The sequence below is a fragment of the Dermacentor silvarum genome, chromosome 6 (genome assembly GCF_013339745.2).
Source record: "Dermacentor silvarum isolate Dsil-2018 chromosome 6, BIME_Dsil_1.4, whole genome shotgun sequence".
In the NCBI taxonomy this organism is placed as follows: domain Eukaryota; kingdom Metazoa; phylum Arthropoda; class Arachnida; order Ixodida; family Ixodidae; genus Dermacentor; species Dermacentor silvarum.
The window spans coordinates 179,704,687-179,776,775 of NC_051159.1; the positions used below are offsets into that span (position 1 = coordinate 179,704,687).

The 72,089-nt window shown below is 45.8% G+C and overlaps 2 protein-coding genes across 2 annotated transcripts; one reads left to right on the forward strand and one right to left on the reverse strand.

Moving 5' to 3' along the window:
• Positions 1 to 13,766: 13,766 nt before the first annotated feature.
• Positions 13,767 to 46,578, forward strand: LOC119456484 (cytochrome P450 4V2-like). Its single transcript, XM_037718295.2, has 13 exons — positions 13,767 to 13,914; positions 15,441 to 15,660; positions 23,534 to 23,890; positions 27,510 to 27,619; positions 28,019 to 28,107; positions 29,498 to 29,697; positions 31,011 to 31,080; positions 31,780 to 31,906; positions 35,622 to 35,804; positions 41,003 to 41,176; positions 42,210 to 42,276; positions 43,185 to 43,364; positions 44,954 to 46,578. The coding sequence occupies exons 3-13, from the start codon at positions 23,638 to 23,640 to the stop codon at positions 45,121 to 45,123; spliced, it is 1,623 nt and encodes a 540-aa protein (XP_037574223.1). The 5' UTR covers positions 13,767 to 13,914; positions 15,441 to 15,660; positions 23,534 to 23,637; the 3' UTR covers positions 45,124 to 46,578.
• A 14,788-nt stretch (positions 46,579 to 61,366) lies between these two features.
• Positions 61,367 to 63,265, reverse strand: LOC119457082 (uncharacterized). Its single transcript, XM_037718909.2, has one exon. The coding sequence runs from the start codon at positions 63,173 to 63,175 to the stop codon at positions 61,367 to 61,369; it is 1,809 nt and encodes a 602-aa protein (XP_037574837.2). The 5' UTR covers positions 63,176 to 63,265.
• Between the last annotated feature and the right edge of the window lie 8,824 nt (positions 63,266 to 72,089).

Genomic DNA, 72,089 nt, shown 5'->3' on the forward strand with positions numbered 1-72,089 from the left:
CCTTGTTTACAAGATACCTTTATCGTGCGGGAAATCATACATAGGGCAGACAGGCCGCTGTATTAATCTTAGGTTAAGAGAGCCCAGGTATGCGACAGCAATGCTCCAGTCACCAGGACATTTATAGCGGCACACTGCGCGCGACATGGCTGTAAGCCTGTCTTCAGGAGAACCAAGGCTTTGGCTCGCTGCAGCTCTAAAAAAACACGTTAAATCTTAGAGGCGTATTTCATGCAAAAAAAAAAAAAAAGTGATGCAGGAAACCCCGCGAGCACACCTTCTATCGCGCTGGAACAAAAAGCTTTCAAATTCATAGATGAATGTTAGATTAAGCCATGCTAGTCATTCTGAAATCAGATGTGCGTAGATTAGCTTGATTTTTCGTCTTTGGTTTCATGTTCTTTTTTTTCTCGTCACTTGCAGTCACCCTTCATGTATATATTTGACGTGAGCTAGCGACTAATAAACAGTTGAAAGTTTGCGCACATGTGTGTCAGTCCTTTCTTTTTTGTCCTTTGTAAAATAGTATAGCACAGCCAACAGAAGGAGGTCACTCTTGCAGGCAAGGCTGATGGTGAAAATGGGCTTTATTTTCGGCCTTAGGCACTCATCGGCACACCGAGGCTGAGATATGCTTGGCACTAGTAAAATAGTATCTTAAATTTAAAAGTTAATTTGGTTAGAGGTGTTTAACCCAAATATTGGAGAGTAGAAATAGCCGGGTAATCGCCATTGGTATGTTCAGAGCAGCAGCGTCTTGTGCTGGAATTGAATTTCACACCTCCGGCACGTCCCTTACTTGTACTAATTGATTTGACCTGCAAGTTTGCGTGTTCACACATGTTACCGTGTATTGTAGTCACCTTTAAAGTCAATAGATGTGACCGTTTCGTTCTGTTTTCGCAGACTTCTCTCGTGTTCAAAACAATATCAGAAATGGAGAGCGCTGGAGCTCCAGCCGTTCATTCATTGGGCCCGATGTGCGTGCACGACAAAACCTCGATGTGGGCCTTTACTGCCACGTGACGAAAGTGAGTCTATTCGCCGTTTGCGTCTGTTTAGACAAAACAAATCGCGCGCAGAAATATACCGCTCTTAACATATAGACAGCGTAAGCAATCGTCAATGCATACTATGCTCATATACGTTAGTGGTGACTGCATTCAGTATTCATCCATATAAATATGTGGAAAACAACGGTTTTGCAAAGTCAGTGAAGACGCTCTCCGAGCTCATTCTGAGCGTTTACATGGACAGCGGCAGTATAGGCTCCTCCCATTTGCATGCGAGACGTCACAGCGGTCGTACTGGTGTACTGGTAATTGCAGTGTCGGTATACGGGGCGTATATACCGACACTGCAATTACGGCATAACTGCATAAATAAATTAAAGAAGGTTGCGTATTTCAGCTGCAGTTTCGAATCACGAGCATTTGTTATCCAAGCTTTCGTTATGAACGAGAGCGCCTACTACGACATAGGAAAAGTGGTAGCGCTAAGTGCATGTATGGCGGCTTACCGTAGGCGCAACCATAGTGTACTAGAATAAGGTTGAGTGGGACGAGCGGCCGAGGCGGCGCATGCTTTGCAGTGAGGCGCCCGACCACGAAAAATACTCTGGCGGTGTCGCGATCAAAGTGGATTGGGCCGCATCAAGGTCGCGCCGTTGGAAACTGCTGGCCATACTGCTCGGCGGGGGCGTTCGTACTACTTCGGGCGCTGGTATTTGCGATCATACCGCTCAAATGGTGTTCGGAATTAAACATATGAAGCGTATATGTGTTGAGGAGGCGATTGGCTGAGAATAAATGCCTTTCCTTCTTTTTTTTTTTTTTTTTGTGCCGCGCAGTAATTGCGCGTGCATTGAGGCCGCCATGCGGTCTTTCATTCTACTATGTTGTTGTAGCTCCTTTGGAAAACAAATATGTTGCTTGTTCTTCAAGCAGCACGTGTCTCCCGCGTATTTTTTTGTGCACGTAGCTTTTCATCAGTCGGTCTTGGGAAACGCAGACGACAAAAAAAAAAGAAAAAAAAAAGAAAAGAAACTTTAAGCTTGGTGCTTGCCGTTCGCTTTAAATAAATAAAACATACCTGTCCCATCTGGCGCCATGTTCTCAGATTTATGTGACGTATTCCTACAGAAAAAAAATGCAGCGCAACATTACCGTTCATGTCTGCGTCTTCATCGCATAACAAAACGCGGAGTGATTGATATTGGGTCTTTTATTGCGGTCGGACCTCGGGCGCCGAAAATGTTTTATTTACTCATTCTATATACTAATATTTGGTCCGTGCGCCATGTTAAATTTTTTTTCAGTCCATGCTTGCGAAATAAAAAGAAAAGAAGAAGACAAAGCCAGCGCGGTATACTTTAGTTAGTAGCTATAGTGGCTATGGCTTGTGCGCTGCTAAACACGAGCTCGCGGGTAAGATGGGGGCGAAATGGAAAAACACTAGTTTACTTATATTTAGGCGCACGTTAAAGAACCCCAGGTGGTGAAAACTAAATCAGGGGCCTCGTAACCATATCGTAATTTTGCCACGTTAAATCCCAGAATTTGTTTAATTAAAAAAAGAAGCTCGCTGTATCATGCGGCTTTTTTCTAGGGGGGCAAATAAAATGAAATTATTCTCAAGTCTCATTTCTCAGAAAAAACAGGTTACGCTTATCTTATATTTCGTACCTGCATGTAATGCCGTTCCCAATTGTGCGTCCGCTCAACTGAGCAGCTTGTAATTTATAAACGGCGGCTTTCAATTATCCGGTGCACTGTCGTAACGACAGTAATGAAACGAACGGCATGCCTAACATGCACGTAGATATATATGTAGATCTGCTGTGTTCGTTGAAGGAGATAAATGTGATACGTACACATGTGCCGCACCACTCAGTAATGTGGCTGTTTGGGCTTGTTGGTACAACATATTGGTGAATTGCAGCGCAGATATAAACTAGGACAGAAACGAGACGACAGACGAGAGCTCGTCTATCGCCTCGTTTCTTCTGTCCTTGTGTATATCTGCACTACAATTCACCAATATGTACCACTCATATTTAATGGCATGCAAGTATTGTGCAGCTGTCAAAAACATAAATTTCCTTGCCTGAATCGAATTAGCAGATTTAAAGGCTGTACCGAAACCGGGAGTTTATGTATTCAATGACAGCTAGGGACTTGAGACGCTAAAAGCCCATGTGCATTAATTCGCTCAGGAACTGGTGCGCCTATGCGCAACAGCCGTCACTCTCCATCACCACAATCATTCGGAAAAGCCCCCACTTGCATCGGTCCCACCCCTCTAGACTTAAAAGTGCTGTATGAATTACATTCGGACAGAAACGACTATTCGATATTTTTAATAGTGAATTCTGGAATCGAATACGATCTGAATAGCAAATACCATGCGATTAGACATATGTTTCTACTTAATTTCACCTGCTGGCACGTTGAAGGAGATCGCTGCACCTATCATGAAGATTACATTGGTATTTACTTCCCAGTCTCCCCGATTCAGGCTGAATACTTAGGTAATGTCCTTTCTCTAACACTGTGGTTCATATTAGCTTTCAATCATTGTCGTGATTCCTTCTCTCGGAAAGCCCATTGGTCCCCCTGGGGCTGATTCCAACTAGAATATCATCATTTATCGGATACTTTAATCATCAACTGAGATACCCTCGTTAGCAGACGACGCAATGCACAATGACAGCAAAATTGAAAACGTCGTGTTGTATAATCCATGCCTCAAATATATATACGTGGCAAAAAGGCGTAAATGCAAATTTTCTGTTAAAAAAGAAGTCGCAGTTTCGCCCGAAAGGGGAAGCATCGATTGTGATAGCAGATTAGTAGAACGCTATAGAAGTAAGGATACTGGCTTTATCGGCCGTATAAACATGTAAACATTCGCTTACTAAATTAACAAGCACGTTCTCACGCGCGCACAAGCAAACATGAACACATCTCACTCGGTGACCGCGCACACTCGCTGTCAAAACGCTGGAGTGAGGAAGCGCGGTGGCAGCAGTGAGCGAATTGACTTCCCGCTGCCTCTCGCTTGAACGCGAACTAAGCGGCGAGAGCACAGAGCATACGAAGCTTATCAGCACTCGGCGCACTCTGTCCTCATCGCAGATCGCTTTCAAAAAAAGGCCCACGCGACCGCGCCATCCGCAGCCGCCGCAGAAGTAGAACGTCTCCACCCCAATGCAGTTAGCTCGCAGCGTCCTCGCACAAGTTTTCGTCGCGCAGCGCCTCAGCAGGAGAGTGCCGTCCGGCCCACTCATCCTTATTCCAGTAACTCAAGACGCAACACGTAAAAACACGTTGGTGGCGCTGTGTCGTGGTGTGGAGTTTAACCAAAACACACAGAGGTATTATTGAAATGGCTAACCATGTTCTATAGTTACCTGCTGGTTAAAGAGTGAGCCGCTGCACGATAAGCCGCTGCACAATCGTTAACATATTTTTAACTTTTATTATTTTATTTTGACTAGAATTTTTTGCATGGCGTGCAAAAACATTTTAACACGCTATGGTTGGATAAACTTACAAAATTGGAGGACGCTTAAGCTTCGCCTTTAAGGGTGGAACGCGATAGCGTTATCGGGCGCCGTTCGCATCGTATTTGCTGTACGTATGCGTAGGCTTCACTGCAACACAGAACGTGAGAAAGCCAGCTTACAAAGACCAAGCTTACACGGATCCCCTTAAAGTCGGCTTCACTTTCTAACAAAAATGCATTGCTGGGAAGATGTTTTTTCAGGGGTAATATAAGTCGTCTTATATTAAAATGTAAAGGCCCTAGGACCTTTTTGTATTATTTTATTATTTGCTATTGCCCCGATGCGCGCGCGTGTCCCAATTTGCCGAGGATGCCAGCGCCATCTAGATAGGATTTTCGCAAGTAACTTACCCGAGTGCGCCGCTGTTGGTACGGTATAAATGCTGGAAAAGGGGTTTGTGTTGGAGTTGCCTCGTAACAGAATTATGATTTTCTCGAACATTCAAATTACAATCCGACGCCACCATGTCTGTAGGTTGTGGTTAAGTTGCACTTTACCATTTTTCTGACGGATTTTACTTTGAGAAATTCAATTTTTGTTCACTAACACCTTGCGCCACGCGGAGGGCCTGCGCGGTCGTGGTGGTTCGGGATGATTCTCTCCGCCACGGACGCCGGTGCTTACGCCGACGTCGGATTTTCTGCGACACGGCGCCGCTACCTGCATAGCTAAAGCCGTTCACGTCTCTGGTAACTCACTTTTTTATGAAGGCTAATACAGACGTATGATAAATAAGTAAAATTACTTGCAACCTCCCGATGCAGCCGCTGCGGTGCGATTCCTATTTTTGCCTCTAGCATACTGCATGTGGTATCTTCAGGAGTTGTGTTTCGGGCAGTTCATTCCGTTTACAACTCATCTGTGCTACGTGTAGGAGGACAGTAGCGAGCTGTGTAGGTGTTAGATGTGGAGATATATAATACAAATGAGTCGCTGCTTAGATATGCGTGCATCATTAAGGAAATAAGTGGTTCACATTAATATTCTCACCCGTTCCCGTTTCTTTCTGTTCAGGTGCTGTTCGAAGGAAATACAGCCGTTGGTGTCGAATATAATCGATACTTCGGAAAGCGCACCGTTAGGGCAAAACGGGAAGTCATCCTTTCTGCCGGGGCCATCGGCTCTGCTCAGCTCCTCATGCTTTCTGGCATTGGACCAAGGCCCGACCTGGAAGCTTTGCAGGTGTGAAAACGAAAACATTCTAAAATATCCAAATGTTGTAATTTGTTTGTGCGAAATTTGGCACCTTTTAGCGCTTCCTACATGGGAAATGATGCCGAGAATAATAAATGTATATTCAATTTTTTTAAACATTGCCCTGGGTGAAATAGATGATAATGTTGAAATTAATTAAAGTAAACCAGCGCAGAGCTACGACTTTTGAACACTGTTCCACCTTGTTTGTGCGCACGCTAAAAAATAATAAAAAAGTACACGGGGAGCACGCTTGAACGTCAGTAAAAGTGTATACAGTCAAAAAGTTGACATTAGCAATACCCTATTGTAATGCCATTTTTTGGTGGTCTTATGGCATGATTCGGGTGTCACTGAGGAGTTTCTTCATGAATAAGGCGATGTTTTTTGTTTCCTGAGCGTACGCGTATAATTTTGCGCGGGTTTATGTTCACACTAATATATACCTGCATTTACGTCAACCAAATCAACTTAGACGTGCGTGCCTCCAGTTGTGAATATTAGACCATCATGGTCCTTTTGAAAGCTAGTCGCCGAAGCTAGTGTTATGAGCAAACCGTGCTCTCGCAAGCACGAAGGACGACATGGCACGTCAAGAAAAAAAATTTCAACAGTCTCTTGAAATAGCCAGTAGCGATGCTTACTAAATTTTTTTTTCAGATACCGGTAGTTGGCGACCTCCCTGTCGGACAAAACTTAAAGGATCATGTTACCGTCAGTGGAATAGCAGCTACTGCTAGAGAGGACATCATCATAAACTATTACAAGCTGTCAACGATTCCCTCCTACGCTCTCCGCAGGACAGGTGAGGACTTTTGCCACACTGTTGCCATTTGCTAAGTGTATTAGCTCGAATAGAGCTCAGAGGCGTTTTTAAGTAATGCTGCGAGCAGGTAGTGCGGCATCGCAATTGGTATCTAACAAAGGTGACGGCGCTAAACTGCAGTCTAAACTGCAGTCACACTATTAAATTAAATTGGGAGGTTTAACTTCGCGACACTGCACAGTGGGTTATTTATTTATTTATTATTGTGATAGCAATTATATGGACACTCTAGGTGAAATTCCGTCGTCGTCGCCGTGAGGTTCTATATAAAGTCCACGCGCGATAAAATCGTCGCCGCGCGCCATGTATGACCTGCGCCACGAGCGCCCGTCCGCGCGGCTGTATTTTGAAAGCCATCTGCGGCGGGGCACAGTCCGCCCTCCCTGTGTATTCGCGCCTAAGATCGCGTTGATGCGAGCGCCGGCACGAAGCTCAATTCGCCCGTTTCTGCTCTGACTCACCCCAGCGTTTTGATAGCCAGTTTCCGCGGTCATCGAGTGAGTTGCGTTCATGTTTGCTTGTGCACGTGTGACATCATACTTGTTAATTTGGTTAGTGTGCCTATGTTTAGAAGTTTAACAGGTGATAAAACTACTATCCTTACTTTGTATAGCTGTCCATTAATTTGCTATCGCAATCGATGCTTCGCCTTTCGGGCGAGCTGCGACCTTTTAATATACCATGCAAGCCCAGAGAGCATTGAGTAAAGTGGGCGAAGAAGGATATTAAAGTGTAATGCAAAATGTACAGGGCAAATAGGGAAATGGAAAGTATAGCACAGCGCTAGGACTAAAATAAGCAACAGAAATAAGTGCAAGGTACACAAACTTATAATTGAAGAAGTATATAAATGCAGCACAAGTGTCAGATATAGGACTAACAAAAAAAAATGGGGCAGTTTCGCATTGGACAAACGGCGAAGCTGACGGCTCCGCCTAGCTTCGTCGGGAAACGATTCTTGTATGATCCGCACCGCAGTGTCTCGCTTTTCGCAGTCGTGCATGGAGCTAAGCGTAGACAAGTTCGTGTCGAACCACAGTCTATCACACACTCGGCAACTGTGTCGAAACTCACTGTGCGGAAACTCGCGGGCAAACCTTCCGGAAGTTATCCAGGACTCGCAGGCCCTGTTTTGGCGACGCTTCTGGTTGCTCAAACGGGTTTGCTCCCTATCGCGGGCTCGAAACTCTGTATCTTCTGCCATTCGCTGTCGTTTAGTCGCCGCTTCGCCGGCGCGATACTTTGGATCGGCCCGAAGTCTTCTCATCCGCTCTCGAGTAGCGGCGCGCTGTCTTTCGCGCCGCGCTTCCTCTTCCTCGGGAGTGATGATCTTCTTCGGTCGCCCCATTTCCCTCCGCAGCGATGTCGACGCGGCGGCGACGCGGAGCTATATATACGCCGCGGGACCCTGATGTCACGACGGGGACCAATCCGCACGCCGTGGTAACGTCATGGCTAGGCAGAGCTAAGACGAAGCGATGCGGCGCGCGCGCGATGACGTCACGCAGCTGTTGCAGACAGGGCAGAGGAACAACATCACGACACTCGCAAAAGAAAGCTGTTCATCTTGGCGCGGAACCTTGTTGGGCACGACACCGCGAATAGACAGTAATCGTCACTCTTAGGACAAGTGGCACCGTCGAGGCAACTAACCTACACAATCTGAACTGTTACGTAATGCATGCCTGACGCGGTGCCATGGCCAAATCCACCAGCTGCTCGGTGGCTTTTATATTCCTGGCTGGATGTGACGTCGATCATTGTCAGTGAAACACGTTGCCTGATGAATGGATCAGCTAAAATGACAGTGATCCCAGAAAGCGTGGCATCGGTGCTTCTGGACCAAGCTCATGGTGGGTAGCCGGCCAGCAAGTGACGCCACAGAGGAGAGCACTCTACGCAATCAGAACTGTTATGTAATGCAAGCCTGATGCGGTGCGATGCCCTGGAGTGGTGAGGGACACCATGTAGTGGGGGGCTCTGTAATAACTTCAACGAACTTAGTTCTTTATCGTTCGCTTAAATCTACTTGCAGAAGCGTTTTTGCATTTGGTTTCAGTGGAGTTTCAGTATTGTTAGTGCGGGCGGCTTCATGTAGAAGTGGCGGTTTGTTAAAGGAGACCTGCGGCCCGTCAACAACACAGACGGCGGAGAGTTATAGCCGTTTGGCGGTGGGGATTCATGGTTTACGGGGAGCGCGCGTAAGCTGGCTAACTGAGGCAGGACTTCCACTACCGATTTGCGGAGGCAGTACCGTTGTTTTGAAGTTGCTAAGAATGATTTCAACAATTACCGGCCAATATCAGTGCTAGGTATTTTTTTTCGAAAGTTCTTGAACGTGTTATTTATTGTCGTCTGTCTTACTATTTAGTGAAATTCAATTTAATTTCACCATACCAGTTTAGATTTCAAATGAAGAAGTCAACGGAATTAGCACTTTTGTATGTTAAAGAAAGGCTTATAGAAAATATTGAACAACATTTACTAACAATTGGAATATTCCTCCATATAAGTAAAGCCGTTTATTTCGTCAAACATCTTATCTTACTGAATAAACTTCCTAGATATGACATACGAGGGCGAGCCCTTGAACTTATAGAAAGCTACTTAAAATATTGGAAACAGTGTGTGACATATGGCTCTGCCTCCTCAAACATAGAGCCTATATTAACGGGTGTGCCCAGGGTTCGATTTTAAGACCATATTTTTTTCTTCTGTACATAACTATATATGCTCTATCCGAAACACACAAAAAATACTCCTGTATGCCAATGACACCAACTTTCTTTTTTTCTGACACGAATCTATCAAGACTAGAAACAGATGCGAATAACTGGCTACATGAACTCTCTGAATGGCTAGATGCAAATGAATTAGAGTTGAATACAAATAAACAAAGTACGTTCTTTTTAGATCTCGTAACACCATCGTTAAAAATATTTGCTTACATTTTTGCAACAACGTGATAGAGCGTGTGGATTCTATTAAATTCTTGAATGTTTTTTTTTTCATGAGAACCTGCCATGGAATACACATATTAGTTACCTGAAATTAATTCTATCCAGAGTAATAGGGTCATTACGGAAAATAAGAAATCTAATTCCCAGGAAATTCAGAGCAATTCTTTACTTTTCAATTATCCATTCTCATATTTATTATTGTCTCCTGTTATGGGTACCACTACTGCTTCCAATATTGCAAAGATTTTTATCGCACAAGAACAGTCAATTAGAGCTCTAGAAGGTTTAAAACAAAACGAAATCACGCAGTCTTTCCGAGAATGCCACGGAATATTGAGCGTAGACCAGCTTTACAAACGCCAGCTTGCGACCTATATGCGTACAGAAATACAGAAAGACCGTCAAAGTTTTGAACTATCGTTCATGGTAATGAATCGGAATTTTTATCTTAGAACAATAAAATACAGAGTACCAAGATTGTGGTGAACAAAGTCTAAAATATCAAATACCTAACCGTTTGAATGAGAAAAAGGATCTTATCACAATAATTAAACGGCACTCGTCAGTAGCTGCTTTTAAGGGTGCTTTGACCGAAGCAATTCTTCTGTGTGCTTATTGAGTGATGTGTTTTTAAACATACCCTTTCCTTTTCCTTTTTTGCGACAGATCCATTTTTTGGCTTCATATTTCTTGGTTTCTCATGTGCATGCAATTGTGCCTGTGTGTCGCGAGATAAGATGTGGATGCCGTCAGTGTTATGAATTCTGTTTACTGTCTGTTTGCTGCTTCCTGCGCATTTATTTCTTTTTCTATGTGATTAGATATTGAAATGTGTACTTGATTCGTATAACGCTGTTTCTTCCGCGTGCAGTTTGTGTAGAGCCCCGGACTCAGTCAGGTGCAAGGAAGCACCTTTTGTCCAGGACCCTTTGGTTTCTTGTACAAGGAAACTAGAACAAAAAATCAATTTAAAAAAGTCAGCTGATCGCCACTTAACTCACCCCTGCCGAGACATTCAGCGAACAAACGAGACGCCCAAACAGCGTGGAAGTGCTTTCCTTCGGGGACTGTGTCTTGTGCGGTGGTGAGACAAGAGGCCCACTGCAGACTGTGTCACCCTCCGGAAGTCCGGACAGTGTCACTCTGGAGCCCCGTTGGGTGCACACTGCTCGCACCGCGGTGTGGTTGGACGAACGATGGGGCGAGGGTGATGTCGGTGGGCAATTTTAGTATGCGCAGGGCTGTTGGAGGAGATTCGGTGTAGATTCCGTTAAGATGGAAAGGAGACCAAAATTGTATCATTGGAGCCTTTGACTAGTAGTCTTTACTTTAGATGTGTTTGTAAATTGTTTCCATTTTGTCGCTCACTTATTCTATCTTATTCGACAGTGATCGTGACAACCTTGCCTAGTGTAAGATGACCTCGCGACATCCACGACATCTTCAACTTTCCCTTACCGACATCAAGGCGAATACCAACTGTCTCCATCGAAATGCGACCGCCGGGAATCGAACCCACGGACTTTGTGCTCAGCAGAACCACTCTCTTTCATTACCAGATTGGAGAGCTACTCCACTTTTTCTTCTATTATTTGCCCTGGCTGTACTAACGTGTTAACGTGTTAACGTGTTATTGGTAAATAAGTTTGGAGAAGTCCCTTTATTGCACGACAATGGGTTCCAGAGAGAGCAAACGAGACGGAACATATGACCGGGTAATCTTTCCCTTGAATAAGTACCAGTACACCGACAAGAAAGGATGTGCAAAAATTGGCGCTATTATGAAAAAAAAAATAATTGAAGCGCCTACTGCTGCACCGCAGACGTGTAACGAGTTTGAAATTATGGATAGCGGAATACATCATACGACACCCACAGGAAATGGCTAACATCATTCCTGAGACTGACATAATTCCTGTTGATTGTCTTAAGCTGTGCACTTGGGAAAAATAATCTTTGTAGTGGCGCTTCAATCGGCCACCATTATTTATCTCTGATATATACGTCACCCCATTTGGTATCATCAAGGAATGGCGGATTGAATGCATCTGTTGCAAGGGATATTTGTGTATGGTACTACGTCCTCTCTCTTCTTTGTTTATCTGAGTACGCGGAGAAGGTCGGCACATTGTTTGCGGACAAGTCGCGTGTAGCCAGAGGCATCGAAGCGTATTGCAACTGCGAGTGCACTCAACTTATCATTGCGTTGTTATATGAGTCGTATCGTAGTTGTCAAGGCTAGCTGTGAACTTACATTGACAACGAGTTACAATCTATTCTGCTCGTACAACTCACGGTTAACTTTTAATTTGTATACCTTCTCTCGCATGTGATCAAGGTCCGCTCACTAGAGCTTTCGGAGTTGAGTGCGTGGCGTTTCTGAGCACATCCCGCACGGACCCTAATTACCCCGACATACAGTTTCTCCTGACGACGTTGAATCCGACAACACCTGAAGCGGAATACCTCTCCCGTCTAATCGGCATGTCACAGAAGGTGAGCAAGGACGATGCCCCAGCCCGAGCATGAATTCTCTTTTCGCAAAAACTAAGTATAACCACAACTGTATTATGCAATGCCAGTAAGCCGAATCTTATTGACAAAGAAGGATCGCCATACTTAACTGCGATGAAAGCGATCGAAAAAAAAAATCGTTTCCATGCATATCTGCGTTCCATGTATTGTAAGGTGATCACCAGGTATGCTGTTAATAGTAATGCCACCATTTGAACCCGCCGTGATGTCGTTGGGGCGATGGCGTTGCGCTTCTAAGACCGAGGGCGCGGGGCGGCGAAAAAAATTATCACCTATAGCCTTCTTGCGCTAATCAGATTTTACTAAATGTATTGAAGTCCTGCATGTTGCTTATCTCTTCTTTATATTATTGCTCTTCAATAACACACACACGCGCGCCCGTGCGCGCGCAGTCAAACACACGCACACGCGCGCACACACGCACACGCACGCACACACGCACGCACACGCACGCACACGCACACACACGCACACACACGCACACACACACGCACGCGCGCACACACACACAGGGAAAAATTTTCTAAGAAAGGGAAAAATGACAGCCTGACCGTAAAAGCAACTAGCATGTGGAAGGCGAGATGGTCAAATAGTGCTGTTTCGAAAGCACAGAAGTAAGGTAAGCCTGAGATCAATACGTAGTAGATTCGTTTGCATAAGTAACAAAACTGTTCTTGTAATTTTCCACTGTCAGCGTTTAAGTAAGCACGAATCTCGTAAGCACACGATCATGACGGCAGCGTTATCGCTTTTTAAAACGCGACTTCTAATTCAGGAAGCTAAGTGTTTTTGCAACGCAGAGCAGGACGGTTTTTTTTCCTTGCTATTTTTGTCCTGTTTCATCGAACGAGGCATAATATAGATGACGCACTTGTTGCCGGGTGCGTGAAGGTACAAAGGAACGGCCTTATAGAGATGCGAAGTGGAATGCGGGGCGAGGTGGTTGAGGCATAAGAGGAGGCTCAGCATTTTCCCAGAAGTGGGACGATGAAGTGATGCAAATGCGACGCTTAGCTATGCCAATACCGTAGAATGCACCACTAGCCAAATAGTCCGTCCGTTCAAGCCATTCGGATCGAGGAGATGTTTCAGAACAACATATTTAGCTTTGAGCAACCCTTGCGGCACACATGGTTCGCTTGTCGTATGAGACAACTGATGACAGGCAACGCATCGGTGACTTCTCTGTTTCTCTGTCAAGAAAACCATCGAGCTATCAGTAATATTACTTAAAATAATGAGCAGAACTGCGCAGATGTCCTCGCATGACAGGGCGCCAAGCAGTGCTTGTCGTATGAGACAACTGATGACAGGCAACGCATCGGTGACTTCTCTGTTTCTCTGTCAAGAAAACCATCGAGCTATCAGTAATATTACTTAAAATAATGAGCAGAACTGCGCAGATGTCCTCGCATGACAGGGCGCCAAGCAGTGCTTGTCGTATGAGACAACTGATGACAGGCAACGCATCGGTGACTTCTCTGTTTCTCCGTCAAGAAAACCATCGAGCTATCAGTAATATTACTTAAAATAATGAGCAGAACTGCGCAGATGTCCTCGCATGACAGGGCGCCAAGCAGTGCTGGTGATTTACTTATTAGGGAAGATGCAAAAATTATGGTGTGACTTCGGAACCCCTTGCCCTTCTGAGCAGATGTATGACGGACTGTACAAGAGGAAGAGGGGTGAGTACGTATTTCAGGTTGTTCCTGTCCTGCTGCGACCTAAGTCGACCGGTTTCATCAAGCTTCGCAGTGCAGATCCAAAGGAGTATCCCATTATAGATCCCAAGTTTTTGTCCACTGACGCTGATCGAGAAGCTATAGTTCAAGGTAAGAATAACTGCACGGTTAGTGTGATTCAGTTCCTCGGCTCGAGATACACGAAGTATTGTACTAATCCACGCTTCTTTTAAGACTGTGACGACGTTTGTTTGCATGATAGTGGAAATCGCACCGTTGTGTTGATGATTACGGTGCGCATGTAAAAGGGCAAGAAAAAAAAAAAGATGGGCTGATTATTACGGTCGAATGGTCCTATGTCTTGTCAAATCCTGCAAAAAACACTTCTGGGGAAATACACCGCGTGATTTAGCTTTTTACTATAATATTTATAGTATTTACTATAAATTTATAGTTTATAGACTCCTCGTGATTTGCAAACTCAGTGCAGAAAAAAAGACATATTTCCCGCCTAAATGTGACTGATGACCCTTAATAGAATGGTTCGATACTCAAAATGTGAAAAATAACCCTTTATATTTAGGTAGTGGTTCCTGTTATAATCAATCATTTCGCATCTGCTAATTGAGTTCGCCTTTGTGTACAGTTTTTGTATTACTCTTCTCCAGTCTCGTATCCCTTTCGCCGCAATTAAAGTGCATTATAGCAAGACGGTCTATTTCATTTGCATTTAGTAATATTGGTGCAAGGACATCGTTGGAGGCTTTGACAATAAAGTTGTTTCCATCCATTCATTCGACACTTTGAACTAGGCTGATAGAAGTACGATGGCGCTCTTCATCAATACTAGGATTTTCACATAGCCAATTGCCCATTATCAAAGTGAAAGTCGTGACGTTATCTGTCCATCTCACCGTATAAACTGAAATGGGTATGGCACATTTTTTGAACTATTTTGAGCATTAGATAATATTTTACAAATCAAAGATAAGATTTCATGCACGTTCTGATAAAATTTCAACAGTTTTTCAAATCGTCCAAGGACGAGAAGCCGAGAGGCCGCCTGTTTTGCCACCCGGAGGACTGTGACGCCGGAAGACTGACGACACATTGCAGCTCATAAACATGCAGCGTTTGACGTAGATAAAAGGCACGCAGCGATTCGTTTTACATAGGAATCTTGATAACAAGAAACATTGAAACGCTAGCTAAGAGTGCCTTGAAACTGGTGGTGGCACCTGCGTTTGTGTACCTTGATCACTCTGAGCAAGAGGCACCTTCGGTATGCAATGACCGCGGCGAGATTACGAGACGGGCAAAGAAAAACAACGAATGCAATGAGAACAAATGCAGACGGATTTACCGACAGCAAAAGATACAATGTGTCCAAGTGTAGTCCGTGCGGTTTCCAGAAAAGCTCGCTCTGGCCCTCGCTGGTTCTGAATTGTGCAGCCTACTTTTGAGAAATGTGCCTGTTGCACTTTAAGTTCCCATCAAAACGCCACGGGAGAAATAACCTGAAAAAATGGGGCTGTCGAACCGCCTCTCCTGCAGCGATAGTAAAGCAACCTGAAGGTGATGTCCTCTAGGATTTCGGGTAATATGCAATACGTGTTTTTATCTGAGGAATGCAGGAAAGTGCGCCCACAACACAGCGGGGTGTGTTTTCTGTTTAGGAGCCCGACTCGCTGTCCGGACGTTGAGTACCGAAGCCATGAAGAAGGCTAACGTCACCCTGTGGCAGACAGCCGTGCCCGGATGCGAGGACAGCGGGCCCGTGTGGAGCGACTCGTACTTGCACTGCTTCGTGCAGCAGACGTCGCAGAGTGGCTGGCACCCGTGCTGCACGGCGCCCATGGGCACGCACGCCGAGGCTGTGCTCGACGCAAGGCTCAGGTGAATATGTGTGCCCGCACTGGGTCAGCATACATGGAAGCTTTGAAGAAAGCTTCACTTTAAAAAGCAAACCGATTGAATTGGTGAACAAGCCGGAGAACATGCTTGTAACTGCTATGTCAAACCTAGAATGCTTTCACTTTCAATCAATTTGGCCTTTTTTTTTTCTACACCCATGACTTCCGGAAAAAAAGCTCGGTTGGGCCAACATTCGAGGTTCCTCTACAAATCTATGTAAAACGCAGGATGAAAACTGGTTAACCTCTAGCACACAGAGTGCTTAAAATGTGTTTTTTTTTCATACTTCCGCCGCTACATAACAGCTGAGATTAGACGCTGGGAATACAGGTGTCTCCAATATTGCGTACGCAGAAGTGATCATTTTGGTATTTTCCTCGCTACCAATCTCTAGTGCATAGTCCTCACACGTAGCTCTTACATTACTAAAATTCACATATCTTCATAAAAGGTATTTCCTAATTTTTACACTATTTCGTAGCGGCAGCTGCTTACCCCATTTGAAATGATGTTGTTGGTAGTTGTCGTTTGACACACTTAAAACAGGCCCGACTAGAGAAGCAATCTAGGCGGTGCGCGGATTCACTACCCAGGTTGATGCACGGGTGGAGTTGCAAGAGAGAGAGAGAGAGAAAGCATTTATTTTTCATGACGTGGGGCGACTTCCTCGTATATAGGTGGGCCCCCTTCGTTCAGGACCCCGCGTGCCCGCTGGATCAGCCGTCGCTGCTCTTGCGGGTCTGAGCTGGTCAGCGCATTCTCCCAGGAGGAAGGTGACAGTGAAGGAATAGGGGAGTCGCCCGGAGGGTGTGAGCGCTCCCAGGTGCACAAATGGTGGTTTACTTGCAGGACCGATATGACCAAACAGACATTCAACCAAACTGATGTTCTCTCTTAATTAAAGTCATGTTGCAATTACCTCCCTTTTATGTACCGAATATGCTTGCATCGTTTTTAGATGCGAAGCAGCTTATGGCGGGGGCTTTGTCTGTCCCTCCTGCGACGTCCCACACCCCCACAGCGCATGCGCGTCCCATCCCCCTCTCTCTCCTCTCCTACGCCCCCCCCCCCTTTCTCTCCTCTAGGAATCCGGAACGGCGCGCAAGACAAGTGGTGCGACAGCTGCATACTCCGCTGGGGGCGCCACGGTAGTTCCGCGGTATGAAAATGACGGAGCGCGCACCAGATTCTCTCTCCTGTGCAGCGCCGCGATGAGCGCTCGGGCCGCTGCCGCGAAACCATCTCCCGCTCAAGCTAACCATCTCCCCGCTGCTTCGCATCCACACATGGTTTCCCTTTAGCGGGAGATGGAGTAAATTTTTTTTTGTGCTGCTAGTTCTAAAGTTCGTGCTTTCTGGTCCCTTCCAAATAATTTAAATGTAATGTATTGGCTGGTGTCATCTTAGTCTCTATGCATATTACGTACACTCGAAAGGTCATAATAATGCCGCCGGAGGTTTCCTACAAAATTGCGGAATGCGTTGACGGGCTAGATGGTGCATATTCATAATATATTTTTAATATATGCAACAGGTGTATTCGCCTGTATACAAACGAATACGCCTTTCATTTGTATGTATTCGTCACGTGCACGTAGGGATTTGTTGCCGTATGTATCGGCGCACTCGAAGACTGAAACGCGCTGCGTTGGTGCGTTTAGAACCTGCTCTAATTGTATTGTGCACTCAATTAGGAAATGATAGCTTTGTTGCACAGTTAAGTAGGTGGCGGTGGCTACCTAAATTTAGTGCTGACGTCGATTTCTGAGGCTTTGCTTCATAAACTGAAAGGCAAGCTAACAGTACTTGTCGCGCAACTTAAAAAACCTGAAGTAATTCCATATTGCCGTAGGGTTGCTCATAATTCCAAGAACGTGGCAACCAGGTACCATGTTACGGTTGCTTTTTCGACATCTTTCAAACTATCAAGTTTATTAAGCCGTATATCAAAAATGACTTAGAATTTAGTATTCTGAAAAGCAACATGCCAAATTTGTAGAAGGTCCTGTTGGTGTTGTTTACAAAATGCCCTTGACATGTGGCAAAATATACGTCGGCCAGATTGGCCGCTGGCATAATGAGCGCCTGAATGAGCATGAGCAGTCTTTACCGACGGGTACCGGCTCTCATATTACCCCTTTAGTTGCCGATTAGGACTGAGTGTTTGGAGCTTGGGCTTCCGAATACACACACACACACACACGCACACGCACACGCACACACGCACACACACGCACACACACACACACACACGCACACACACACACACACACACATATATATATATATATATACATATATATACCGAAAATAATATCATAAGTCACATTAGTAGGGAGAGAAATGCAAAACAGTCACTTTTAGGAGATGCACTCCAAGGTTCAACGGCTGTTAATCAGTGTTATTTCTTGCATCAGAAGGCCTTCAACACAGTAATAGCGAGCGCATCTACTTGAAACAAATATTTAGCCCTTTTTTATGATAGAATGCATGACCTACCAGATGCTAATGTCTGTAAACAATTATTTCTGTAATTATGACTGACCTGATGAGACCTAAATATTTGAGCTACAGATTCAAATCTTCTGTCTGCCACTTTTGAGCCGGGTTTTCAGAAATACATATATTTGGAAACCCGGCTCAAAAGTATATTTAGGTCTCATCAGGTCAGTCATAATTACAGAAATAATTGTTTACAGACATTAGCATCTGGTAGGTAATGCATTCTATCATAAAAAGGGCTAAATATTTGTTTCAAGTAGATGCACTCGTTATTACTGTGTTGAAGGCCTTCTGATGCAAGAAATAACACTGATTAACAGCCGTCAAACCTTGGAGTGCATCTCCTAAAAGTGACTGTTTTGCATTTCTCTCCTTACTAACGTGACTTATGATATTATTTTTGCTTAGCTAAGGGCTACGTTTTTCATCAGCAAATGGTCAACATTTCTATCTTGTCGTCACTAATCGAAATATATTCCAGAGAAAGTTGCGTCTCCATTTGAAGGCACCGTGACTGAAAGGGTAAATCAGTGCCGCAAAATGTGTGCACGTCAAGCTTTTTTCAAAGAGACTTTGATATTGAAGCGGAGCCACGATACCACTGCCAGAGAATTATCATCGGCATTTGTTATAAGATCACTTGGATCAAAATGCGTTAAGCGTTGCTTCTGCTGATCCGTACAACGCTGAATTTTGTTTTTAAAAATATTTTGTATGATGCGCTCTTTCGATCTGCCTGTTATGATGGCCTGTCACATGCTCTTTAGGTCTGTTTTCTTATAGGTAGAGCTGTGACATAATAAAGATATCATTCGAGAGAGAGAGAGAGAGCGACGCCTTGTCTATTCTCCTTCTTTCCATCCTGTTTGCGATAAAATGTGTTATGTTATATATAAATGTACACAAGGGTCTGATGAGTTCCCACAGCTAGGCTGCGACTTAAATGTGGTTCAACGCAGGACTTGAGGTTTCTTTTTTTGTTATAAATATCTAGTTTATTTAATTTTATTTTAGCAGATGTTACTAAATTTTTTATGGTACAACGCGACCTTTGCTTTCTTATGATTGTGCGGCTTACCTGGAAGCTGTTCTGAAATTTTTGTGGACCACGGGACTAGACTCTCGTATATGTAACGCTTGCACTCTGCGTGTGACTGTGTGATGTGCTCTTTATTCCTATTTTTTTTCTCTTTCTTTCTTTAACTCCTTCTTCTCTTACTGTTATTTTTTTTCTCTTTCCTCTGCAAGCAGGTGGGCATTGTGTCCCTTTTAGGAGACAATTGCTGGCCCGCATTTTTCCCGCTTGTGATGTTTGTATATATGTTCACATGTTTACTAATAACATTTCTGGCAGAGTTCGGGGCAACATCAGCCGGCTGCGTGTGGTCGATGCTTCTTCCATGCCGTCACTAATATCCGGAAACCTCAACTTTCCGATTATGATGATGGGAAACAAGGCAGCCGCTATGATCATTGAAGACAATGCGTGACTGAACGGGTGCTCCACCGATCCTGAGTGTGCCGCCTCGTGCAAAGAAGGCAAAGCATTGCTAGGACAAACAACGTACTCATTCTGCTAAGTGCATAGACTTCGTAATCTTGAAAAGTCGACAATTTATGGCCATGTTTTCATATGAAATGACATGAATTTCCATAACCGACCCCTGTTGTTAAGGGCCTAAATAGGATAATGATTTTGATATAAACCGGGCTATCCGATGTTCTTGAACAGGTTCCACTGGCTACATTTACTTCGGTCCTATGTTGCCCGTTGTCATCGCAAAATATATTCAGCGTAAACACTTACGAGTTATTAAACGCAAAGAACGAAGCTCCGTAGCGGCGCTAGGTCGGCCGTTTTGAGAAACCGTCGTCAAGATGGCGCCTGTTTAGCTGTATTTTTCGAGGCAGTATTGCAATGCACTGTTCATAAATCCTTGCTATTCACCCTCTTACTGCTTGTGAACATACTAGAAATGACCTCCGTCCTTCTTTTTATTGCTTTTTTGATTTTATCTTTATTTTTCATAGGTCCGCATGCAGTGTGAACGCGACGAACATCTTGCTTTTCTTAATAAGTTATCCAGCGTTACCTTGCTCTTTGTATGCAGCAGGAAGGCTTCCTGATTAACTTTCGCAGAGTTTACTAGTGGCGCCCCTTGTTGATGACAGCTTGGAACAAGTAATAAATGCAACAATCATGTTCAGATTTGACCACAAGGGTGATAACTTGTCCGATTACAGCTTGTGCAGGTGCTCTCGTGAGCGAATCCAAGAATATCACTTTCGGCCTCTTCCATCCTATGATTCGTAGCCAGATCTGTTCTCGTGACTGTGCAGCCCGGGTCACTTGCTGCTAGGTCACAAAAAAATCGCAGTAAGCGCTTCTGAGAGACCGAGCGCTTCCACATTTTTTCGTGAAAACGAATTTTTTCCCTAGCATAACTAAGACGGATTTCGTTTTTCTTGACACTCAGGCAGCAAAATATATTTTTTTGATCAACATAAAAGTGTTCGTCGGACATTCCTGGCCAAACTTATCTGAACACACCCTGCTGTATTGCTGAATTTCCCTATGTCTCACCGTAAATAAATCTTTTACTTCTAATGTGATTTTGTGATTTCGTGATTATATGACTAGACACTCGCCGTATAGAAACTACTATGCTATGGACCTTTACTGGGTCTAAAACAAAAGGTATTGCGATTGTATTTCGACTTTCAGAATTTGATTTATAATACAAACAGACAATGCAAAATATCACAACTAATTGTTGATACTCTTAATTAAAAACATTGCGTAGTATGGAATGGTATAAGCTTAAAATATAGTAGAATGACTTAATCATTTGATGATAATAAATATGACGGCAACTTTGATGGCCGACTTTTCAAAATTCTATTTTCATTCGAGGAAACCAAAGTGACATGAGCTACAGAAAAAAAATAACATGAAAGTACAATAATTTTTTTGCGGTGGTATGCTTTAATTGGTAACATAAGCATAGCGAAAATGTTAAGGCACTTGCATAATGACGACGACAAGCTACAGCAAGAACAGGTCAGTGAAGGAAGCACTGGAAGAAAAATATTTAAAAACAGGAAAGACGCGCCAGCGTGTTCGGACAAGGAAAGGTCTCCTTGTCGAAATGTTGGCTCCAGAGACATTCCTTGTTCGGCCATTTTTACCGTGTTGTCGCCTAAATCATAATATTACTAAACAGTATATTTAACCAGTAAGACTGATGCTGGTACTGTGCCTAAGGGAACGACCCGCAAAACTAAGAGAGAAAAATTACTGAATAACTGAATATATTTAAGTTCTTTTTTTGGCAGTTAGAAAACGCCATTAAATATAAATGGAAGTACTCGCAAATGAACGGCTCAAGTAATTCCGCCTTAACTAGGGTGCTTTAAATAAATAAATAAATAAATAAATAAATAAATAAATAAATAAATAAATAAATAAATAAATAAATAAATAAATAAATAAATAAAAGTAGTATTTCTGTTTTGTCTTTCGCACGTGTGATAAGGTTACGCTGATGGTTTTTTCCTGGTGCGAGCTCCGTATACAAAACATTTGTACTATTTTTGTCCCGCACGCGCAACAAGAATATAAGAAAACCACAGCATGTAACAGCAGGATACACGCAGAAAACACTTTTCTGAGGCGCTAAGGTCAAGTTCAGTGACTCGGTAGTCATCAAAGCGTTACTTGATACGTTTCATGGCTTTATGCAACGCTGTTTAAAACAGTGCGTAATGGCTGTTGCATTAATTACTCTCTACGGCCTCAAACTCTAAGTGTCGCGTTTTGATTCTCTCTTGTAAAGGGTAATAGTCCCGACGGTGCTTAAGAAAACAAGCGTCATTGTTTTTCTTGCTTTGTACGTAACGTCATTTTTTACATCCTTGCTGAGCAACAAGTGACTTGCGAAATGACAAAGACTGTCTTCCTGTGAATAGCGAATGAGGTTCTGGGGTGTTTCGCCTGTTCTAGTACAAACATTGTGATGCAGCCGCATGTCTGAGCCGCCACTGGGCGCAGGTTATTCAAAGCTGCTATTTTTACGTCAGCGGATTTTTATACTACGACATAGTTGTGAAGCTCAGGCTGGCGTAAGTTCATAAACAATTAGATCAAGTTGCCTTATACGAAAGTTCTAAGCAACTACGGTAGTTTCAGCCGTAGTAATATTCAGCATCCCGTGTTCGCGTAAATATATTTTTTTAACGTTCAGCCAAGTGGCCTTATTCGTTGTGCTTGCTTACGAAGCGTTTCCTACATCTTTGGGACTAAGTGTGTTCAATTCACCTCTCACTTAAGTTACCACATCAACTATTCAAAATTAAGTTGAGACTACAATATATGCTTCATTTTCTTTATACCAAATACAACTGGAGGCTAGAACTGATGGCCCATCAGTTCTGTCAGGCTCGGCCCATATTATGGCTAATAAAGTTTGTCCGCAATACTCTGTCTAAACGCCCCGATATTCCTCCCCACGTGTAGGGTAGCAATCTGACAAAGTTTGTTTCGTTCTCTCATAATCGAGAAGACGGCTGAAAGGGGTCCCGTAATTACCACCCAAATCAGTGCCAAACGCAAACATGCGTCTTCTCGCTTTCACTTGTAATCAGTATGTTAAATTGGGAGAAACCTCGTTCCAACGATCACATTATGATGTTTTCCAGCGATATCGTGTATATTTCCCCAGAGGGCGTTGTGAGGCATCAAGTTGTTTCCCTATTGTCCCGCTCATGAAAGCAGTAGTCAAGAGTGCACGAGTAGATTATATTCTACTAAGTCATTCAACTTCTACCAACACCCTCTTGGCTAGAGTTTACTGATTCGCACGCACGTGACCCGAGGGAAGCGACACCGACTCGGTCGCTGTGATAATATTTCTCAGTGTGAAAAACAAAATGCTCATTTTCAGCTAGGAAATTACCGCTTTTATCCACGTGTGCTGCCCTCTCTTGAGGATTGCGCAATCCCTTGCCTGGTCAACAACCGAATGCAGACTAAGACAGGCAGCCTCGGGCTACGCCGCTGCCGAATTATGGTGGTGTATACTTCGAGTATTTCTATGCAGCGCTGAATAGGTGGCGCTCGTTGCCAACATTTTCAAGACAGTGAAAGAACCTTCGGCTCCTGTATATTTCAAGGGCCGCTCAAGCGAAAACTTGTAGTCAAGCGTTCGTGTGAAACCACGATGTTTCTGTCTAACGAAGAAAGGCCAAATACCTCTTATTTACGGCTAATCTCTTCCCCAAGGAATACGCGGCTGACGCGAGTCTGAGTAAAATGGTCCTTTTGTATTCAAATGCACCGGCACGGGATTCCCTAGCCTGGCCGAGCACCTAAGGCGTCAAGGCTGTCTCGCGGTTGCCAAGTCCAGTCGGCAGCTTTCACCGCTCGCGTGCTGCTCGTTGTGTTCTCGGTGCCAGAATCATGACATCGTCAGCCGCTGTCAGCTGGAGTTTCTTCGCACCTTCGCGCTTCGACGCCGCGCTCCTGTCGTCGCTGCCATGGTTCAGCGTGCTGCTGTCGTGTGCCCTGCTCGCTATGCACTGCCGCCGGTGGTTCTACACGTGGAGCACTCTGCGCCCCATTCCTGGGCCCGGCACCGACTGGCTGCCGCCCCTGTTCTTGCTCTCCGTGTACTGGCAGTACAGGAGGCACCTCTACAACAGTGCCACCTCGGGTGAGACATCATGTTTCGATCCCCTCATTAAAATACATCTCAATGTTCGCTTAGCTCAATTCTTTTTCTTTCAAGTTTACCGAACGTACTGCTCTAGAAACGTTATTTGTTCGCAATATACGTCTTAAGAGAGGTTGCGATTGTTTGCGACGTGTCACCCATGGATCGAGTAAGAGTCCCTGCACCTGTAATTCCGTCGCTGGTGAGGAATGATCGGCGTAGTTGAAGTGCGATCAGAATAATATAATCGGAGGATGACGATAGTAGTAGCGGAGTGATGACAATGACCTCATTATTTATACCTTAAGTCACTAAAGTACTCACTCGTGACGCAGATGCCTGTATAGCTATGAAGTTGAAACTGGACAGACTGTAAGAAATATATTTAGTACACTGCTGTTGAAACAGTCTCGCGGATACTGGGTACATATTGACGCGTGTGCTCTCGGTGCTTTCACAGATCATCCCTCTTAGTAATGATTAGTACAATGCAACTCAGGGTCGTCCCGTAGTTGTTGAGCGATGGCGGATGTGTCCAGAACACAAAGAAATGCTGTTTCTTCTTCGAGTGGAGAGCCGACTCTATCGGCGATCGAGACAGGCAGTCAGCATCCGTATGTCGCTTCCCCGACTTGTACATGACTGTCATGTGAAACTCTTGCAGCCTTAAGCTCCAACGTACCAATCGTCCAGAAGGATCTTTAAGGTTCGTCAACCAACACAGTGAATGAGGGTCGCTGAGAACTTTGAAAGGACGGCCATATAAATATGGGCGAAATTTTATAACCGCCCATACCACGGCGAGACATTCTTTCACAGTTGTGGAATAACTTGCCTCGGTGCGTGAGAGCGTTCTGCTTGCATAGGCAATCACTCTTTCCGTGTTCTCCTGCCACTGCACAAGAACAGCTCCCAAGCCAACATTGCTGACATCCGTATGGAGCAATGTAGGAGCTGTGTCATCAAAGTGGGCAAGCACTGGAGGTGTCTCGAGACGTTGCCGCAAGACGTTAAATGCACCTTGCTCTTCGTTGCCCCATACAAAAGCAGCGTCGTCTCTCGTGAGGCGAGTCAACGGTGACGCAACGCGAGCAAAGTCTGCAATAAACCGCCGGTAATAGGCGCAGAGGCCGAGGAAGCGCCTGACAGCCTTTTTATCGGATGGTACGGGAAACTGTGTGACGGTGGCAATTTTTTCAGCCTTGTTCACGGCCGGGATGTACGAACGATGTTGCATGCAATGCTTCCACACGAATTTGAAGACACTGACACGGACGCCGATGTGTTTACGCAACGCGCCGAAAAGGCTCAGCAGGTCGCGCGCGTGCGGATCTGCCAGCAGCAAGCTACGACGCTGACCGCTATGATGCCCTCCGTAGAACCGTAACCTATGAATTTGGCGACCGAGTGGGTTTGGACACCCATACGGAAACGAGGCCTCTCCGAGAAGCTGTTAAGGCGATACTTCGGCCCATATCGAGTATTGTGGCGACTCAGTGATGTCACATACGAGGTCGTCCCCGATAGTCCCAACTGTACGCGGCGCCGCCCGCACCGTCCTGAACTTGTGCATGTTGTACGCATGAAACCGTATGTGAGCGAATGACTATGCGAGATACCCTCACTTCCGCAAGGGATATTTATGGTCTAGCATCGGGGCGATGCTCTTTTAGGGAGGGACAAATGATGCGTGTGCTCTAGGCAGACGACAACGACGATGGGGGCATTAACGGACTCCGCCTAGTGGGTCAGTGGGATTCTTCGAGGACGAAGAAGACGTGTCTCTGTTTTGTTTTGTTTGAACAGGTTGTCCTGCTGTTCTTGGAAGAACGTCTCCCTGTCTTCTGTTCGCGTTATACCGCGACAATATATAAATGAATAAGTCGCAAGGCACATATCCACCTAACTATAATTTCACAGTACAGGGAAAGGAAGCTCTGACATAAATATCCGTGTTAAACCTGTGATGCTATCGGGTGAACCCTCCCAGCTTAGATCGTCCTTCATTTTCCTCTCACTGCTATAGCAGTCTACGTTGTTTCAAACTGATTTCAGGCCATCCGCACCGAATGGCTTTTCTCCCGGACAGTGACATTGCATCGGCGAATGCAAGGGTAGACGTGGGGATTATCCAACATCCTCATGGCCGAGAAGGCTTGGTCAAACCAGCAAAACTATAGCAGTTTTAAAAACTGTCGGCGCAAATTTGCACTGTTTATTCTCTAAACAAGCTCATAAGATGTATGAACTTTGTTCTGTCTTTCATCTAGGGAATCACAATTGTTACAAAAGTTTGCACGCAGACGTATGCATTGTTCATATCTTTTACAAGAATGAATAAGCTGTCAACTAAGTATTTTGGCACTACTTGTTTGAAGTATAAAATACACCGCGTAAGAACGACAAGCTGCATTTGTGATTCTATCGCAGGGGAGGAATAATCGACGTAGTTGAAGTAAGTTCACAATGAAATAACGTGAAATGTCAATAATAGTAAATGAGGGACGATGAGGACCTATCTATACTTTAAGTAACAACGCACCTAGGCTGATATATAAGCCACGCATTTTCATAGCAATATTACACGGAAATCAAGTTACCCCACACGAAACTTGCCTCATAACTCTCAAGAAACTAGTGTTATTTGTAAAGAGTTAAAAGGGTTGCAAAATAGCCGTCAAACATATTTGAACTTAGTAAATTAGGAGAAATTTTGCTTTCCTCGTGAAAAGTTGATACCAGTAGCATGCGCCAACACAGATTTCATGTAACTAAGCACGTCATAATGCGCGCTCATAAACAAGGGCACCAGAGATTTCCGCAGTTTTCTTTGGTAGTTGCGTCAGCTGACGCTGTCCGCTTGAAACCTTCCACTTCTGAGATTACTTCTTGGAAGCATTGTGTTGAGAGCACAATCGGTCGAGCGAGTGCCCGCCATGATGCAATTGAGGATAATCAGCGAGCGCTCTTCCTCCGTTTGTTCGGCACCTTCCTCGCTGAGTCTGTCTGCAGCGCCACTGCGGTTGTCTCGATTCTCTCATCGCTGCTTCCACAAAAGCTATAGCTTTTATCTATCCTGGCGGAATCGCTCACAACAGACGTCATGACCGTTAAAGAAGTGAAAGGGAAAAGAGTGCAATAGCTGATTGGGCACACATCAGGGATCTCCCACGCAGTTTATGTCACTGCTTAACAGGATCCTACTTCTGTACGAATCGGATAACACTGGGATTAAGTTTACCGCATTAGTAGCCATGCGCTTTCAGCAACCTTTTGTTGGTTGGTTGGTTGGTTGGTCCTAAATGAAATGGCAAAATCCACCACGTGGGATGGGCCCAGAATCACCTGACATAGAGGGATATTAATAAAGCAATAATAAAGCATGACGAAGGAACCCGATGTTTTGTTATTGTGAATTTTAGAAAATAAATTAAGGAGACGATAACAATAGTATTACTTATAAGTGAAGAAAATAAAAATAATTATAACAAGGTTTATTTTGTCTCTGTAACTAACTGCATTTTTGTTTCAATTACTTCACATTGATGCGGCGTTTGCTTGATGTAAATCTTTCATACATTTTTTTATGCTAGACATTCTAAAGGTTCCTTTGTTGCAGTGGTTTTCAGAGTTGTAAGAAAAGTATCCAAAATGTACGAAGGCAGGACTTTCAAGGTGTACATAGGAACGAGCCCCACAGTTGTTCTACATACGCCTGAAGCAGCAGAGGTAAGCCTAAAAAATATCTCCGCGACTTGCTTTTTTTTAAAAATAAAAAGTGAGGATCTTAGTCCAAAAGTGCAGCAACTTTGTAATGCGTGACTTTTCCGCATCATTTGAAGATACAATGCAGTCTATCTCAGGCGCTTATATAGTTGTGTAACCTCTTCATTCTTGTCGTTGGACTTGTCCACTTTTTGCACTTTCATTGCTGCGTGCCTTTGTTCATGTGGTACATCGGCATTATACGGTGTCATGCATTCATGAAAAAACTGCTATTAGATGAGACATTTTCGTAGGATCATATTGCGAATTTGGTTATACTACTAAATTTATAATTCATTTTAAAGATGGCAGAATTAACCTTGCTGCTTTTAGCATACCTTTCTTCTCTCTGATTCCTTGTAGGTATTACTTTCTGCAAAAGAAAACACAGGAAAACCAAACTCGTACGCATTCCTGAAGTCATGGTTGGGCCCAAAGAATCTGCTGACAAGGTGATCAGAACAAGTTTTACTGCATTCTCCCTTCTTACAATGCAAAAAAAAAAAAAAATCCCACAGGAATATCACAAAGAATTGACATAAATAATTGGCACAGAAAATTTGCTATGAATTCTCTGTTGTCTCGTGACCTGTTCGACAGTTACCATCATAGCAGCTGCTATGAAAACACAACCATCGCCCTTTCCAGTGTTATACGCATATCACTACAACGAGCAGCCTATTCCTTCACGTCGTGCCTATGTATGTCTGAGCGCAGGTTAGCATAAATTCTGCAAAAGCCGTATTTGGATGGAAATGTCTTAAACGGCTGGATTCAGAGAAAATAAACCAAGTTTTTTTTTGTGCGTATATAAAAGGAAGTTGGTGCCATCTCTGGAAACAGTAATGTGACATAATACATTCATTTTGAACATATCTTATGCTTTGCGCCGTAGCGTGCTCTGTTGCACTGAAAACGTTCAAGCCACTTTGTTTTTCAAAAGTCTTGCAGGTTATATTTTTATAATGTCTATGCTAAATATCTCTCTTGTTTGAAATATTTATAATGAAGCAACTACGTGCAATTTTCTCAAACAATTAGAAAAAACAACCTCACGGTATAAGATGCTATTTCAAGCTTCTATCAACCTCTTACCTTTTCTGTTACAAAAAACGGCAGTGCATCTATCCTTTACAGTTCATTGTTAACTTTAATGGTATTAGCAATCGATCTGACGGTAGCGCGTTATTGATGATATGTTTTATATAATGACGATTATGAAAAGCGGCACATACCAGTGACACATACCCAGTGGTAAATATCATGTGACCCATGTTGCCGTCAAAAAGATTAATTGAACGGCGGCCCATATCCAGTGGAACATGCTGACCAAAGTTGGCGTCAACGATGATCGCTAAAAGAGCAACGCATACCCAGCGTCAAATAACCCAAGTTGACGTCAAAGAGACCCAGTGGCACATATCTTGTGACCCAAGTTGGCGTCAAAGTGGTTTATTGACGAGCACCACACACTCAGTGTTACATACCCAGTCACTTAGGTTGGCGGCAAGGAGGTTAAACGCAGGCATACATGCATACATACATACATACATACATACGCACATACATACATACATACATACATACATACATACATACATACATACATATAAATGCGTAAATATATATAAATGCATACATACATACATACATACATACATACATACATACATACATACATACATACATACATACATACATACATACATACATAACGCAAACTAGGGGACGTTCCTAAAGAATGCTAATAGCATTAAAATAAAGCATTTAATCACTGTAACCAAAATGAAAAATAAGAGAGATCTGAAACTTGTGATGCAAATGGATCATCGCTTATTGCAGCAAGGGAGACCCGTGGAAAGCAAAGGCGAAACTCTTCAAGAACGCGTTCAACACGGAACATCTGGAAAGCTGCATGGCTGTGTTCAATGACAGCGGAAAAATTCTTGAGAAGCGCATCGAATCCATGACATCAGAGTCACCAGACAAACCAATCGTCTGCTACAGAAACATTCAGAACTGCGTTCTTGACATCATAGGCCGTGAGTATTGCGCTACTAGATTTCGCGCTTTGATCCTTGAAGCTCACTCTGGTCGCGTAGCTTATTAATAGGGTGCTTGAAAACTCCGTGACCAGAATAGAAATTATAGGGAGGTGATTGCCTCTTTTATCCATGCTCTCGTTCCTTCCTGAAGTAAATGCACTTCCTTTAACGACAAGAACTCAAAAGGAGAGAAATTTGGAAAGCATAGAAAGACGACTGGACATAGTTCGTTTTATACCTTGCCCTATATAAACGGGGAAAGTGCTCGAAGAAAGAAGCTGTATCCATCTAAACACTACCAAAAGCGCTGATGGATTTTCGCTAGAACTACTAAGACGTGACCAGCAATAGCCTCTGTACACAGATATGTACAATCGCCTTGCTGCTGCATCATTGATGCTGCATCATACTGTTTTTCTACTCTTAAATACTCTTTTTACTGATTATTTTTTGCCCTGTTTCTATCATCAGTATAATGCTTTGTTTTGCTCTTTCAATGTCGGGAGCCTCTGTGCGTCATGCGTGATTTTCTGTGGTGAGCTTCTTGGCGTCCGTGCTTAATTTATTATGAAGCACGGACCCCCTCTACCAAGAATGGAGTGTTTCTACTTTGGACAGTTGTGTTAGTTTTTTCGTGTTATGCAAACCAGCGCCGCGACCCACCGGCTCTTTCCTGGCTATTGCCTGCAAAAAGCTCGAAATAAGAAATTAACACTGCCGCCACTGAACTTGAAGGCCTTTCTTGGTAAGAAGCGACATCACTTGACAAGCTCTGTTGGGAGAAAAACGTGCAGAGCTAGTACCTGCAGTGGGAAAACTTTGTCGCAAGAAAAAAAAAATATTCCTGATTTGAACTGTTGAATGTTTTGGCTTAATGTACCAGGCGTTATAATTTTATCTGGGTATAGAGCAGACCAACACATGCATTCTCCCCGGTTCTGTGCTTTTTGATAACTATATTAGGCATGATATTTTTGACAGAGTGTTGCAAGCTATTCATTTCACCTGTAGAAAAACTGGCGGTGCTGAAGTTGATTTGCACTAGCGCAACGCAACTTATGTTCGGTAGCTCACGGGGAACAAGTATTTTATAGGCACCGCTGCTCTTCAAACGCATGCGTGTTGATTGAGTGGCTAAGGTTCTACGTTGAAGCACATGGCAGGTCCGCCGTACCTGTGCCATGCCATGCTCTGCAGGTAATCCATACGATTACTTCGTGCTTCGCTCAAGCACACGAGTACTCAAACGTCATATAATATCAATTAAAGTACATGCAAGTGTGAGAAGATTTTAATTATTTCTCTTCCAGGTGCTTTGTTTGGAATTCACCTAGGCTTGCAGAACGGAAATAGGAAAGAGTACGCCCGCTGGTTCAACTAGTGAGTTCTCATTTCTGGTTCTTTAATTGCACGAATCTTGCATGCTGCAGCATTCACACAAATGCACTTGCGAAAGAGAACATGAATTAAGCCCATTGATCCAGTGTTTACTACCACCTAAATGCTAATAACAAATTTGATCGAGCTTTCTGTCCTGCTAAATCACACGAAATTACATTTTCTTGTGTCTCATCCCTGCTTCGGCCGTGAAAATCCAAAATATCCTGTCTGATTAGTTCCAGATATTCTTCAAAAGCTCCCTTACATAATCATTTTATCATTACTATGATGATGCACTTTTCGAAGCCGCACTTAATGTTCAAATATTTCTGTTATGACTATACAGTACTTAAATACAGTCTGGATATCACAGAAAGAAATCACGGATGCTCTCGTTAGCTCTAATGAATTCGCATCTGAGCACCTGTGTCCGGTAAAATGTCGGTGCGCGCGCTAAGATGCTGCAGGAGTTTCTGTCATAAGGCTTTGTCACTCACTCACGTCTCACATTCTCACTCACTGTCACTTACTCATGCGCGCTCACGCCACTCACTCTAACAAATTATAAGTAACGCACGTGATGATTCTTCGCTTGCTAAGTTAACAGCGACTGGACGCTTTAGGTGCACTGCGACTGCTCGTTATCTGCACTTTAAAAATGGCTCACACGGGGCGTCTTTTTGCAATATTCACATGAAGCCTGACGTTCCTGTTGACGGTGCGATACTTCCGACCCTGGCTGTGGATACAAGCCCTCTACGACATCACGAAGGAAGGGAAATTTTGGAAGGAGACCGTGGGTAATATCGGCAAGCTGCACCTTTCTGTAAGTGATAGAAATAAAGCGTTTCTACATTCGGGCCTTTTAACATCATGCTCTGCTTGCTAACGAATATTTTTACGCAGTGAATTCGCGCCACAGTTCGCAATAGACTTGATGCTTGTGACGTGTAACTCCACTGTGTGGTCGAGGACATGTTTAGCATATCAGTTAGCAAAAGAGACAATCTAGAAGGGCACAATTATATGGCGCATTTAATTAACAAATATGCTTATTATTTTTAATATATATTTTTGCGTGTAGAGATCACGTTGACATTACCAGTCTGACTTACATACAGCAAACCTAATTCGTGAAACTCTCTTAGCGAGTGTATTCTTCGAGAGGTTTGGCTGAAAGCTCGCAATTGATTTGGTTCCTTTCACTTCTGCAAAAAGCACGTCGCGAGAGCTTGCTGGAAGCGTGACCTAGCCTCATGTATGGTGGGTTTCGTTGTAAAGCGATGCGCCACAACAGAGAAACGAAAAAATCAAAAACAAAAATGCCGGCTCATATATGCGTCTATAAAATTGAGAACTCTTGACCCTGCTATCCGCCCTCAGTTGGGCGCTGACGGTAAGTTTTGCTACTTGATATTTTCTGGCGTGCACTCGCCACACGAACTGCACAGTATAGTTTTGCTTCGCATTATTATCCCTTTCAGCTGCGTTTTACAGCTGCAATCTGCGATTTGTGTATATTGTTACATTTCGTTAATGCGTGTTAATTATTTTTGCCTCATAATTGTATCCACCTAGCTTCACATGTGTAGTTTGCACTGATATTGTAACTTTGAAATGTTATTTGTCTACATTTGAACGCATGGTAGCACAGATACAAATATGGATATCATGTTTACGCTATGCTTTGCCTATGCTCTTACCCTCCAGTATGCTGCACTTGTTGTCTGATGGATAGTGTTGTCTCCTCAAAAGCTCAAGGTGCTACAGGACAATAAGCTACTTCTCTTAGACTAAATTGGTATGAAATCGCTTTTCCGTCCGGACATTCGTTCTTTAAAGCGAATAGCTTTCTGTGGATTTTTCGCCCGTTTTCGTGGTCGGTTGTTGCTGATGTTTGGACTTTGACCGGCGATTCAAAGGCGGCGATGAAAAGGGCACGTGACCTCATGCAAATAAGTTGCGGGGCGCGTTCGTAGCCTTAGGTCAACTGTTGTAGTTCTTTGAGACGCATGTGCGGTCGCACGAAAGCTTTGAGCCGTCTGAAGGATTAGATCCTGTGGTGGAGCGCTCCGAGAAAAAAACTGCCTTTTCCCGCCACCCTCCATCTCTGTTTAGACTGCGGGAGAGAAGGATTGCAGTCGCCGTCCACGCCGATGATCGCGGCGCCAGGAAGGAAACACAGATAGGACGAATCGGCTTATACGCGCAGCCACCTATACCACCGCTACAGATGTGCTGGTTAACGGCGCTGTTTTCTACGGAATTACGCAATTGAAGAAGAAAGGCTACTTATATATCCTCGCTGCAACACATATACGCCTTCAAGCACATCATGCATTTAAACAAAGCGAATAGCTTTCTAGAAGCGTTCGGCTATTCGATGAACATTGACAATCATCGTCGATGGTTTCTTCACATTCTTTCTGTCTTTCTTTTGTGTCTAACAGAATATGGCGATCCCTGCTATAGGCTGTGGCATGAAGTAATGAAAAAAAAAATAACTCTTTGCATAAAAGCTGAAGCATGGAAAACAATTTAGGACAAAAATCGCGTTCGAAGGCATTCTAAATTCGTGCAACTATCTCTCTCTCTCTTGTAAGAAGACGAAGACCGACAGGAACTTGCATCTTAATTGCTTAAAGGTGCATTTCTGCGACATTTACTGCCACATACGGATGTATAAATTCTCATTGCTGTAGGCACAGGAGCACTGTACAAGCCAATCTTTGTGCTTGGGAAAGCCTGCAGCGTCTGCGCAATTGAGTTGACGATGTCTTTGGAGGAAGGATCGACGAAAATATAAAAGAAAAAAAGCCGCATAGCACCAAGAAACATATCTGAATTCGCTATAGGAAGCTTATGCTCGTATAAGCGCATTTAACAATAGCGTTTACGTAATGCTATTGTTCTTTAAATTACGAGGAGAATAAGAATGGAACGCGCTATTTAGGGAGCAGCATTATGTTTAAATAGTGAGTCATGTGTTTATCCAAGTATATGAGAGCAAGAACTCGTTTTGAAAAGGTGCCTACGAGAAAATTGGGCGACGACGAGGAAGCAACACAATAGAAATTGTTTACACCTTTGGGCGGCATACGTAAGTGGGCTGTTGTTGCCTGCAGCAGCTCATTGTGGTCGTAGACAGGCAGCGACGCTAACAGTGGGCCGAACAAGACACTAACTCGAATCATCTGCGTAATGAAGTTGTATCCTTAATTATAGCTTGCGCTTATCGGTGCAGTACGAGTAAACCTTAATTGCCACCATTCAAATAACTGCTTCTCACACAAACCGAACGAAAGTATATTAGTTTAAAAAAATTGTAGTAAAGCAATATCCTTTGCTGATAATGTAAAAATCCTTTTTTTTTTCGAATGATAACTTCTGAGGTTTTACGTGCCAAAAATTTTATATGATTATGATCTACACTGTAATTGGGTCAATTTTGACCACCTGGGGTTCTTGAACGTGCTTCTAAATCTACGTACACGCGCGTTTTTGCATTTCGTCACCATCGAAATGCGGCCGCCCTGCTGGCAATCGAACCCGTGACCTTTCTTGCGAATAAGGACGGTTAGAAGGCGAAGACAGGTCATGACGTCCTTGTTAAGGGAATTGTGCGCTAAGATAAGGAATGCTTTTCGACAACGTTAAGGCTTATCAACGGGAACACGGTGGTGAAAAATATAGCAACAGCATTTTTACAACAGAACCGATAAAGTAATGGCACGTGAGTGAACAAGCGCAAATCTCCATTAAACTTCCACGTGCCCTACAATGCGGCTAAAGGAATACTAGAACGATGACAATATATGTACTGGCGCCTGTGTTCCACAGCGATAGTAGTATTTTATGAGGTGTTGATAACGTTGCTGCTGTGCCATTGTGGAGGCATGGTAAAAAGTTTACGGTATGCAGGATCAGCGAAAAGGAAGGCTGTTTTCTGAACCTGGGCGCGCAACGTCGATTTCAAGTTTGCTACGTTTACTAATAATGAGCGCGACGAGCAAGGCGTTGTACTGCTTTAATGGCTGCAAGCTAAAACTGGGACGATGCTCGATTTTCCCGTGGAAACCACATTCAGTAAACTTTTGACCGTGTCGGCACATGTGATCATCATCACCAGCCTATATTTAGGTCCAGTGCAGGACGAAGGCCTGGGATCTCCAATTACCCCTGTCTTGAGCTAGCTGATTCCAACTTGCGCCTGCAAATTTCCTAACTTCATTACCCCACTTGGTTTTCTGCCGTCCTCGACTTCGCTTCCCTTCTCTTGGTATAAGGAACTAAATGAGTTCGGAGTAAGTGATACCGGTTTTTTTAGGCGTCAGTTTCAGATGAAAAAGAGAATGCAAATTCAAACCAAATGTACTGCGTATAATTACGAGAGAACGTTTGTTTTACACTGTTTTCAGAAGTGCCAATGAATGCGTGTGAATTAGTGTTTTCCACACCCGCATGAAGTCGCGTTTGGAATAGGTTTTGAGGTGTCTTCGCTTGGTGCGCCCTATATATTGGTGGGCCGTCCTTTTCTGCAGGTGATAGAGCGAAGGAAATCTGCGATATTAAAAAAGCTGGCAGACGAGACCTACAACGACGAACTTGACGACGAGTTGTCTTTCCCGGCAGCCGTGGACGCCGCAATAAAGAAACATATCTCTGGACCATCGTCGTACACCTTGGACGAACTCGAGAAGGACACGACGTCGGTAACTTTTGCTGTAAGTCCTTTCAAACATATTCCCTCGTGGTTCAAGCCCTGAATACGCGTGTGCTCGTTTATACGGATATTCCATCAAACAGTTAAGGTTAAACAAAGTAACGCAAAATACAAAAAAAAAAAGATCGGGAAAACGCATTACAATTGTCAGAACTATTAAAGGTTCAACCCACGTGTTCTGGTTTCTGACAGCATAATTGAACCGTTAGCAACGATCGAACTGTAATATATATTGTGTTAATGAAAGGTGGCTGGGCGAAAGCACTGCTGCATGTACAAGTTTATAATTATTGATCTCAGACAGCGTGCGCATTTTGGACCCTCGTTGCAGGTCTTCGCTTGCAATGCACTGTGTTCACGAACGAAACACAAGTACTTGCCCGGCGACCACACGTCTTGAGGAAAGGGGATTAAACTGAGCTACGCTCTCGCCTCAATGGAAACGCTGGTCTCGCAGATTTTCTCTGTATAATTAGCCCCTCATACGCTAGCTTGTAATAAGCTGAAGCTGAAGTATAGATTAAATTCGTGTCTTTTATTTGAAAAAAAAAATGATTCGACGCAGTAATAAGTCAAATCCAGCAATCCTAGTTATAATTCAACGACATTGGTGGTTATATTGCAGGCAAGAAATTCACCTCTTGGTACTGATACTTTTCAGATTCACCGGCTGATATTAAATCAGCGTGTTGAATACAAAAAGAAATACAGGTTCGGTTCGGGTTCGAGTTCCACGCACTCCCATTTATTTCCGGTTAAGAGAAACAAATATTTATAACGGTTCGCAAACCGGTTCGTAACACTGAACCGGTTCGCAAGTTGACTCGTCGCAGTCGATTTTATCATGCCCCATGGCGATATGCTGCATAGTACTATCTACTTGTCTCCATGGCGCATCTGCATTTCATCAAGACGGGGAAAACTTACGAATGAATTACACAGGCACAGGGGAATTTTCATGTACATATTATGACAGAGGTAAAAAATTATCGAGCGAGAGAGAGAGAGAGAAAAACGTGAATGAAAGACAGGGAGGTTAACCAGAGATTATTCCCGGTTGGCTACCCTGTACCGGGGGAAGGGTAAAGGGGTGCGACAGGAGAGAGAGAGAAAATAAGTAAAAATAAAAAAAGGAAAGAAAAGAAAATCACACAGACACTCAAAACAGAACTGTTTCTGTGCGAAGGCGTTCTCGTGTTGCATAGCTTCTGCGTAGCTTGCACACTCGTTACTTTGATAACAGCAGGGTTAGGTAAATTTTGTTTCCGGTTTTTACCACAGGGCTTGTGATGAGTGAACTGCGACACATGATCTATAGTTTAGAAGACAGCGTGAACTCACATTATATTACATAAATTACAACTTTAAACTCCTAGTTTGTAGCAAAGCAAGAAGCAAGCAGTGGACATTTCTCCCGGTTCGTTGCTTTCTTAGAAACAAATGTCAACTGCTGGCTTCTTGCTTTGCTACAGACTAGGAGTTTGAAGTTGTAATTTATGTAATATAATGTGACTTCGCGCTGGCTGTCAGTTCGTTGCTTTCTTAGAAGATCGCGGGATAGAATCCCAGCCGTGGCGGTCGCATTTTGATGGAGGCAAAATGCAAAAACGCCCATGCGCTTGCGTTGTAGCAGAAGGCAGGGTTAGCCTGCCATGCTTAGCCGGCAATTGTTCTGGCTGAGCATCTCATACGTATAAGCATACAAGCTAGTTAATTATTTCCTGTGCATCACAATGTCTTGTAAGAAACAAATATGTATGACGTGCGATGTTGGCAGTGCCGGAAGTATTTCCACTAGGCATAAATAAAATGTACAAGAGATATTTAAGAAATATATGGCAATTATTATTTGTCTCTTTGTGCATGCAACCCGCCGTGGTTGCTCAGTGGCTATGGTGTTGGGCTGCTGAGCACGAGGTCGCGGGATCGAATCCCGTCCACGGCGGCCGCATTTTGTTGGGGGCGAAATGCGAAAACACCCGTGTACTTAGATTTAGGTGCACGTTAAAGAACCCCAGGTGGTCTAAATTTCCGGAGTCCCCCACTACGGCGTGCCTCATAATCAGAACTGATTTTGGCATGTAAAACCCCATAATTAATTCTTTGTGCATGCAGCGAAGTGCGGCGTACGCATGCGTTTTTGCCAGTTCAGGATAGAACTCGGTCCTTTCTGGCATTGTGCGGCATGAAGACCCGCCTCGTAAACGAAAGTGGACGCTGCTAAAATTGTGCATACACGAAGAAATAATATAGGTAATTCCACTTTTTAACTACGATCCACGATGGCACTGCAGAAAGTCGGGATCAGGGTGTTGCGTTCGTGAGTTGTAGGACATGCCGCCCTGATGGTCCACATTGGGCCCACAGTGACACTGCGTGCTACAAGTGTGGATGCGCAGTTCCAGCACTGCTGACATCCATATTTACTCTCAATCGCAATCAACGAGAGCACCAAACACGGAGGAAGGAAAAAGACTGGAAGGGTGCGTCACGTGACGATCTTGAAGCATATAAAGGAAAGGCTCACGGTAAATTTTCCCTCCCAGCGTGATGCGCAAGCGGTAATTCTTACCCGCCGAGCGCACGAAGTGTACGCGAGAGAATAGACCGAAGAGCGCGTAACGAGGTTCGATTGTGAAGAAGGTGCCACTAATATAGTCACCGCGTACCAAATAGTGTGCCAGGCAACCTACTCCCCAACAGTCATCGCGCAAATAGGCCCCAGAGAAAAGTGATGGCGCGGCGTCAGAGGAGGCTCGCTTGCCTAGACCAGCTTCTTGGCATTAGGCTTCCTCCTAGCTTTTTTTCCCGTCCTCGAAGGCACGAAAGCATCCGAGCGAAAGCTACACTGCCGATTTTCAATCGAACTTCGATTCAAGAGAGCACTGCTAAAAATCCATCTCACTTCGTTGTTCTCGAAGTTGCGCTGGGCACAGAGCAATTGGAAAGTCTCGTCGTTCCGCAGGAGCTACAGGAGTACCACTCATAGAAATTGTCGCAGGCGTAAATGCGCGGCACGACCAGCAATCGAGCAGTGTCATGACGACAGTCGTGAGTCTCGCTGAACGCCAGCCATCATCACTGCTTCCGCACGGAAGCCAAAGCGCAGTACAGACAAAACAGTGGAGGAGTCGAGGGAACACTCAAAACAGTAAGTCAGCCGACCGAACCTACCAAACTAGAAAACTCGGAGACGTCGATATAGCTCGCTTCTCGCAACGCCGCAGCCCACACCGCCGTTGCATCACGCTTTCTGGCCGCAACGGTGAAAGGGAAAGTTCACACAGCACACGCTACTCGCAAGCGCCCGGATGTTTCGCGCTTTGCAGAGAGCCTTCCTCCACGTCCCTTCCAAACCTGCCTGCAGCGTTCCGCGGACGCGCGATTAGTAGGCAAACGCTGCCGTTTACAGCCGCGATTGCCGCTTAGTGAGAAGGCGACGGCATTCATTAGCGAACGCAGTGTTATGGTTACGATAAGTCATGCAGCTGAACTTGTTGATATCCCTCCTCGAGGACATAGTCTTCACCCCTCTCCATGTTTATCTAATTTATCCAGTTTTAGTAATAGGTCGACCTAATGGCCGAATTAGAAGCGTCACTAGAAATGTTGATACCGTGGAACCCCCGAAACAACTTTTCGGCCGCGGGACACAACTGGCATGGCCGACTTCAGAGGAGCAAGCGTCTCTGCTGAGGTGGCCGCATAGTTACTAGCACATGCCCATTCCCGCCCTGAACGCAACTCGTGAGTCGTAACAATCAGCTAGTAGGGTGCGTGAATCAAAGAAATGCAGTTATTCGAACAAGCATGCAAACTATTGAGTACCCGCTGTCGCCTTATACGCTTGAACCATTTCGTGCCGAACACATAAGCGTTATTATTTTGTTCGACTGAGGTTCGGTTCGGGTTCAGGCACGTTCCAAAAATATCGGTTCGGGTTTGGGTACGGTTTTCGGTTCGGGCTAGGGTTCGGTTCGACCTCCTGATATTATTATTATTATTTTGATTAGTTGTACAGGTAAGATGACGCTGCCTCTCTGGGTAATCGTAGATTGAGATGAAGTGTTATTTACGCTCTACTTTGTCTTATGAAGGCCCTGTCGGAGAGTTACAGGGTAAAACTAGTGCAGTTTATTACACCATTCTTCCTACAGCACTAGTTGCAAAAGGTTTCTTATTCTATCTTATGCAGCGTACTTCGCAACTATAATCCTCAATAAAGATCAAATATTTTACTTTATAACTGTATTCCATCCGTGAGTGTATGATTGACAAGCCAGATGCTTCACATTTGCGCCATAGTATTTCCGAGTTGAGTGCAGCAAGAGTATTTGGTGTTAAGGGTACTCTGTGTATCAGGTGTATACGTCGGGGCCCTATAGGCTGTTAGGAGTAGTTGAGCGGGCTTTGGGGAAATTTCTATAATTTTCGTGAAAGCCACCACATAACTCACATACTGCAGTGGCAAGTGCACCGCAGTCCATCTCGGAGGATACATATAGATGCGCCATCCAATTCAGTTCGCTGGTTTGTGTGACGTAAGGTTGAAGGCGAACTTCTTTTAATATCGGCGTACCCGGGAACTATGTTTCGGAGCGCCAAGCCAGAAAGGACGCGTGCTGTACAATGTTGTGGGCGGAGATTTTACTGAGTTCCCAGGTTGTCACCGAGTGTAGACAAATTATTCTGATTATCGTCACGACGTCGCCAAGGAAACCATGTTACTTGTTGATAGTACACATGTCAAGTCTGCAGAAAATAATAATATGACACATGAAGCTTCAGAAATTTCGTGGTGGAAAAGAAGGATTTAAATGAAGCTCTGGTGATGTATTAGTAACAAAAACGGGAAAAGAAACGGTGCAGTTTTTGGCAGTCTCAATCTGTATTAATAACACAGCTGGCATAAGGGCATGGCCGGTCTCTTCACAGACGACATGAAGATCTGCACTTAACATTGTCGGCGGTAATTAGACGGCGATATGCGGGAAGAAGATTTGTTTGCAAACATACTGCGAAACGATAGCACGTAGTTCGTTGATACAGTTGCCCCGCGAAATGCGTCGAGCTCGTATGAGTTCTGATGTATCGGCCAATAGGATTGAAGTCATCCTTACATCCCTAGGAACTCAGTAAATTTTTGGCCAACGTTTAAGAATTAAGAGAATATTAAAATGGCCAGGTTATCCGTCGCAGGCTGCCGATTCCACGTCAGCGGCGATGAGCTGGACGTTGTACCTTCTTGGCTTGAACCCGGACAAGCAGGCCAAACTGCAAAAGGAGCTGGATGATGCCTTCGGACGGGGCGTTGAGCCCGAGATTACCACAAGCGACCTCAAGCAGCTCCCTTACCTCGAGTGCTGCATCAAGGTGACACTACTGAAAGAACACAAGAATTCACACCCTTTCGAGTTTGAAAATCTATATCATGGAATGCTGCATCGTTCATTTCTTGTAACAGGAAAGGTTTGGTAATTCAGAAAATGGAAATGTGTAAGAGAAATATACATCCTAACTTCACAGTGTTAATTTATACGAAACAGTGTGTCACTACACATGAGCAATTTACGTCCGTGAGATGAATGAGCATCAGACTTGACTTTACAGATATTCATGCTGTGTGGATATGTAACTTTTGGGCTACGCTAAGGGTAACGTTTCAACTAAATCACAATATGGGCTAATCCTGCTCGAGCAACGGATTTCTGCTACAGCAGCACAATACCAGCAAGAAAACAGCATTTACGCAATCTTGACACTACAAAAATAATCAGGGCCCGAATTCACAAAAACTTCTTACGCTAGAATTTTTCGCAAGAAAGAATTTTATCCAATCCGGATGCCACACACATCATTAGCGAAGGCGGCCAGCAAATGGCAAAGCGAACTTACGAAAGAAAAGCTTTGTGAATCTGACCCCAGATTATTTGATTCTTTTTTTGCACATCCTTTGGTTCACCGTGAGATAGTATAGCAAACAATGTTTGCCGTAACAGTATTTTTACGGTGTTTTCTAACCTCCTTTCTGCTGGAAATGTTCAATAACAGCCATTATGACTGCTAGTTGTATTTGTCCGCTATGTAAAAAGGCTTCTTGTCTAAAGTACAAAGACCAATTCTCCTCCACAAGGTTGGTGACATGTTGTCTTGACTAAACAGTAAATAAAGTGCGTGTACGATCAATACTATCAAGAAAACCTTAATGAATGCATCTCAATAATACAAGTCTCCTATACAGCACGTGATGAACTGAAGTGCACTTTTTTTCAGGGGGGGGGGGGGGGGCAAGATTTATATTTATCGAAAATATTCCCAGTATGTCTAGAAAACAAATATTTAAGAATACAGCTGAAAGGGTATTTTATTCTACTGTGCTTATTTGGGCTCTTCTCGTTACACGCAGGAGTCACTTCGTCTCTGTCCACCGTTTCCTTTGATCGGCCGGGAACTGGACGAGGAACTCGTTATTGGTAGGTTTGATCTTTACACGATAGCCTATCATGCATGAACAGGGCAACTTTTTATTGCGATATAAATTATATGGGTACTCCAAGCGCATTTCTGCCGTCGCCGTCGTCGTGAGGTTTGGTATAAGTCCACGGGCGATAAAATCGTCGCCGCATGCCGTAGGATGTATGTGCGAGTGAAAGCGTGCGAGGGCGAGCCGGTGATCGCGGCTCAATCTCGCGCACGCAAGGAAGGGAAGCGGGAAGGAAGCGCGCAGTCTTGCAGTCGCGCGCAGCGCTCCATTGGGCGTGTAGGGAAGGGGGGGGGGGGGGGGGGGGGGCGTTCGACGTCACACGCCCGTCCACGCCGCTGTATCTTGAAACCCATCGGCGGCGGGGACAGAGTCCGCCCTGCGCTGCGTTTTCGCGGCTTAGTTCGCGTTGATGTGAGTTTTTTCCCTTAAAAACTGGAAGTTGTCCACCAGCTTCGTATTTTAAATTTTTTTCGAATTCACGTTATGTTGGTCAGCGCTTGTGTACCGGTCTTCCACTTCTTGCGTGTCACACTTCTTTCGCTCTATTTACATTACGATGCTAGACCAACTATAGGCCCAGTCTTTAATTGACATAATTACTTTCTAAAACAGGAGACCCTTCATTTTCATTTTTTTGACAATCCTTCGTTATTGTTCCTGCTACATTGCCGGAGTGTATCTTGTTTTGCTGCCATAAACGCCTCTGCATGCTCCACCCGGAAATGATGTCACTTGTTGGTCAGAGACCGTGTCAGTAATTTTATTGTGGCCGGATTATGTTGCGCTGTGAAGATCAAGGCATCAAACTAATTACCTCAAGTTCTCGCCAAGACGTGTAAGAAAAGATAATCGCAGGAAGAAATGAGAATAATATACGATCCTCGTTTCGTCTGGCAGATGGTTATACCGTGCCGGCTGGAACGACATGCATGATCAACATTCACAGCCTGCACAGGAATAAGGAGCAATTCGCGGACCCCGAGAGCTACATTCCTGAGCGCTTCCTGCCGGAGAACTGCAAGGACATGCACCCGTTCAGCTTCATTCCTTTCTCGAGCGGCGTCAGAGTTTGCCTGGGTAAGTTGGACGAATGCGAATTTCGTCATAATCAGATTTCAAGTGTGCAAGTCTCGACACTGCGAGTCATTCATGAGGCTTAACCTCTATGCTAATACCGTACATGTCCTTATCATTTGGCCCTCCTTTTCCGCCTAGTCCTATTTCTATCCCCAATTCATATTTTCACGTGGAACAGCATGAGGGTGGTTATGTGCATGCGAGCTGCATTGTCCGCTTTCAACAGGAGTTCCACAGCTCTTCTTGTGCGTCGGTGAAGGCCAGCGTGTGACGTCGTGCTAGGTATCAAATGTTAGTCAAAGAAAAGCCAGACTCTAAAATCATTGCTTTCAAACGTAATAATCAATTATTATAAAATAAAAGTTATCTTACGGATATCTCATTCGAATATATAACATATTTGAGTTTTCTTTAGACAGTAATCGTGTCGCGTTCTACCGGCTCCACGTTGGAGATCAGCTAGCATTTTGTACGACTGCTGTGGTACGGCTACTGGAGCAAAAGAAGCAGCTGCATTTAGCTTTTTTGGCAGGAAAGAAACTGGTATAGAAGTCGTTCAACGTTACAGCTAAAACCAACTTCCTTGATTTTACAGCGCAGCTGTTAAGGGGAATTCCGCAACGGATTTAATGCGGCAGTGAAGGCCGGCGTGCGCCGGCGTGATCGATATCAAATGTAAATGTAACACAACGTGCGTCGGAGCCCCGAATTGGCCTTTAAAGGTAATAACAAATGACTTCATTATAAATGTTGCCTTGCATACCTGATTCCAGTACACAAAAACTTACATGCGCGTTTTTTAACCAGTAATCCACCATTTATTTTTCTCACGCGGCGTTGTGTAGAGGGTCCACGTTGGAGGTCAGCTAGGAATTTGTGCAGCTTCGGCTGTGAAATCTGTGGCCGCGGTGTTGCAACGCCGTCCTTGGTGGGAGCCGAGCCACGACCACACTCGAATGCAGCTGCTGCTACGTTTGAGCGAGGACGTGATCTAGCAAATAGAGCCCTAGTACTCGCGAAAGATATGAGAACTCGCTTTCAAAGCTTAACCGATCTCGATGTATATATTGTGTGCGAATAATTCTTGTCTCTTTTTGTCGAATTAGATACATTTCTCCTCGGGACCTCTTTTATGCGGTATACGCTTATCTGACGTGGCCGTTAGAATGCTAAACGGGTGACAGTCACACATTCGTGCGGCCTATTCCTTTACATTGTGGTCATTTATGCCAGAAAATCGGCACAGTGCACTAAAACGATGCCTTGCCCTCGAGCTTCTGTTGAAACCTCGTTGAAAAAAGTTCGATCAGTTGATGCGTATTAAACAAAGAAATGCCGTGACTTTATTACCAAACTGTCAATTACGCATGTTAATTTACCCCTATTTCTTCTTGGCAGTTTTCAGCATGCGTATCCGCTTTCCGATTGGCCGACAGATGACATAAAGAAGGAAAAATGGCGTTTTGCTGTTCGCCTTCATTTTTTTCTGCTGCTATACTGGCTTAAGGGTTTTGCGGGTCTCTGTCCCTCTGTCATGTGTGCGTGAATGTCAACTGTTCTGACTCCGTAATGCCGTTTCCTCTCAACAGGGCAGAAATTTGTGATGGTGGAAGCGAAGGTCTTGTTGGCGAAGCTTCTCTCCAAGTACACGGTGGAGTCGACGCTGCCGCTCGAAGAAGTGAAACCAGCCTACGAAGTCGTCCTCAAAGCGAGGGGAGGTCTGCGCGTCTGGTTCAAAAAGCGCAGCGACTCTCTCTGATCACTGCCGCTACGCTGCGTCACAGTTTAGCTCAGCCGCTACAGAGAGCAACAACCACCGAGTCCCAGTGCTGAGCTCCGCCTGCACCGCTCTGTTCTCTGTGTGATTCAGAGAGACAAACGCAGTGAGGTCATACAACCGGATAAGATAGCAGCCCCGATAGTGAACCTGTAAGAGGGCGTCTTTTATAGCATTCAGCCAACGCATAAAGGGCAGACGCAGCGCCTGTGCAAATTCTCGCAAAACATAACCCTGTCATAAAACTTCGACTTCGGTGACTTCGTAATGCGTCGCTTTGGATGTAAAACGGCGCACACAAAAACCAAGACGGACAGACAGAACGACATACGCCACCAGTGCTGAACTCACCAGTAAAGGGTTTATTGACGCATTCACATACTCACATATTTACATAAACAAGCACAAATATACACGCGACATCAGTTGCCGCAGACGGAAACTCTTGCGAACCCTAAGATTGTATTCAGACGAAATATCAGACTTCCCGAGAAGTTGTGTGAAAACTCATATCTCGTGTATATTTGTGATTGTTTATTTGGATGCATCACTTTTTCCTTCATTTGCAAGTTCAGCGCTGGTGGTGTGTGATGTTCTATCTGTCCGTCCTGAATTTTTTGTGCGCTGTTTTATATCCAAACTGGTAACGCGGTCACGCGTGTAACATTAATGGCCATTTAACGTCCATTTTAGATAGATCTATATAGTCGCCGGTGAAATAAATGTTGCAGCAGCGTCGCATTCACTGAGTTGCCCCCGAGACAAGTAAACCAATCCGCTCCACTGCAGCGGCTATGCGTCCTCACTAACAAGCGGAATACGTTTTCTACGGCGACAGCGCTCAATGGTCATCGAGAGCGTACTTGTGACGCGGATATTACGCTGCTGCAGGAGCCTCATTTTGTTCGTTTATAATTATAAATATACATTTTAATATCACGGAGATTTTTTTCGAACATTCCGTGATATTTGTTAAACAGTTTATTGAATTCATTTGTTTGTAAATAATATTGCAAGATTCACTAGAGCATTTAAGGATGCGCGCATGCACTTTTCCTAATTGCTGCCGTCCACGAGAGGAGCACCGAACTTGGACCGAACTACAGCCACAGCTTCTTTCTTTTCCCTCTATTGTTTGTGCGTTCATTTGTTCTGTTCCTCTTTCCTTTTCTTTTTTTCTTTTTGCTTTGTAATAGAAGAGAATAGTCCGATGACGAGGTTCCAAAAAGGACAGTCCAGATGTACTATAGTTGGCGCGACTTCAATCGTTGTTATCGCATAAATTTCTGGAGGCCAGGGACATTATTCCTTTGGTGATTTTGCGCTGAATAATCAGGCTACGGATATCCGACTATCCGAAAATCGTGCACCTGTCTCGCACGTCACCAGGGTGTATATAGCTGTCGGAGTTAATAAATGCTGCAGTTTTCTCCGAAAGCCAGGTTTTCCTACTCGTGCTTCTTTTTTTGCACTTTTTGACGAGTTCCTGGTGTGAGCAGATAACGAGCTCCGACAGGAAAGCCACACCTCACAGACAAGTGGCCTCGTACGAATTTCCTGTTATGATACCGACACGGTGGGTCATACAAAGTGCATAAAGCGCCACGTGCCAAGCGTAATGTTCTTTGAAGTACATGAGCTACAATCTTTCTACCATTATAGTTCCGTTTTGTATTTCCTTCTCCGCATAAAGACACCCCGAAATGCGTTACTTTGCACTGTCCTGTGGCACGTGTCGATGAACTAGCGAACGTTGTCGTAGTCTTCGTGTTGTGCTTGAATAAAGCCAGACACGCTAGAAGCGGGCCCATCTTCGCCCTCCTCACTGATGCCTTGGGAAAGCAAAGTTGATCTCCTCACTGCAGGCAACTATTCAGTAGTGCACGTATAGAACTGCGTGTATGTGCTGCAGCTTTGCGGCGGCCCAGCTGGTGCGCGGCACGCGTTTACAGTACAGATTAGTACGCGTCTCAAATGAACGCTAAACCGGCGTGAACATGGAGCGATGTATGTACTTACGTATAAGAACAGCCCAAGCACAAATGCAAAAGCACAGAAACAAGCAAAAGAAAAGAAAAGGACCGAAAGTGGCGCTTGGAATCCAGAGGCACTGGTCTACTCGATAATTGACTAGGCCTGTACTTGCACAAAGGGTAAACACGCCGCGGTTTCTCAGTGGCTATGGTGTTCAGTGGTTCCACACGCGGTCGCGGTTTCTACTGCGGGTCCCCAGCGAGAACATTCCGATCGAGAGGCGGTACGGAAACGCTTTTGTACCACACTTTTGGGTGAACTTTAAACAACCTCTGGTGGTGAAGCACTCCAGTACGACGCCTCTCACTGCTCCTGCGTTGCTTTAGAACGTTAAACCGCATCAGCCAACTAACAAGACATGGAAACAAAAATGCGGGTGAACCACTCCTTGCTCTTTCCTTGATAGCGAGTGTTAATTGTAATACGCAGTTGCTAATGTTTGTATCTTGCTAACATGTGTCTCCCTTCTTACTTCTTCCAGCGCTAAGCGCAAACAACAATAAAGCCATCGAGGAGTGCAAAATCACGCAACGAACCTCGGTAACCCATGGCTACCAAAGACCACGCACGCACGCACGCACGCACGCACGCACGCACGCACGCACGCACGCACGCACACACACACGCACACGCACACGCACACGCACACACACACACACACGCACACACACACACACACACACACAAAGAAGAAGAAGAAGAATAAAGACAATGCACTTGGACAGACGTTTTCCGTAGGTGACTAAATGCGGCCTGGGGAAAACAAGAATAACAGCCCCTGAAACAACAATCCGCACTCCTTTCCTGACGCAGAACAATGGGCGCTTGTTAACCGCGCGACGCGCTTGCCGGAAAATAAAGACCCTTGCCTCAACTCGCGTAATCAGGGGCACGAGCCTTTCCACCTCTTTTAGGAGCGGTGTTCCGTGTCACGGCTTTGACGTCGTCGCGCTTTCAGCGTAAAATGTGCAAATTAAAAAATATGAAAAAGAAAATTTCACAGCAAGAACTCTAAAAAAAGATGCTTGCTTGCTTGCTTTCGCTCTTTCTTCAGAAGAAATAAGGTATAGAAAAATATACCACGATATAGGTATAGGAATAGAAGAAGTTTGTTCTTCTTCTTTCTCTAACTTTTTTGGTTGTTTGTTTTTTATTTGAAGGGGATGGGGGAATTTCGACTGGTGAGAGCATTTAATCGTAAGCTTTCTGGCGCAGTGATGACCTGCCGTAGTCGATGCTGGAAATTGGGTTTGTTTCAGCACTTTTGAGAAAGAAGAAAGCACGAACACAAAATTATTCCGTTACTTGAAAGCAAGGGGCAGGGTATACTATCGAAAACATATAAGACCGATTGCGTTAACATCAAATATAGTGAAACCTATTGAAAGGGTGCTTCATGGGCATATAATAGCGTTTATTAATGAAAACCAGTTGTTGAGTACCTGTCATATTGGATTCAGGGGCACTATCACGTAAAGCTATTCCCAAATTTTCAATTACAATTCTGCAATCAGCCCACCACGATTGGTCAAAACATTTTCGGGCCACTCCCAACTTCGCCTGTCTGTCACGCGACGTCACGAAAACCGCGATAGCTCCCCATCTGATATAACGTGTATACATTGATTATGCATGATTAAACCGCACAAAAGAAAAATAATTATTCCTGATTCGACGTCTTTTCACCATTAGCCCTCTGCTATTGGTTCAATGTTTTCGGGCTGCGCCCACTTCGCCTGTTTGTCACGCGACCTCACAAAACCGCGAAAACTCACCGCGTCAAAGTGACGTGTACGCAAAAAAAAATGCATTAATATGCCGAACGAAACTGAAACTTTTTCTGAATAGCCAGATACTGCCCCGTTCCGAAAGTAATAGAAGATGGCTGCCCGCCGATCGCTCAAGCCCTCGCTACTCGAACCTGCTGGTGAGCATGTATTTATTTGCACATGATAAACCTTTTTGCGTGGCAGTAAAACGTTGTCGAGCCCTTTAGGCACGTATACGACATCGCTCTGCCAACTCTTCCTTGCTGAGGATCCGTTTTAGCGGCATTCTTATCCTTCCGTTGCACGCCGCCGCGATTTTCGACCAGCCACCGCAAGCTAAGTAAGGCGAAGCGGACCAATCCGAGAAGCCGGCACCACCCTCTTCATGCGGTTATCTATTTTCACTGTGTTGGCTCGGCCCCATCGAAACCCTCTCCCCTCGAGCGTGCTCCTCACCTCTTGTCATCAAATTAGATAAGAAAAACCGCTGAGTGTAGACAATGTTATTGGTTTTTGAAGCGAACAAATGCGACCTCCTATAAACGAGGAGAGTGTTTAATTGGGTTGTTCAGACAACGCTGCGGGTCACCGCCCAATGCTTGCGTCGGTGGTTATGTAAATTCGACGTCAGGATATTGGAATAAAAACAGTTTGGAATAGCTTTACATTATAGCGACCCAGACCTGGATGTTCAATATAACACGCCCATGTAGACCTTGAAAGCCGCGTTAACAGTACCCGGCACAAAAAACAGTATGCGGCTTTAGTTACCTTAGATATATGTAAAGCCTATGGCCGTATTGAACACACAATTTTAATAAATCGGTTGCAGGGCCACGGCTTTCCAGGTTACAATGTATCATGGGTGAATGAATTTTGAAAAGAAAAGGAATTATATATTTTTCAATGTGGCTTTTCTTCACGTAAACACAAACAAACAAGGGGTATTCCTAAGGTATCGGTACTTTCACCACTATTGCTTAATATTTTACAGTTTTTTTTTATATGGCTAGTGACATTTACTCCCTTTACTAATTTTGCAGTCGTATCTAGTGGAACGGGAAGGCTGGCTGGATAGCTTACATTTAAACCTGAATGCTAATAAGTGGGCTATTATTGTTATTCTCGGTAAGGACTCAGTGCCCATATCGCTTAACTATCATCTAGAAGATATCCCACAAGTAGAGTTATTCAAGTACATTGGAGTTATATAGATAGGATCTCTTAACTGGCGGCCGCATATTGAATATTATGCGACAAAAGGTGTTTGTGCAGCGGGAATATTGCGCAAGATGAGCAATCGAACGTCAGGTATGCGTAAACAATCGCTTTTGATGGTTCTTGTATTAGAGTTTGGCTGTGTTTTATTGTCAGCTGTGCCACCTTACAAGCTTATGCCGCTAGTTTTATTTGAACGAGAGGCACTCCCTGTGGGCTTAGGACTTCCAAAATACGTTGCAAATGCCGTATGAATGAATGAATTAACTTTTATTTCCCTTTTTAAGAAAGGGGAGGGACCGGGGGGGGGGGGGGAGACAAGGAGGTCTGCAGGCACCAGTCTCAGCACCCTATGTTGCCAGACGTCCGCCTACCAGTCGTGGTAGGCCTCCGCTACCTCCTCAGCCAACCTCAGGACTTGGTCCTGCAGATTGGGATCGGAACTGCGCAGGGCAGTCTCCCACAGCTCCTCGCTACTAATTAATTGTTTGACGTTGCGGGGGGGGGGGGGGGGATATTTGATGGGGAATTTCCACATGATGTGTGAGAGATCTGCTTATAACTGGAAGCGAGAGTCCCACCCATTTTATGCCGATTTCACCTTCGGACCGTTCAGACTTTCCTAAGACTATACGAATCGCCATTAAGCCATCCTCAAACCATTTGCATGGCCGATACAGAATTATTTCCCCCTTAATTTGCCCAGGTTTCATTCACCTCAGGTTACATTCGTGCAAACATTACTTCAGCCACTAAATGTACAATTTCTCGATGTGCTTCCCGCTAATACGCATTCAAATTCTTCGGAAATTACATTCGATTACACTTTTCCAAGACTCGCGAAACTACTACCTTACGGTATCTTAAACGACATATTACAAGACCATCTAAACACGCTAGCAACAAACATAATCATTGAAACAGAGGAATTGCAGTGCGAGAAAAGGCTGGCACTGGAATATTGAAGCGAGAGCCTTATATGTCTCGTTTTGAGGGAACCTTGAAAAAGTGGAGCCATAATTCGGTAAAAAATATGGACAAAAAATAGATAACTCAATAAGATCATTACAGACCCAATAACATTACATGACAATTGGTACATGAGAAATATAAATAACAATAAGTGATCGTGATAGTCAATAAATTAATTATGATAATGAAGCCCTCCCCCCGAGTGGCAAAGAAGCGAGAATTAATGATGGTAATGGTTGCAAGTATGGTTATGATAGTAACGATAATGATAGTAGAAGAAAACAAAATGAAAGCGAAAAAAAAAACGCGCTTTAGGAGAGGAGATGGCGGAGGAAAGAGTAGATGGCGGTACTTTTACTATATAGGGACTTTAGGGTGAAAGGTTAAGCCGCGCTTGCCGCGGTTCCCGGCAGCTATCCAGAGGGCGAGGATGAACGTAGCGCACCTACTGATGGGTGCAGTGATAACAGACAGGTGAAGAAGGCAGCGACGCTCTTCCTATTTATTATGGCTGCGTCACCAGGCGCGGACAATCGGACAAGCGGTTACTTTTTCACGCCATTTCTTCGAGCCACAGGAAGGCGCACCAGGCAGTGCTTGTCACGGCCGAGAGGCAGGGCGCTTAGGTGAGAGCTCGTGTGCTGCTAGGAAGAAACAGAAGCACTTCTACTCTGCCAACAACCGCGCTCGTCGCTCGCGCGCACCGTCTCTTATCTCCACACGGCTCTGACCTTTATGCGCCGTGCATTCGCCGCTCAGTTACCGTTGAAGCGATAGACCGCACGTACCTTCGCCCGCTGCTTGCTGCCAGCGTTTTGACAGTCGTTGTCTGCAGTCATTCAGTGTGATCTATTCATGTTTGTTTGTGCGCGCTCACACCACGCTTGTTCATTCAGTTAGTAATAGTCGGGCCACATTTTCCAACGCACGCTACACATGCAATGCTGCCCGGATCGGCAGCGCAGCGCTACAGGTGTGTCCCTTCGCACGCGCTGCCCACGGGAAGCGCTTCTCATCAACACCACCGTTTCACAGGCGCCTTCTCGTGGTCATCGAGTCTCTCTTCATGTCGGTCTACTTACGGCGCAGCACACCTGCTTACTTAATCAGCTCATGTTTACTACAATTCATATTGCTACCAAAGCCGCTCACCTTACTTCGTATGGCATTGCTGTGTTGCTATCGCATTCATTGCTTCGCCCTTAGGGCGAAACTGTGAGACTTTTTTTCGTAAGAATGCCTTTTCGCGCTTATTGCGCTTTGTCAGTGGTTAGAGCGACGGTCCGCTCGCCTTATCAACGGGATCAGCCGGCCGTGAGCCGTGGATGATAAGACTAGTATAGAATAAGTCATAAGTCATCGCTACAAAATCGCGGCCCAGAATGAAAGAGCGTTCTGCTCTTGCGGCTGCTGCTTACGGAGCTGCCGCACTGGCGCCTATCTTGAAAGCGATCTGCGATGTGGTCGAAGTGTGCGCCCGCGGGGACCTCATCTTCAAAGCGATCTGCGATGTGTACAAAGTGCATGCGCCGAGTGCCGGTAGCTTCGTATGCGCTGTGCTTTCGACGTTTAGTTCGCGTTGAAGCGAGAGCCAGCGCGAAGGTCAATTTGCTCGCTGCCGCTGGCGCGCTTTCTCACTGCAGCGTTTTGACGAGTTTCCCAATGCCATATTCTTCAAGGGCATTTAAAATTGCATCATGTAGAACAATGTCAAATGCACCCTTGATATCCAGAAAGACAGCAGCCGTCAATCACTCAATACTCAATCACGTCAATAGACTTGACGCCGGTTTGCGATTCCGACTTCCACTTCGGATGCGGAGAGGCCAGGAAACACTTATCCATCTATTACGGCTTGGTGTGGCGTACACTCGCAAATACCTTCACAAGATTGGACGAGAACGGGACCCTGATTGTAGCGTCTGTCACACTCCCGAGACAATAGAACACATACTTTGCGTGTGCCCTCAATATGCGACCGAGCGAAGGACACTAAAACGTAGTGTTGACTGTTTGGACTCCCGCCCCTTTTCGGAAGCCAAGGTTTTAGGCGCATGGAGAAGCGTTGATCATGCCCAGCGCACCATAAGATCACTTTTGAACTTTATGTGTGAGACGGGCTTAGGCGGTCGTCTCTAGGAACTGTGCAGTGTGCAGTGCGCGAAATGTGTTTGTGGGATGACATTCTGTGTGGACAACACTACTCCTGCGTGTAGTGTGTGAAAAGTGCACAACCGCGTATTGGACAACGTGTGTAAACAGTAGCTGATTGTACGATATCATAATCACCTGTCACCTACCTCTCTCTGTATCTCCCACTTCCCCTTACCCCAGTGAGGAGTAGCAGGCTAGAGACACGCTCTCCAGGCCGACCTCTCCTCCCTTCTCTTCATTAAAATCTACTCTCTCTCTCTCTTGACGAGTTTCCACGGTCAACGAGCGAGATGTGTCCTTGTTTAACTGTGCTCGCGTGACACCGTGCTTGTTTATTTAGTTAGTAAGCGAATATTTACAACTTATACGGCAGATAAAACTACTATCCTTACTTCGTATAGCTGCCTACTAATTTCGGGCGAGACTGCGAATTTTTTTTTTTTTTGCTGCATCGGCAGATTTACAGGCTTTGTACCAATCTCTACAGTCGTATATGAGTAGCCTATAATTGTGGATTGATGGCATTAACCTCTCTTAATATCAGAAAAAGCGCCATACTAATTTTCCCTCAGAGCGTTCCCTGTGCAAATTTCGATTCTTTATCGACAAGAGAGAATTCCGGAGGTAAATTCATTTAAATATTTTGGTGTAATGTACACCGAAAAGCTTAATTGCCTCAAAGGGAGCACGCGCAGTAGGAATGCTGCGTAGACTTAACAACAATCGATCAGGTTTGCGTCCGCATGCCCTCATTATGATCTATTGCATGTATGTTCGCCCGATAATTGAGTTCGGCTGCGTTTTGTTTTCTAGCGGACCTGCATACAAAATTCGGCCTCTGGTTTTATTAGAAGGTGAGGCATTACGTTTATGCCTTGGGCTTCCCAAATTTGTCGCTAATGATATCTTATATTGGGAAGCACGCCTGCGTTCTCTTCTCATGCGATTTCACATTCTAACGGTAGAAACCTTCCTAAAGATACATGCATCTCTACAGAGGAAGCCACAATACGTTTTCATTGCTAAATCGGCTTTTTTTTAACCATCAGTGGTCTCGCTCACGTTGTCCTCAAGTTGTTTTCGCACAAAAACTATTAGATCCATTAAATGTACACCTATGCGAAGTGGTCTTACTAAATTCTACTGTTCCAGCCGCTTCCCTTGCGAACCGTTCCAAAACCTTGGCTTGAATTTGAATCTTCCAGTAACTCTTTCCTTTGGGGCTACCGTACTGGGCTACAGCCACAGAAACGTTTGTTATGCCCTCTGCATCTTTCTGCGCGAGACAAAAAGAATCGCATGCTAAAATTCTTCTTAATACTTATTATGCTCGCATAACTTTTTTCTATAATTAGATATTTCATCACTCATATCTGTAACAGTATGCACGTTAAGTCCCATTTACAAGATACTTATTTCATTTCAACTTACTCTCCTAGAGTTAGACCACATTTTCACCGCCCGATTCATGACCGATCTCCCAGAGTGGGTTGCACCATTTCATTAGGGAACAAGAACAAGAACTAGCAGAATTGACGAAGACGGCTCCCCGTATGCTACAGGGGAATTGCAGGGACCATGCATGGGCATCAGAAAAAAATGGCACGTTTCTAAACTTTTGAAGCCGTTTTTCTCAGTTGGAGTTTTTTTTTTTTTTTTCATAGAAGTTCGCGTTATCAGAAACTATCGTTTTCGTAATAGAAAAAGGCAACGTATTTGCAGGACGTTTTCTGGGGTGAAATTTCATGCAGAATGCTACTGTGGACTCATATTTTTAGTTTTGATGCGAAAGAATCAAATGGCTTATTGAGTGAAACAGTCGGCGTCTGTCGTCTGTAGCATCGAAACGGCAACTAAAATCGCATTGTCATTGGCTGCGACGCAACGTCACGAGCGCGCCTCGACGGAGTTCCCATTGGCAGGGACGCCACATCACAACTACGCCTCGACGGAGCAGAGTGCACGATAGCGCGCCAGGTATTGTGTGAGGGGAGAGGGCATCAACCAAGATGCCACGTCACCCTCGCTCTCGGAAGCGGGCGCGCGGTCCGTACATCTCTCTTTGTGACCCCCACTGGGCTTAGCTGCTGCGCGCGCCTGGCGGCGTTGGTGGCTGCTGCGGCCTCCTCAGTCTCTCGTCACGCAGGACGTCGATGACACCGCATGCTGCAGCTGCTTGCTGGCCAGGACAGCACGTACCGCTATGACACCATACTCGCAGCGCAAAACTCGAAGGACCGCTCAGCGGCGTTCAATTGGACTTTATTGCTTTCGTATTCACAACTCATAAGTGCTCAGGTGTCTTCAGTTGTTTTATACGTTTCTTTATTCGAAAACTTGAAATTTTTAACGCAAGGTGGAAGTGCAATTTTTGTGGCACCAATTACGCAATTTTTACATAAAATATTGAAAGAGACGAAAGTGGCCACATAATAGCATAAATAGGGTATTACGCACAATAATGGTAAAATTTGTAGTTATTTTAAAATGATAATCTTTACCACTAATGATAGTCATTTGCCTCGACCGGCCAGTCGCGCGGCAATATTGCGTGTATTCGCGGGCTTCTTTCACGCTCAGAAAAACACTTTTATCACTTATGTAGCACGTATTGACAACAGAAAACAGCATCGGGAGTTTTTCGTGATGCTCTACAATATTTTCGTTGACACTTTTAATCTAATTATAATATTTGAGAAGTTGATTAATTAATTAGGACTAGTTATGTAATTAGGCCGAATGCAAGAAATAATCTGAGTATCTCCAAGGGACGGCAAATAACATTACCTTAGTTCTGTCCAGCTACGTGGCAGTTGCATATTTTTAAATCTTGGTGCGTGATAGTTGGGACACCCTACATGTATATCCTCAAATATATCTGCCGAGACGCCGACCGACCCCGCAGTAGACAGCAGTCAGCAGCCACGTCGAACTCGGGAAAGCAAACAAAGAAAGCTCTGCTTAAAAAAAAAAAGGGGGGGGGGGGGGGGGGCTCCAATCCACGCTGTGAAGGTGGCTGGACAGCGAATCTGTACACGACACCCACAACGATTACCCATTGTGACGTCACTTGAATTCACACACGTGGCTCTACGAAGAGTGAAACCAGAGACAAGAGAAATGTACTTAACCACACCCTTTATTACTTCACAACGACATTATATTCACGTTTTTCTTCTCGCGTCTTTAGCTTCCATGGTCTACCCATGGTAGCCTGCAATGAACTGTATGAGTTGCTAGACAATGGTGACGTCACTACGTAATTTCTATGCTGTTGGGTACTTTTACACTCGAAATAGCTTATGGAACCGTAATCTTTACCGGGAAACACATGCGGGAGAAGGACGCGGGGAGGGTTTTGAATGACGTCAACCCCTTTCGAAGCAACTGCAAACATAATCTTTACCGGAACGCGTTCCCATTGTTCAAACGCACCTTATCATCCATCATGTGGTTTGATGCTTGTTTTGTGGTTTTTCTTTTGAAAACGAGTGCTGAGCTGTATGCTGTATGCCTGATTTCAAAGGAGATATGCTGTTTGTATTCAATTTTTAGCCAGGAGTTTTTTTGCTTACACCGACACGAAAATTTCCTTGGCTGGTAGAGGAATACAGCTTCGCTGTAGAAGTCACAGTTTCACCCGAAAGACGCAGCATCGATTGCGATAGCAAATTAGTAGAGAGCTATACGAAGCAAGGATAGTAGTTCAATGGGCCGTATTAAGTTGTAAACATTCGCTTACTAACTAAATAGACAAGCACAGTGTGACACGCGCACAGGTAAACATAAGCACATCTCGCTCGATGACCGCGGAAACTCGCTGTGAAAACGCCGGAGTGAGAAAGCGCGCCAGCATCAGCGGGCAAATTGACGTTAGCGCTGTCTGTCGTCTCGCTTCAACGCGAACTAAACCTCGAAAGCACAGCGCATGCGAAGTTACCGGCACTCAGCGCATGCACTTTGTCCCCATCGCACTTAGCTTTGAAGATGCGCGGGCGCGCACTTCGCCCACATCGCAGATCGCTTTCAAGATACGGCGGCCGCGCGGCCGCGCTGTGAGCAGCAGCCGATGGAGCAGAACGCAACCCCGTCTCTCCGTCGCCTCGCCCCCGTTGGTTGCGCGCGAAAGAACGCGCGCTTCCGGCCTGCCTTTCTCGCTCGCGGGCGCTGCATTGAGCCGCGATTGTCGGTTCACGTGACCTCGAACACTTTCACTCGTACACACAGCGACGGCGCGCGGCGATGATTTTATCGCCATTGGACTTTATACAGAACCTCATGGCGATGGCGACGGCGATGGCGACGACGATGGCAGAAACGCGCTTGGAGTGTCCATATAATTGCTATCGCAATAAAAGTGGTTTCCGAATTGGTGCTGACCTCGCGTTGAGTATTTTATTTATTTTTGAAACATTGCTATTGAGGCACTGCTACGCATTTGGGTGCAGCTAAACGGGTTAGACGAATGCACTCCGAGGTAAGGGCGTTCTACAGCATAAACTAATCCTTAATGTATATGACCGGGCTAATTGGTAAAACATTGTCCTTTGTAATCCATTTGCGCTTGTGTTCGTTCATTCGTTCTTTCAGCACTCCGTCCGCTGTTGCGCTGGTTTTATAATCCGTAACGTAGACAGCCCGCGGATGACAATGACAGCGATATGCACTCGCTCAATGTGACCATCTGACTGGGGTATTAGCTTCGTTGATTTTCACTTATGTTGTCGTATTCCGAAAGTTCTGATCTTGTATATTCTCGGAGCATCGAATCTCGAGAAGTCGGACACATTTAGAAGTTCCATCTTAAATATATGTAGGATGCAAAGTTGCTTTTTGTCATGGCCATTCAAAATATTTTGCCGTGAAGAGAGCACTTGCCATTAACAAGCAGGTCGTTATTATTGTTTATTGAAGTCAATGGAATGTATTTATTGGTTGAACTTTATCACATGACTTCCCACAAGCATGTGCTTCAATATGCTGTCTGCTGTACAAGGCAAGTTCGCAACTGCCAAGTACACCGTCTGAAAACTTACACATTAATAGCTGCATAGTATGTTGCGAATTCACAGTGTTTATTTAACGTGTATGACTAGCGACAAGCTCATTATCAGGTTACGCTCAACAAGCGTGAGTGGAAGTGTTAACGCGATAGCGTTAAATGTCCCGCGTCGCAGAAAATCCGGTGTCGTCGTCGGCGTAGGCGGCGTTGCCCGTTAGAGAAAACTCATCCCGAACCTTGGCCTACCGGAGTCCACGAGCACTTCTCGTCTGCTACAGCTGGGGGTATACAACACGCTTGAGGAAATCGTGGATGCGCAAAGAGCCTCGCAACTCGAACGCATGTCCCTGACAGCCACGGGTCGGTACATCCTGCAGAAACTCGGCTTCAATTACCATGTCCAACACGGTCAGAAACAGGCCATTCCACCCGACATCAGCGACACGCTGATCGTCGCCCCTCGAAACATGCACCCCGAACATAACGGGGGCCGACGCCAGGCCCGTGCCAAGGCACTGCTGGGCTCCTTTGGTGGGAAGACAACTACGCGCTTCGTAGACGCGGCAGAGTACACACAAGAACACCGGTTCACGGCGGTAGTCATAGACGTTAACTCCCGGCTTACTCACGCGTGTAGTGTCAGCACGGAATATCCAGATACAGCGGAAGAGGTTGCGATTGCGTTTGCGCTTACCGACTCCTTCTGCGAGGTAGTTCTTAGCGACTCACAATCGGCAGTTCGTAACTACGCGCGGGGGCACATTGCCTCCGAAGCTCTTCAGATCCTAAGTAAAGCTGGTCGACAGCACTTCGATAGCACCGCGATCATGTGGTTCCCAGCGCACGTCGCCACCCCCCTCGACGAGGGCCCCCCTAACTTGAATGAGGTGGCACACCGTTCTGCGCGAGAACTGACTCGCCGCGCAGAGCCTGAGACACCCTCTTCGAGTTCGGACCTCCTGGTGCGAAACACGCGAGAACGCTTAGTAAGCTATAATGATATCACCAAGCACTACCAGTCAGGCAGGAGGATATTGCCCCCACCTCACCCCAAACTGAAACGTTGCCAGGCAGTCGTCTGGCGACAACTGCAGACACACACCTTCCCCAGTCCGGTGCGATTGCAGCACATTTTCCCCACGCAATACCCGAGTGCTATTTGTAAGTTATGTCAGGCAACTAGAGCGACACTCTCACACATGTTGTGGGAGTGTCCTGTTATAGCAGCGAAAATGGCAGTAGCTCCGGAGGCTCTTGCGTCGAAGAGCGCCGCCGCTCTGCGCAGCTCCAACCTCAAAACACAAGAGTGGGCAGTCTAGCGGGCCCGGGAGGCGGCGACGAGGCAAGGCCTCGAAGTCCCCTCATGGGAGACCTGAGCCCGGGTCATTAAACTTCGCCGGATTTGAATAAAGTTGTTTCTATCCATCCCGAACCACGCAGGCCCTCCGCGTGGTGCATATGCGTTACTGAACTAATTTAATTTCTCATAGTAAAGTGCGCCAGCAAATACATAAAGTATGACTTACACACAGCCTACAGAAATGATAGCATCGGAATGTAATTTGAATATACGAGAAAACATATTTCTGTTGCACGGAAACTCAAACACAAACCCTTTTCCAGCAGCCATTTGAGGTCTGTCTTAGTGGGAGCGGCGCGCCTCACTCGATTCCTTGCAACACCATCCAGATGGCGCTCCCCTCCACGCATCTGCGGCAGCGGCTGCGCCCGCCATGCGGGGAAGAGAAAAAAAAGGAACCAGAAAGCTCGCCTTCGTGCATAGCGTTCGCCGCAGCGTTTCCAGGTAAACATTACGGTTACATAAGCTGCACTGGCCGAGAAGCGCGAGAAGCAGTCAGGGATCTTTGAATGTTATCGCGTTCCGCTCTTAAAGGCGAAGCTTATGCGTCCTCCAAGTTTCTTTTTAAATTGCATTCTATTTGCAGAACTATACGTTTCCATAGATTTATGGCTTGAATTATCGAGGTATACCTATGTATATTTATAGGATCAAACCGATACTCTTACGACTGACATTTTTATTGCGATATCAATTATATGGACACTTTAAGCGGATCTCTGCCGTCGTCCAAGGGCTTTAAAAGGGAGATTGCGTCGCCCGTTCCTCTTGCGCCCAGTTGCAAGATACGCATTTGGTGCCGCAGCACAGCGTCGCCCCCCCCCTCCTCCCTCCCTCCCATACACCCGCGGCCTTTCGCGCGACGGAAGTCGCGTTTGCTCTCCGCCGCCCGTTCGCTCCCCGAGGGAGGGGGGGGGGGGGCGACGCTGTGCTGCGGTACCAAATACGTGTCTTGCAACCGGGAGCAAGGGGAACGGCGACGCAATCTCCCACGCGAAAGGAGGAAAACGGGAAGGCAGCTCGGGAGGAAGGCAGGGAGGGGAGGGGGGGGGGGCTTCTACTTTGCCGACAAATACGTTCTTGTACTTTGCGCCGGTACGGGCTGCCGGTGTTGCGCGCACCGTATCTCGCAAGCGATCTCCACACGGCTCTGACCTCTTTATGCGCCGTGCATTCGCCGCTCAGTTTCCGTTGAAGCGATAGACCGCACGAACCTTCGCTCGCTGCGGCGGCTGCACTTGCTGCCAGCCTTTTGACAGTGATTGTCTGCGGTCATCGAGTGTGATCTATTTATGTTTACTTGTGCGCGTGGACACCACGCTTGTTAATTCAATTAGTAAGCGAATGTGTCAAGTTTATGCAGCCGATAAAACTACTATCCCTACTCCTTATAGCTCTCTACTAATTTGCTATTGCAATTGATGCTTCGCCTTTCGGGCGAAACTGCCACATTTTTTTTTTCAGAAAGGAAAATTTGAACCATAACGGCTATGCCAGTAAAAAAAAAATTGGTGTTAGCATGAATACTGCAAAACGTCTTTCCAATTCGTTTGAAGTCTGTAAGCGTCAAGGATACATTACTTGATGACATAATGCAGGCATGCTAGCAGTTAATGCATCGTGACCTTGTCAATGCGTTAGTAAACAATTTCAGCACAAACGTTAGCGTTATAATTTATAATTATTAAGAGTTCGTTAATTGCGACCAACGGTTTCCTACTTGCACATGCACAGATGCTGCATTCGACTCAAGGGCAAGCACTTCGTCTCGTTGCTGTACTTGTCCAACCTCTGGACGAAAACAACCCGGCGGTTGTCGTACGTAGAGTTCTTTATCATTCCGTAAACTTCGAAGTGCGCCGTCGGGGTCGTGGTTAGCCTCAATCGGAACAGCACCTTGCCGGCAATATCGCCGCCGAGAACCTCCGCTTCGTCTACAGATGCGAGGGACCAGATGCGGCAGAGACGCGGGAAGTGCACCCCGGCTTGAGCGTTGATGTACGCCACGCCGAAACGCCCGAGCGCCTCAGCCTGCGAGGCATTCTCCACACGTCCTCGGGACCCGAGGCAAGCACAGAAGTGGTCCGGAACGAACGCGTCGTTGCAGCTCCTCTGTGGAGGCACAGGGCCCACCAGGCTGAGGCCCTTCAGTGTGGGCTTGGCGCGCAGCGACGGAAGATCGGCCAGCGAGAGCAGCGTGGCGTGGAAGTCGTACGCCGTGATGAGCCGGCGCTGGTTCACCTCCAGCTGCACGGCAGCTTCTGGGTGGTTGCGCAAGAACCAAGCTGGAAGCGCCAGGAAAGCGAACGGTGTTAAGTCCTCGTGGCGGCCAGCTTCAGTCAGTCGGATAGAGCCGTAGCGGACGCCGTGGTCGCTGAGAAAGAGCAGCGCTGTCCTCTCCAAGACACCTAGCGACGTTAAATCCCTAAGAAAGCCCTCAAGCGGATCATCTAGAATGGTGAGATGAGTGTGATTCTCATGCGGGACGTCGCTTATCCATACGTACGCGAATGCCTTGTTCTCCCTGCTGAGCACGTCTCGAACGTAGTCGAGGTAAATTCCAGTCTTGAGCCTTGAGCCGGCGCACAATGCTGGCATGAGCTTGTGCTCCGCATCTATCGCTAGGGCGATGGGCCTAGAGTAGTAGTCGGCAGGCGGATTCACGAAGCCCTTAAGATCCGGAAACGTGAACAGGCCAGCGTGAGCCATTTCCTCCAGAAAAAGAGTTGTGTAGCCTCTCATCTTATATGCGCTCCACAGATGTGGCAGCGAATCAAAATAGGCGTCTTGGTAGATGCTGAGAACATTAGGACCAGACAGACCTGTTAGCAGTGGCATTTGGTTCGGAAACGAGTTTTCTCCAACTTTGTTGTAGCCGAGAAATTCAAATGCGTTCAATTCGGTCATCAAGAAGCGCCGCGTCTTCTTCAAGCGACGGTTAAAATTTAGCCTGGAAGTAGAATCTAGCCCTAAAACTAGGACGCTTAGTTGATCTGGATATGGAGCCCGGTCGCCATTCTTCTTACGGGGAATCATAAAATACTCCTTGAAGAGGGCGGTGGAATTAGTTTCGCACGAAACTTCGATGTACTCTCCACTCAGCGCTTCTCCGAATCTGACCGGCTGCTGCGGTGCTTTGAAGTAGAGGTTGTCCGGAGTCGTGGTTCTCGTCTGTCTCAAGATTTCACGAGAGGCACAAATGAGCTGCTCGGCTACGAGTCCGTACCGTTCGTGAAGCAGGCGTCTGTCCAGCATTAGGGTGCTGCCAGAAAGGTACACGACCGATGGTTTCGAGCACGACCTTTGCGATGGGGACCGCTCAACGAGGGAGACCAAACGCATCGTCCAGTGAAACGCGCTGTACTTGGGGAACTTGCAGCCGGGAAGGTCTAGGAGTATACCGCCGTAATGCAGTTCCATTCGTGAGAACGCTCTGCGCAAGTAGGACACCTCCACTTTCAGGGAGATGCACAGAAGGGCACAATACGCAATACCATAAAAAATAATCTTCGTTCGGCGGCGCATGTTGACGTTGATGCCGAGTTCTTAAAAACATGGCGCATACCCACCAGGGATATTGTTCACACAGCGCGAAATCAAACTATACACTGACACCCGAATTTTTAAAGAAACAGTAAACAAAGAATAAGGACAATTATTTCGCACAGCTTTGCAAGAAAGTAAGAAACTATGCAGCAAATAAAAGAACTTGCGAGAAAAAAATTCAAATAAGAACAATGCACCATAGGAGGCAGCTATAGCAACACACTCTAATAAAAGCTCGATAAATGCTTGAAGTGCAGCTCAGACTGCCCTGTGGCTGCGGAACAGCCCAAATATCATAACAGACATCGAAAATGCATAATGGCAGACACGGAGCTCGAGGTTAATTTAGCGCATGTAGGTTAAGCGGCGATGAAAGAAGAAAAGGGTCATTTTTTTTCGTTTTCATTGCAAAAGAGACAGAGGTTAGAAATCGCAAAGCCGGAGTATATATATATATATATATATATATATATATATATATATATATATATATATATATATATATATAGTAACGATAGAAATTTAGTAATTGGATTCTACAGCGGAAGCTAGCTTATCGATTTAACCTTACATTCAGAAAAAAGGCACTGATCAGCACACCATGGAAGCCGTGAATTATTCGACAGCAGATAGAAGGCCGGACAAAACACAGCAGTTCAAAGATAAAATTTGTCTGAAACAAGCACTCATCACAAGATTTAGAAAAAAAAAATGCAGTTTCGCCCGAAAGGCAAAGCATTGGTAGCGTTGGGATTCGGGTAGCATTTAGGCCGGCGATCCTTCAGCCAGAGGGATGAGTACGTCCGGGAGGCAACACTACATTTGCTAGTAGGTACAGCGTTTGACCGCTGGCGCCACGCTGCGCCGCTCGCACGTACCGCGTTTCTAGGTGGTTCCGTTCACCGAGGGCGCTCGAACGCAATGATATGGTTTGCACGAATGCAACCCTTGGAAGCGTGGCTGTATGGCTGAGTGGTTACGGCGTCCCTTCGGGATCTTGTGTATGCGGGTTCGAAACCCGCTCTGGCTACATTTCTTTTAATATCACGGTTTTTCCTTTTTTTTTCTCTCACTGTTTGCCAGTGCGGTCGCTTGAACCCCGGCGCCACGGCGGCAGCCGTGGTGCCGGGCGCCGACGCGAAGCGGCGGTCGTTGGGGTGTTGCGGAGCGCAGCGTAGCAACACCCCAAATAAAAAAATACTGCTCCAGTCAGGTAGACTGCTCCCTCCCTGATAGTGAAATTATATTTGGATCATCAAAACAGTGATGCGTTTATAATACCACCGACCCCAACAGCAGGCTAAGTCACCACCAGCCCAGCGTTTTCTCCGTCAACGCCTCCTCCGTTCCAACGGCGGCGGCTCGAACATGGTACGCGCGAGCGGCGCAGCGTGGCGCCAGCGGTCAAACGCTGTACCTACTAGCGAATGGAAATACGCGTCCGGGAGTAAGAGCGAGAGAAAAAAGAATGTGGTTGATCCCTCTTATATAGGAATCGGTATAGAACACGAAAGTGAAACGTGTCTTCACAGAAGTAGTGTAATGTTTATTGCACATTGATATATAAATGTCTATTGGTGTTTTGTGGCTAAAGCGCCCTTAGGCGTTGATGCACCCACGCAGACGCCTGGTGGCACGTCTCCTCCATCACGACTACCAACGTCGATGACCATGAGCAACCGTCGTGCATATGGAAGCTGCACTACGCTGCACACGCTAGCACAACGCGAAAGACGAAGCACGTAACTGACACACTAATACAACGCGCAAGACAAAGCACGTAACTGAATCGTCACCGAGTCAAATCAGCGCGTACAGCGCGTCGTAATTGCAGCCTCCGCGATCAACTTCAGAAACATTTTCAGAGCTAATTGCGGAGGCCACGCTCCGCTGTGCTGAGTACGGTAAACGCCACCTAGTAGTGCTTCTGCGAGAACGCGTTGGTAGTGCTTCTTGATGCCAGCGTCCCTTCGAATGCTGGCATCGAGGCGTCGTAGTGCTGAGACCACCGAAGCGTTCACTGTCGGTGCGCGTTAGTGTCATAATGCAGTACTTCTCTTTTCTGCTCGTAGGCGGCGGCACCGCCCCGAGCAAGAGCGCGGGTACACGGAGGAGTGTTAGATATATAAGGCGCGTCTGTGTAGCTCTCCGCAAATGCGTTTGTGGCGCAATGGGTTAAACGCTCGGCGATCTATCGTCGCGGACCGAGAGGTCGTGGGTTCGATTTCCAAATTTTGCATGTTTGTGGAACTTTTTCTTCTGGTTTCTTTCTTTGTATTATGTTCGTGTATGTTCGTGTGACGTATTTCCGTGACGGAAATACGTCAGTGAAGTCTTGGTGGACCCCGGCATAAAACACTTTCGTGTTAAAATGTCACAGTTTCGCCCTAAGGGCGAAGCGATGAATGCGATAGCAACACAGCAATGTCATACGAAGTAAGGTGAGCGGCTTTGGTAGCAATATGAATTGTAGTAAACATGAGCTGATTAAGTAAGCAGGTGTGCTGCGGCGTAAGTAGACCGACATGAAGAGAGACTCGATGACCACGAGAAGGCGCGTGTGAAACGGTGGTGTTGATGAGAAGCGCTTCCCGTGGGCAGCGCGTGCGAAGGGAGACACCTGTAGCGCTGCACTGCCGACCCGGGCAGCATTGCATGTGTAGCGTGCGTTGGAAAATGTGGCCCGACTATTACTAACTGATTGAAGAAGCATGGTGTGAGCGCGCACAAACAAACATGAATAGATCACACTGAATGACTGCAGACAACGACCGTCAAAACGCTGGCAGCGAGCGGATATATACGCCGCAGGAGCGGGCGAAGGTACGTGCGGTCTATCGCTTCAACGGAAACTGAGCGGCGAATGCGCATAAAGGTCAGAGCCGTGTGGAGATAAGAGACGGTGCGGTCGAACGAACGACGAGCGCGGTTGTTGGCAGCGTAGAAGTGCGCCCCCCCCCCCCCCCCCCCCCGCTCCCTCCGGCGCTGGCTTCCCGCTTCCTTGCTTGCGCGTGGGAGAGATAAGAGACTGTGCGGACGAGCGACGAGCGCGGTTGTTGGCAGAGAAGTGCCGGCGCTGGCTTTCCGCTTCCTTGCTTGCGCGTGGGAGATTGAGTGCGTTCGCTCTCCGTGATAGCGCGCGTCCCCGCACGCTGCCTCTGGGGCATACGGCGCGCGGCGAAGATTTTATCTATACGGAACCTCACGGCGACGCCGACGGCGACGGCGACGGAGACGCTGACGGCAGAAATCCGGTTGAAGTGTCCATATAATTGCTATCGCAATAAAAAGGGTTTATTTTACATATTTACAGTAGCTCCAAATATGGAAGCCCACTCCATGGGAGAGCACTTTGAAAGTCTCAGCTCACTACATGTCTGAGCACATTTCAGTACACGTCAGGACCCACCACTGCACCCAAGGTGTCTCCTTATCGGTCTTCCCTAGTTGACCCGGCTAGGGAATCAGATGACCTTGATGCGACCAATCAGAGGGGTTGTATTGCTCACCGAACTCCACCTCTAATGTTTCACCTTCGAAGCAAGGACGAGGCAATCCGGAAACAGGGGGTTGACACTAGAGCACTGCACGGGCTCGGGCTTACCCGAAATCCCGGGCCCGGCCGGGTAGGGCAGTTTTTTCACGGGCTCGGGCCGGGCTCGGGCACGGCGTGTGCTTTTTGACCCGGGCCCGGGCCGGGCTCAGGTTTTTTGACGCGGGCCCGGGCCGGGCTCGGGCTTTCTGGTGGTGTGCATGTAACGTGCAGCGAGTTATTCTCGGGCGTCTCAACTCTGAAAAACATGTATTTTTCGGTCTCGGGCCGGGTTTGGGCCAGTTTCGAGCCGGGCTCAGGCCGGGCTCGGGCCTAAGGTAAAGGGGTGGCGGGCCGGGCCGGGCGGGTAACGTAGATTATTTCCGGGCCCGGGCCGGGCCCGGGTCTCGCCATAAAAGTTTTGTTCGGGCTCGGGCGGGACGCCCAACGTAAAAACGGGCCCGGGCCGGGCTCTGGCTGAAAAAATCGGCCCGTGCAGTGGTCTAGTTGACACTCCTTCCACGAAAGTCGGTGACTTAGTTTCTTGCCCTCCACTGGTCATCTTGCCAGGGTCGGGAGAATGTCCTTCACGCTAATCCCCGCTTCTAACGAAGGGTGGCGGTTGTGGTCGGTCGCTTCTAAGTGAGCTTCTTTGTTCGAACGTCACTGCCGCTGTCGGGCCGCGTCGCCAGGTAGGCGGCCGCTGATGAAGGGGGTGGAATGGGGGCGCCGTCTCATGATGTTCATGAGCGCCGTCTGGACGACGCTCATGAAAGGGCCTGCCTCGATGGGAAACAATCAAAGAATGCGCCCGGCCGATTCGGGATGCAACAGTAGCGATATCACTCGATTATACTACTACACCAAATAAAAGTCGTAGTTTCATCTGTCGCATAAATTGCAGTATACATTCTCTTACCAATTAAATTAACAAGCATGGTGTCAACGGGTACCGGATAAAATGAACAAATCTCACGCAATGACTACAGGCACTCGTCACAAGTGTGGCGTGAAGAGCGGCGGCAACTGCGAGCGAACGTTTCGTGTTGCCTCTCGCTTCACCACATCTCGGAAAAATTAAGATTACACAGTATCCAACACTAGGCGTGCGGGAACATAGCGCACATCAAGCACCAGAATCTCGGCTCGTCCACCGTGGCTTGACCTTAGCCTTTGCACCTACCGCAGTTCACTTCTAAGATACGGCGCGGGACCCGTATGCGATCAGCTGCGCGGACAGCCATGCACAGCCGCGGCCGGCGTAGACGAGGTTACGCGGAGGCATGACGCGGAACTTACTGCTAACTAGATTTGTGATGTGTCCCAGGAATAATAACAACAAGCTCCGGTTTTGATGCTATTAGCAATCTCCAGATACTGCACGCACTTTCCGGTATCTATGTTTGTATCTATGTATCTAACCGTTTTCCCGCCAACTCGAGTGACTGGTAATTCATGGTCTAATGGGTATAGCGTCGGGCTGGTTGTGCTGAGGGAAACATGTTCGAAACCAACGGTTGGATTAACTTGGGTCACTGGGCATTTGCCGCATTTCAATGAACTTTGACGCCGGCCCACTGGGGCCGCTGCATGTGTGCCGCTCTTTAATGACAAAAAAAAATGCTTTAAAATTTAGCCGGTACTGGGAAGAACTACGGTGGGGCATACGGGGTGATAATTTATAAGCTTCACGGAATTTTTAAAACTCGACTGCGGGAACTAGCATAATTCTTGTCCTAGCTTGAGCTGTATTATTCGAAAAGGTGGACATTATTAGCAGGATAAATCGAAACACATATTCAGCTAATTAACAAATACTGACTAATTAATTTCTTAACTACTCTACAATATATATTGTAATTTACGAATTGTCGCCGATGAGTTCGCATGACGTATCCATTTCAAATGAATTTCCAGGATTACACCAGTTTCGAGATATTTCCCAAAGTGTGGGATGAAATGCATGGGCGTTCCAATTACTCTTGTGTTTTAATGCATAAAAGAGCGTTTTGTTAAGAAAGTACCTAAGTGGAACAACTGTGCATTATTACGGTGAGTTTGACGGCGCTTACCCAAACTGGTGTCATTCTGGAAGTTCATTCCAAATGAATACGCCTTGCAAACTGACCAGTTAGAATTCGTAAATCTTCATATGTGCCATAAAGTAATAAGAAGCTAATTAGTTAATTCTTGTTAAGTAGTTGAATATGAGCTTCGATTTCACGTGCAAGTAATGTCCGCCTCTCTGAATAATCCGGCTCAAGGTCGAATTTTGTTATCGGCAACAAGTGATCTTTAAAAATTCCATCAAACTTAAACATGATCACCCGGTATAGTCAGACACGCTCAGACATTTTGGCAGCAGTGGCAACGGAGTACAGATGGCCGTCTAACGTAACTCTGCAACCTTTTACAGATTCTCCTGTGCGGCGTGTCTACCGGCATGAGTCCATCGTCTCGCGCTGAAGATAGGACTGCCTGACCACCTAAATGGAAAGCGCGTGCGCACGATAACCTGCCCATGCCTTACAACTGGTTCATCTATCCAGTGCCTGGTTTATCCTTCATTGTGGACCACGTGCATCCTGCGCACACATCACATGGGTCCCTTCTGCACCCATAAATACTCTGATTATTCTTTCAATAAAGTTTATCTCCCTCTCTCTCCTGCTAATACGGGTTGCGCTGTGGTTTCCTGGTCATTTGGCAGCAGCGGCAGCGCAGTACAGATGGCCATCTAACGTCACTCTGCAACTTTTTACAGGTTCGTGCTTCCTACAGATGGTCTCTTTCTTTTAGCTGTGCACACTTTGGTTGTATTCTTCTTGCTGCTGCGGCAGCTGCTGCCATTGAACAATTCTGTCATTGAACATCATGCAATATTTGTTTGCGTTTCTGTATTTGCGGATTGCTATCGGTCGTCATGGGTCCCTTAGGTGAGCCAGAGTGTGGCAAATGTTGTAGTGCCTTTAAGGACGATCTCCAGTTTATGGAATGCTCTGACTGTTCAGCCTATTATCATATGCAACTGCATGATTCGGAGTTTCCGAGAGCACTTGTCGATCTAAAGGGGATGACTGCAAGAAGTATTGGCGATGCTCGTCATGTCGTAAGGGCAAAGCAGGGCAGAGCTCGTCTGTGCCCAAGGAAACTGATGGTGCAATAGCCATGATGCTGGTCGAAATAAACAGTCAACATGACGAATTACTGCCCCTCAGACATACATCAAATTATATTGACGAATCAGTAAATCTGTTATCAGCGAAGTATGACAAAATTCTTGAGACCATTGCGAAGCATGACAAGGAACTAAATGTGCTCAGAAACAGAGTTTGCAAACTAGAGGAGCCTAATATGAGAAGAGAATTGCTTGCAGTACTTTCCTCCGTAAATTAACTTGAATACCACAGTCGAAAATTAAATATTCCGGTTCATGGTAATAAACGCCAACAACGAGTGTCTCATGGACAAAATGAACGCCATTGCGTCCAAACTGCAACTTGCCCCTTTGACTGAACAATCTCTTACCTCGATTGACCGGCTTCAGTCGAGAAGTTAATTATGGGGTTTTACATGCCAAAACCATGATCTGATTATGAGGCACACCGTAGTGGGGCACTCCAGAATAATTTGGACCACCTGGGTTCTTTAACGTGCACTTAAATCTCAGTACACGGGTGTTTTCGCATTTCGCCCACATCGAAATGCGGCCGCCGTGGCCAAGATTCGATCCCGCGACCTCGTGCAAGCGACCTCGTGCTTAAGCACGAGGTCGCTTGCATTCTTCAGTCGAGAAGTTATCATACGCTTTTCGAACGAGTCAACAAGGGACCAATGGCTCAAGAAAAAAGTTTTGTCAGTCGCTCAGCATTTACTGTTCATTACTGAAAACTTCACTGCGCAGAATCGAATGCTCCTAAGGGCTGCGAAAGAGTGGGCCCGCGTAAACAATTTGCGCTTTGCATGGCACCGCGCTGGAGGAGTGTTTTGGTTGTAAGAAAGGGTGAGGGCGATAGCGCACACTTGATAAAGTCTGGTGCTGGTCTGGCTAAGGATCGCTTCTTGAGTAGGTGAGCAAAAGCAACCTTGTAGTTAAATATTCACCAACGATTACGATACTCCCTAATGCGAAATTTGAGCGTATACGTGCTTTCATTTCGCGATATATTGGCTGGCGCGGACAATCTGTCTCGTGCGGCACGCTGCAAACGGGGCGCGAAGTGTGGCGCGACTGGATCACTAATCTGGAGATCGCGAGAGTCAGCGCGTGGGTGACGCGTGGACGCGATTCACAGAAACCGCTGCCCACAGACCTCCCAGATGACGCGCGCTACTCTGGCGCATCTCGTAGCCACCGTTGCTGAACCACGCTTTTCTTCTCACGCTTTCGCCATGCTCTCCTCCGCTTTCCACCTCATGGTTCCGCTGCAACCTCCTCTCCGCTTTCCTCCTCGCATCTTTCATCCCCAGCTGCGGTCCGCGTTAGCTTTGATCTTTCGCTGTGCTAGTTCGCTGCAGTCGAATTCAACGTTTTCGTTGGATGTTCGTGATGATGTACACTCACAGAATAGTGGATCGATTGGTTGCATGCGCATCAAATGCCAGTCTGTGAAAAATAAAAACGATGAACTTGACAAATTTTTTCAGCAGCCTAAACTGAATTTCATTTCATAATGCTTTCTGAAACGTGGTACAATGATTGTACGATCCCCTGGCGTCTGCCAAAGTATACGACTGCTTTATACGACCAAGAATGAATTCGCGTGGTGGCGGGGTTGGCTTACTTGTGTGCGATTCATTTAATGCATTTAATAAATCATTTGATGCAGACGAGGTATTGTCTGTTTTATATGCGCGCACTGTTTATTCTGCTGTCTATAGACCAGCGCGAGGTACACTGCAAGACTTCTTTGTGTTTTTCGAGAAATTTTTAAAGTATTGTTACGGAGCAATCCATACATGGATCAACGCGATGCTTGGCAGCGCGACAAAGACGACGATGAAGATGCTAGCTCTTGGCCCGGATCGGACGTCCCTTGCCCTAGCCTCCACTGTATATATTTTGTAAATACATCCTTCGCCTCCATCTCGCTTCCGTCACAGTATATATTGTTGAATCTCACTATAAATTGATTTGTGGGTGGTGATTTCAATATAAACATGCTGGTTTACGGTAATGTGACTTGTGATTTTGCATTGCTGTTTTAATGTTATGGGTGTTTCAATGTCATCAATACTTCTACCAGAATTACCTGCGATACATCCGCATGACTTGACTTGTTTATTACAAACTACAGATCAAATAGTGTTTAATGTGGTACTATTTCATACAGCCTGAGTAATCACACACCTGTACTCTTC

Excerpts from the sequence above, each read along its gene's own strand:
- LOC119456484 (XM_037718295.2), top strand. The coding sequence starts at position 23,638 with ATGACATCGTCAGCCGCTGTCAGCTGGAGTTTCTTCGCACCTTCGCGC. Across the intron at positions 23,891-27,509 it reads CTACAACAGTGCCACCTCGG|TGGTTTTCAGAGTTGTAAGA; the intron begins GTGAGACATCAT and ends CCTTTGTTGCAG. Across the intron at positions 31,081-31,779 it reads TACGCCCGCTGGTTCAACTA|CCTGACGTTCCTGTTGACGG; the intron begins GTGAGTTCTCAT and ends ATTCACATGAAG.
- LOC119457082 (XM_037718909.2), bottom strand. The coding sequence starts at position 63,175 with ATGCGCCGCCGAACGAAGATTATTTTTTATGGTATTGCGTATTGTGCC.